At 34.9% G+C, this 72,089-nt stretch overlaps 5 protein-coding genes and 2 non-coding genes across 15 annotated transcripts; 3 read left to right on the forward strand and 4 right to left on the reverse strand.

Annotated features, from left to right (window-relative positions):
* Positions 1 to 10,977: 10,977 nt before the first annotated feature.
* On the reverse strand, positions 10,978 to 15,076 carry LOC107869831 (protein translation factor SUI1 homolog). The gene is made up of 5 exons (XM_016716252.2): positions 14,939 to 15,076; positions 13,056 to 13,143; positions 12,363 to 12,574; positions 11,450 to 11,503; positions 10,978 to 11,361 (listed from the first exon to the last, which is right to left on the reverse strand). The coding sequence occupies exons 2-5, from the start codon at positions 13,090 to 13,092 to the stop codon at positions 11,317 to 11,319; spliced, it is 348 nt and encodes a 115-aa protein (XP_016571738.1). The 5' UTR covers positions 13,093 to 13,143; positions 14,939 to 15,076; the 3' UTR covers positions 10,978 to 11,316.
* Positions 15,077 to 18,396: 3,320 nt separating this feature from the next.
* Positions 18,397 to 29,563, reverse strand: LOC107868285 (tyrosyl-DNA phosphodiesterase 1). Of its 3 annotated transcripts, none has more exons than XM_016714939.2 (16): positions 29,397 to 29,563; positions 27,661 to 27,846; positions 26,830 to 27,096; positions 26,542 to 26,706; positions 25,556 to 25,616; positions 25,116 to 25,192; positions 24,769 to 25,029; positions 23,448 to 23,537; positions 22,788 to 22,922; positions 22,490 to 22,639; positions 21,813 to 21,916; positions 20,297 to 20,350; positions 20,097 to 20,187; positions 19,448 to 19,525; positions 19,221 to 19,359; positions 18,397 to 18,640 (listed from the first exon to the last, which is right to left on the reverse strand). In XM_016714939.2, exons 1-16 carry the CDS (start codon positions 29,418 to 29,420, stop codon positions 18,543 to 18,545), a joined length of 1,980 nt encoding a protein of 659 aa, XP_016570425.1. In that variant the 5' UTR covers positions 29,421 to 29,563; the 3' UTR covers positions 18,397 to 18,542. The 3 variants fall into 3 exon arrangements, with proteins under 3 accessions (XP_016570425.1, XP_016570426.1, XP_016570427.1); XM_016714940.2 differs by lacking the exon at positions 29,397 to 29,563 and adding an exon at positions 28,285 to 28,319; XM_016714941.2 differs by lacking the exon at positions 26,542 to 26,706 and having other exon boundaries at positions 29,397 to 29,556.
* A 2,380-nt stretch (positions 29,564 to 31,943) lies between these two features.
* TRNAE-UUC lies at positions 31,944 to 32,015 on the forward strand. The gene has a single exon. It is a non-coding gene; the product is annotated as a tRNA-Glu (tRNA).
* A 4,573-nt stretch (positions 32,016 to 36,588) lies between these two features.
* LOC107869162 lies at positions 36,589 to 38,804 on the forward strand. Of its 7 annotated transcripts, none has more exons than XM_047410727.1 (4): positions 36,589 to 36,839; positions 36,935 to 37,095; positions 37,470 to 37,588; positions 37,830 to 38,804. In XM_047410727.1, exon 4 carries the CDS (start codon positions 37,872 to 37,874, stop codon positions 38,670 to 38,672), a length of 801 nt encoding a protein of 266 aa, XP_047266683.1. In that variant the 5' UTR covers positions 36,589 to 36,839; positions 36,935 to 37,095; positions 37,470 to 37,588; positions 37,830 to 37,871; the 3' UTR covers positions 38,673 to 38,804. The 7 variants fall into 7 exon arrangements, with proteins under 7 accessions (XP_047266683.1, XP_047266685.1, XP_047266686.1 ...); XM_047410729.1 differs by having other exon boundaries at positions 37,480 to 37,588; XM_047410725.1 differs by having other exon boundaries at positions 36,591 to 36,839; positions 37,845 to 38,804.
* A 2,032-nt stretch (positions 38,805 to 40,836) lies between these two features.
* Positions 40,837 to 40,918, reverse strand: TRNAS-AGA. Its single transcript has one exon. It is a non-coding gene; the product is annotated as a tRNA-Ser (tRNA).
* Positions 40,919 to 42,616: 1,698 nt separating this feature from the next.
* Positions 42,617 to 45,578, forward strand: LOC107868283 (expansin-A13). Its single transcript, XM_016714938.2, has 2 exons — positions 42,617 to 43,213; positions 45,081 to 45,578. Exons 1-2 carry the CDS (start codon positions 42,753 to 42,755, stop codon positions 45,388 to 45,390), a joined length of 771 nt encoding a protein of 256 aa, XP_016570424.1. The 5' UTR covers positions 42,617 to 42,752; the 3' UTR covers positions 45,391 to 45,578.
* A 2,311-nt stretch (positions 45,579 to 47,889) lies between these two features.
* Positions 47,890 to 50,383, reverse strand: LOC107868282 (protein ALTERED XYLOGLUCAN 9). The gene has a single exon (XM_016714937.2). The coding sequence runs from the start codon at positions 49,352 to 49,354 to the stop codon at positions 48,266 to 48,268; it is 1,089 nt and encodes a 362-aa protein (XP_016570423.1). The 5' UTR covers positions 49,355 to 50,383; the 3' UTR covers positions 47,890 to 48,265.
* Between the last annotated feature and the right edge of the window lie 21,706 nt (positions 50,384 to 72,089).

Below are 72,089 nucleotides of genomic sequence, written 5' to 3' on the forward strand. Positions count from 1 at the left end.
TCTTTCTTTCTTGACTACAAAAAAAACAACAATAATTCACACACTCGACTAGAATCCATCTTCCTGGTCCAATGATAATAAATAATCCACCAGAACATACCACAATTAGAAGACACCAAAAATACTCTCCACACACAGAAACACTAATCACACACACACTTATCATCACTCCCATAGCAACACATATATATCATACACACAAAATCTCATAGAACACATCCACCATCTGCACACAGGCACCATGGCAACACACTAAGAAAATGACATACACCCACTATCGACGCACACATACAGTGACACAAAAAAAAAGAGGAGAAATAGAAAAAACAAAAACCATCATCTTCATTTTTAAAGGATATACACACAGAAAATTAAAAAAAATATATTCTTATTTATTCAATAGATACACAGTAATGATGAGAGGGAAAGGGAGATACAAATAAAAGTGTACAAACACCTTACAAAAAAAAGGGAGGGAGCCATTGAAAAATGCACTATACACGGGAAACACGCACAAGAACGATAAAAAAAGTGATACGTGAGAGGTAGTCCAAGCTAAGAGAGTGAGAATCGAGGGAGGAAATGAGTTTTTTTAGCGTTTGGTCACTGTTCCGACGACTTCTTCACCGGAATCTCTTAGTTTTCTCTTAATTTCAGGTGAATCTCATTAGGACAACTAATCTCATTGGCGTCAATCCGAAAAATCATTTTCCTCTCTTCAAAAATACGGACCAACGACTAAAAGTATCAATTCCGGCGAGATCGCATATGGGTTTTCTTGGTTTCTCTGGTAATGCCCTGATTCTTGGTTTGTTCGTCTATGTTTTGAAATTTCATACACTGGTTTCCTTGGTTTTTTTGCGTTTTCAGTGTCTGAGTGCCACTTCTCGGGCTCAAATTCGTACGGGTCATTATTTCTCATTTTTGAGTTGGAGTGGTTCGTTATTGAAGTTTGAATCAGGTTTTCGAATGCAGTTTCATCTCCAATATATTAAAATCGACACTTAAGGTCCATTCTTCGACTCGACACTTAAGGTCCATTCTTCGACTCTCTCGCTCTTTTTGTTTTGTTTCAATTTGGTGCATTGATGTTATAATTGGGTGTTGTTGGTTGCAATTAGATGATCTTTGTTGAGGTTTGGTATCATTTATCCATGAATAATTAATCGTGGCCTGAATCTAATGTTAGCATGGTTTTAGATAATTTCTTTTGTGTAAAAATTAACGTACAAAAGGGATTCGGTAATGAATGGAATGAGAATTGAAACTTGATAAAAAGTGCCTTTTGGTTGGTTTGCTTCATGGGTTGTTGTTTAACTTGAAATGAATACCAATTGAAATTGATAGTATCATGATAGGTCGAGTGGGTAGGCAAACGTAGGTTGGGAAAGCGAAAATTAGGACTAGTGATTTTTAAATAATGAAAATGTTCGTTAAATGGGTTTTACTTATGCTTTTAGGATCAAATGTATCATTTGGTCGGGGAATGCCCCGAGATATTTGTACTTATTCGTCGGGAAATGACCCGAAGTATTTTGTATTTGGAAGGACGTTTGTGATGAAAGTTCGAGGCGACAGGTAAAGCACTAGTCTAGGATTAGTTTAGAATAGGATTTATATTTCCGCATTTTTCTATTTTCTGGACTGTATAATTGGAATGGATATTATATTTTTGAGATTTATTTTGCTTGTGTTTGTTTGTTTGATTGTGGTGTGTTTTATATGTTTTATACACTTTTAGTGTCGATCTAGCCGATATACTCTACCAAGTGACCGTGGTCGAATCGAGGGATCGAGGGGTGCCTAATACCTTCCTCTCAGTCAAACGAATTTCTTAGCTGGAGTCTCTATTCGCAAACTAGTTTTAAAGCGTCAAAGAGTTTTGAAAAGTATTCTCAAAGAGTACTTGGCACACCGAGTTTATGTCAAATGGTGACTCTAAATTTAATTGTGAAATGAATCCTTTTTTAAATAAATCTTCATTTTTGTCACTTTAATAATAAAACCATTTCAAACTTAAAATTACAATTCTTTAGGTTAAAAGAGGGTTTGATAAGTTGTGTAACCAGAATTGATCCTCCATGTATTATCAGAAACTTCAATGAAATTAGAATCATAACATACAAAGGTAAAATTACCTTTCTTTTGGAACCAATGCTTGTATTTCAGGAAATCATTCTTCTAGTGTCCCTTCTTTCTACAGAAATGACAAATGTCTTTGTCAAGACTGTCCTTCTTATTTATTGGAACACTTTTGCCCTTTATTGCATTTTTCTTATCATAAGTCACTAAATTTTCACTTTCGGGTGTCTTATGCTTTAACCTCTCCTCTTCTTGCACACACATAGTTAAGAGTTCATTGATTGACCATTTATCCTTATGTGTATTGTAAGATATCTTGAATGGACCATATTCTATAGAAAGAGAGTTGAGAATAAAATACGCAAGAAATGGTGCAGACATATCAACCTCAAAGAACTTAAGTTTAGCAACAGTATCTTCCATCTCCATAATATTCTTATTCACTTTACGACTTCTATCAAATGTCATAATTAATAGTCTCTTCATTAGGGTACTGACCAACGCCTTGTTAGAGCTTATAAATTGTTCATCAATTGTCTTCATGTAAGCTTTGAAATTTTCATTGTTAGGGATAGAACCCCTAATGATTTGACTTATATGAGCCTTTATGAAAATTAAGCTCAAGCGATTAGATCGCTCCCACCGCTCACAAAAATCCTTAGCCTCTGACGTACTTGATTCTGTGGGCTTAGATGGTTCTTCCAGACAAAGTGCCAAGTTCAGATTCAAACATCCTAAAGTGAGAAGGACTTTCTCTTTCCATTCAGTAAAATTGTCACCAAACAACATAGGAATTCAAACATTTTTATTACATAGAGCAGTAGGAAAAGCTGTGTTAATTGCAAAACAAGGATACACATACATAAGCTATGAAATACATAACCATTAAAATAAATCATGTAAAAAATAATTCTTAAGTAAATTTTAAACCTTGTTGTGGGTAGAGATTGCACCCATGCATAGAATGACTTAACTTCATTAGACTAGTAAATCGAATAAAACTAGAATATAATCTATACCTGTGGGCATAGGATAATTTTTAAACAAAAAGGTTTACTATATATTCCAATTAATCTAACAAAACAAGTTACCTCCCGGTGGGGTAAGGTTACTGTTTTGATAAGATAATAGGACTTTATTAGATTTCATTATTATATTTGAATCACTTAACTTTATGTGATTAAAGAACTTGTTTTCTTTATATCATATGCTCGGAATGTTGTGGCTAACAAAAACATATGATAAAAAGAACTCAGAATTACATCTCACAATAGTTAATTTTAATAATTAACCTAAACAAAGTATTAATTCTTAAAATTTAAAGCAGATTGAATAGGCAGAGCCTACATCAAAGCAACTTGTTGTATAAAACATATTTTATTAATCGAAGAAAAACCAAACCAAAAAATAGGTTGAGCCTACATATCCTTTGTTAAAATAGTAATTCTTTAGCCATAGTGATAATAGGTTGCATACGATAAGAGAACAGGCTGAGGCTATATATCTACCATTCATATTTCTTTGTTTATAATTATTACTATAAGAATCTCAAACGATGATAAAAATTTAAACGTGTTTCTCACCCAAGGGGACCAAGCGTGTTTTGGGCTAAAAATCAATTGGGGGCTATCAGATAGGCTGAGGAGCAGGGGAGTATTGTCCGACCAATTTTGAGGGACCGTTTGAGTGGTCAAACGAGCGAAACAACGTGAATAGACCATTTTCAGGTGAAATAAGTGTGGTAAAGCCCACGATTTTGTGGGTCCACTCAGGGAACAGGCTTTTTTGGGTCAAAAATTGACCGAGGGCTCTCAGGCAAGCTGAGGGGCGGGGGAGTGTGGGCCGATGGGATCAGCAGGGCCTTTTAGGTGTTCAAACGAGCGAAATGATGCGAATGAGCTACTTTTCGACAAAATTTTTGTGCTAAAGCGTGTTTTGGGTCAAAAATTAAATGGGGGCTCTCAGGTAAGTTGAGAAGCATGGAAATATGGGGTGGAGAGGCTGTTTGGGTGGTCAAACAGCCAAAACAACACAAACGAGCTATTTTTAGGTAAAATTAATGCGTTATAGCCTATAATTCTGTGGGAGCGACTAGGAAATGGGTATTTTTTAGGTCAAAGATCATTTGGGATCTCCCAGGCAGGCTAATGAGTGTGGGAGTGGGAGACAGCAGGGTTGTTGAGGCCATTTTGGGGATTAAACAAGGAAAACGATGTGACACAGTGCAAATGGACTATTTTTGGGCCAAATCGGTGTGTTATAACCCATAGTTCCATAGGTGCATCCAGATATCAGGTGTGTTTTAGGTTGAAAATAAATTGGGGCTCCCAGGAAAGTTGATGAGTGGAGGAGTGTGGACCAGTGGGGCCGTTTGGGTGGTTAAACGAGCAAAATGACATGAATGGGCTATTTTTGGGAGAAATTAGTGTGCTAAAACCCATGATTCCATGGGTGCACATAGGGCCGAGGTGAGTTTGGGTCCTAAAATAAATCGGGGGCTCTCAATCAACCCGAATAACAGGGGATTATGGGCCAGCAGGGTCATCGGGGCTGTTTGGGTGGTCAAAAAATAAAAATGGTGTGAATGGTCCATTTTGGGGTGAAATCAGTGTGTAATATCCTACAGTTGCGTGGGTGCGCCAGAGGCCAGAGCGTATCTTGGGTAGAAAATCGATCGGGGGTCCCAGGTAGGCTAAGGAGAGGGGGAGTGTGGACCGACGAGGTAGTTTAGTTAGTCAAAAGGATGAAACGGCGTGAATGGGCCATTTTGGGGCAAAATCAGCATGCTATAGCCCACGGTTTCATGGATGCGCCAGGTGGCCTGAGATTATTTAAGACTAAAAATTGAGTGGGAGCTCCCAGACAGGATGAAAAATAGGGGAGTGTGGGCTAGATGGGTCGTTTAAGTGGTCAAACGAGCGAAACATCACGAAGAAACCATTTTCGGGCAAAATCCGTGTGTTATAGCCTACGATTTCGTGGGTACCTAGGGCCTCGCTCGTACTTTAGGTTGAAAATCATCCGGGGGATCTCATCCAGGCTGAAGAGTAGGGGAGTATGGATCAGCGGGGTCGTTTGCATTGTCAAATGGGCAAAACAAAGCAAAAGAACCATTTTCGAGCAAAATTGGTGTGTAATAGCCCATGATTTTATGGTTGTGCTCGAGTCCCGAGTGTATTTTGGGTCAAAAATTAATTAAAGGCTCTCAGCCAGGCTGAGGAGTGGGTGAGTATGGCTCGACAGGGTCAACGGTACTGTTTGGGTGGTCTAACGGGTGAAACAATGCGAACGGGCCATTTTCGGGCAAAATCAGTGTGCTCGCCCATGGCTCCATGGATGCACCCAGGGCCCGTGTATATTTTGGATCAAAAGATAATCAGGGGCTCCTAAGCCGTCTGAAGAGAATAGGAATACGGGCGCGTGGGGTCGGTAGGGCTATTTGGGTGGTCCAACGGGCGAAACGGCACCAACAAACCATTTTTGAGAGTAATCAGTACTCTATAGCCCACAGTTATGTAGGTGCTCATGTGTTCGGGCGTCTTTTCGGTCGAAAATCAATTGGGTTATAAAGAGAAGGTTGAAGAGTGGTTGGGTGAGGATAGGGGCTATTTAGGTGGTCAAATAAGCGAACTAGCATGAACGGGCCATTTTCGGGCAAATTCGACGTCCACGATTTTATGGGTGCGCCAAAGGCCCAGGCGTTTTTAGGGTCGAAAATTGACCAAGCCTTCCAGTAAGGGTAAGAAGTAGGGGAGTGTGAGTCGAAGGGGTCGGCGAGATAGTTTGGGTGGTCAAATGGACAAAATGATGCAAACGGGCCATTTTCGGGCAAAATTAGTGTGTTATAGTCAACAATTTCATGGGTGCGCTAGGGATACGAACGTATTTTGGGTAAAAAATTAATTGGGGCTCCCAAACAAGCTGAGCAATGGGAAATAATGTGAATGGGCCATTATCAAGCTAAATTGGTGTGTTATAGCCCATGGTTCCATGGGTGCGCCGGGGCCCGGGCGTTTTTGCTGTTAAAAACCAGTTGAAGGCACCAAGCTGGCTGAGGAGCAAGAAAGTGTGAACTAGCGGGGTCAGTGGGGCCATTTGGGAGTTCAAATGGGTGAAACTGCACGAACGGGCTATTTTTCGAGCGAAATTGGTATGCTATAGCCCACAGTTCTGTTAGTGCACCTAGGGCTCTAGTGTGTTTTGGGGCCTCCCAAAAGGCTGAGAAGTTGGGGAGTGTGAGGTGTCGGGGCCGTTTGGGTGGTCGAACGAGCTATTTTTGATCAAAATCGATGTGTTGTTGCCCACAGTTCTTTGAATGTACCTTGGGCCCGAGCATTTTTTGGGCCAAAAATTAACTGGGGCTCTTTGTTAGGCTGAGGAGAGTAGAGTGTAGGCTGACGAGGTCATTTGAGTAGTCAAACAGGAGAAACGATGCAAAAGGGCCATTTTTCAGGCAAAATAGGTGTGTTATAGCCCACGGTTCTATGGGTGAGCATATAGTTTGGGCTTATTTTGGGTTGAAAATTGACTGGTGGCTCTTAGATAGGTTGAGAAAGAGGGTAATATGCACTGGTGAGGTCGGCAGGGCCGTTTGGGTGGTCAAACTAGTGAAACGGTGTGAATGATCCATTTAAGGGAAAAATCAGTGTGTTATAGCCCCACGGTTCCATAGCGCGCCAGGAATCGAGCGTGTTTTAGGTCAAAAATCAATCACGAACGGGCCACTTTTCGAGCAAAATCGGTGTGCTATAGCCGACAGTTCCATGGGTTCAATGAGGTCAAGGCGTGTTTTGGGCAGAAAATTGATTGGGGGCTCCCAGGTAGAATGAAGAGCGAGGGAATGGGAGATTGGTAGGGCTGTTTGGTTGTTCAAATGGGGCCAAACAACACGAACGAGCCATTTTTAGGTATAATCGGTGTGATAGAGCCCACTATTCTGAGGTTGAAAATCAATCACAGGACCCCAAATAGGCTGAGGAGTGGGGGGTGTGGACCGGTGGGGTTGACTGAGCTAGTTGGGTAGTCAAACGGGCAAAATGTCGCAAACGGACCATTTTGGGCCAAAATCAATGTGCTAATTACCCATGGTTCCCTAGGTCCACCCGGAGCCCTAGCGTGTTTTGGACCGAAAATTGACCAGGGGCTCCATGGCAGGTTGAGGAGAAGAGAAGTACGGGTCGACAAGGCTGGTGGGACCGTTTAGATGGTTAAACGGGCGAGATGGCACGAATAGGCCATTTTCATGGGAAATATGTGTGCTATAGCCCACGATTTTGTTGGTGCGTCTCAGATCCGGGCATGGTTTGGGCTAAAAATTGATCAGGGGATTTCAGGCAGGCTAAGAAGCGAGAAAGTGTAGGCCGACGGGGTTGGCAGGGCCGTTTGGGTTCTTAAACAGCGTGAACATATTATTTTCGGACAAAATCGGTATGTTATAACCATGATTCTGAGGGTGCACCCAGGGCCCGAGCATTTTTTGGGTCAAAAATTGATCGGCAGATCCAAGGCAGGCTGAGCAGGAAAGTATTGGTTGGAGGGGTCGACGGAGACGTTTGGGTAGTTAAAACAGGCGAAATAGTGCAAACTGACCGTTTTTACCTTTTTGGACGAAATCGGTATGCTAATAGCCCATGGTCCTATGGGTGCGCCCGAAGCCCGAGCATTTTTTAGGACGAAAATCAATTGGGGGCTCCTAGGCAGGCTGAGGATCGGGGGAGTAAGGGCCAACGGGGCTATTTGGGTGGTCAAACTGGCGAAACAACACGGATGGAACATTTTCGGGCAAAATTAGTATGCTATAGACCACGATTTTGTAGGTATGCCCAGGGCTAGGGCGTGTTTTAGGCCAAAAATTGATCGAGGGTTCCTAGGAAGGCTAAGGAGTGGGAGAGTGTGGGCTAATGGGTAGGCGAGGCCGTTTGGTTGGTTAAACAGGAAAAACAGCGTGAACGGGTCATTTTCAAGAAAAAATGGTATTCTTTAGCCCACGATTTTGTGGGTGCACCAGAGGCCCAAGCGTATTTTTAATCAAAAATCATTGAGGGGGCCCAGGCAAGCTGAGGAGCGGGGGAGGGCAGATCGGCAGGGTTGGTGGGGCTGTTTGGGTGGTTAAACGAGCGAAACGGTGCGAACGGGCCTTTGTCAGGTAAAATCGATGTGCTATATAGCCTACAATTTCGTGGGAGCGCCTGGGGCCCGGGCATGTTTTAGGCAGAAAATCGATCGGGAACTCCCAGGTAAATTGAAGAGTAAAAGTTTGGGTCAGCAGATTCAGAGGGGCCGTTTGGGTAATAAAATGAGTGAGACAGTGCAAACGGACCGTATTCGAGCAAAATTGATGTGCAATAGCCCACGGTTCCGTGGGTGCACCTAGGGACTGGGCATGTTTTGGGTCAAAAATTAATCGAGTGCTAATAGGAAGGTTGAGGAGTGGAAGAGTGTGGGCTGGCGGTGTCGGCAAGGCAGTTTGGGTGGACAAACGGGCGATACGACATAAACGAGCCATTTTGGGGAGAAATTGACGTGCTATAGCCTATGGTTTTGTGGTGTGCCTGGGACCTAGGTGTGATTTGGGCTAAAAATTGACTGGGAGCTCCCAAGCAGGCTGAGGAGTAAAGAAGTGTTGGCCGTCGAGGTCGATGGTGTCGTTTGGGTGGTCAAATGGGAGAAACGATATAAATGGTCCATTTTCAGGCAAAATTGGTGTTTTATGGCCTACAGTTCCATGGGTTGGCCCACGGTCCTACAGAATTTTGGGCCAAAAATTAACCTGCGGAACCCCAGCTGCTAAGGAGCGGGTGAGTGTAGGATGGCAAGGCTATTTTGGTGGTCAAACGAGCGAATTGACGCGAAGGGGGTGTTTTCAGACCAAATCGGTATGCTATAACCCACATTTTCGGGGGTAAGACGGGGGTAAAGAGGGGGGAAAGGGTCTAGGGCTCGGCGGAAGGGGGTCACGGGCTTGGGCGGAGCCTGGGACATGGGCGTGAAGGGGGCGGAGGGGGGGGAGGGGGAAGGGGGTCACTGGCTCAGAGGGAGGAGGTCTGGGGCTCGGGTGGAACCTGGAACGGGGAGGGGGTCCCGCGCTCGGGCGGAGCCTGGGACGGGGGTGTAGGGGAGGGAGGGCAGGGGTCCCATGCTCCATCTCAGGCGAAGCCTGGAATAGGGGTGAAGGAGGGGAGGGGGTCCCGGGCTCCGGCTCGGGACCCCAAGGGGTAGAGCCTGGGACCCAAGGAGTTGGAGCCTGAGACTCGGGGAGGTCTGTGGTCCCGTGCTCGGGCGGAGCTTGGGACCTGAGGGCTCGACCTTTGGGGTGGCCGGAGCGTGGTCTCGAACCTGGGTGGTGTCAGCTCTATTGCTTGTCTCGACTTGGCTTTACACATTAAATTTTTATTACTACTTTTGAAGAAGCTTTGTTTAAACAATTTTTTCCCTTTCCCGCAACTTTTCCTGTCGTAATAGAAGAGTCTTACTATTGATGTAATCACACTGCTAACTATAGAATGGACCTGCTAAGTTTCGCTCTTTTCTGTGGTGGTGGTGGATAAGTTTCGCTCGGGAAAGTGCAATGACCAAATTGTTCATTTCTAAACAATAAATTTGCAGGATGAAAACAAGTTTATACTACTGTTGCTTCACATCAACATGGCCCAGTAAGTACACGTTCATTAAAGACCCTCTCTATTTTAATTGATCGCAGGAAGAACATGTGCCTATGTTTGGTGATAACTAGGGGTGACCGTTCGGTATTCGGTTCGATATTTTCAAATTTTGGATTCGGTAGTCGGTATTTAAAAATAGATACCACATATCATACTTATAAACATCGGTTCGATAATTCGGCAATTGATAAATTAAACTTCGATTCGATACGATTTTTGGTAATTTCATATTAAAGTTGGAAATGTCCAAATGTACGTTTAAACTTCAAAGAGTCTATTTAATAGAAACTCTATTTAGTAACTCTTTTGTTGCTTATATATATATAATTCGATATTTGGTAAATACCGAATACCAAACAGTATAAATACTTTTTTCCCAAACCCAATCTCGAATACCGAAATATTAAAATTTTACTCCCAAATACCATACCAAATACCGAATTACTGAATATCAATTATCAAATCTTTTTATTCGATTTGGTAATTCAATTTTCGATATTTTATGCCCTGCCCTAGTGATAACTGTGGCAGATGCCTTAAACTGTCGGCTTCTAAGCGTACACTTGAATAAATGGCTTTCAACGTAATGTTGTTCTTTTAGTGGGTGTTAGCCCATGGTTTTGGGGTTGGCCCAGGCAGAAAGATTGCTGCTATAGCAGATCCCCACTGCCTCGGGTCCCAAAATGACTCTGAACTCTTTCAAATATTCTTCAACTTACTCCGTCGGCGTACCACACCACCTAACGCCGCACAAGAGTAACAGAAAAGTCCTCCGAACCTACATCATGAAATGATGCAGTGTCCAGAAACGGTATGTCTTCATAAAAAAAATGTTAAATTCAAATCTTGAAAATTGAAGAATTTGATCTACTCCTTTACTAAACCTATCGGGCGCTATAGTTAAACTACTGAATTTCGCAAACCAAATGTCTCCAACTTAAGTAAATAAATCGAGGCACTTAACAAAGTATAGACTTCTAGAAGACATTCTATTTTTTCATAGAAATATATTCATTCAAGAAGGGTCCGATGTTAAAATAGTCAAGTTTAATTGAATTGGCGAAATGACTCACGGAAGAAATTAAACATCTGAACATTTCATAAGGTTTAAGTTCAAACCTCGAGATGTCAAAATGTTCAATACTTTCTTAAACTTCGTAGCAAGTCAAAACCAAACAAACAAATTGAAACAGATACAAAGGGAGTACCACATTAAGCACCAACAAAAAGCTCATGAAATAAGCAAATAAATATTGATGATAGCAGTAAACTATATACAAAATGACATATATAATAATGTTCATCCAAAATAGAATATAATCTGGTAAACTTTGGAAAAATTCTCCACCTCCATAGGGGATTCAGAAAAATCAACATACCATACAACCACCAGATTATAAACTTATGATATATGTTGATCAATATGCACATCAACAAGCTACTAATGTATTAAAGGTTCTGTATATGGGAAAAAATGTGTGTCACAGAAGGTGTTAAAACTCAGAAACTGTCGTCGCTCGTAGCGCTTTGAAGTTGCAATGTGCATCATCAATCCCCCTTGCTTTGGTTGTGTTTAGAAACCATGTATCTTGATGTTTTCTTTCTTCACAATGCCAGCCTAAAAATGAACAAAAAGTTCGTTGAGTCGTGTTTGGTAAAACCATTGTTAGATTATGTAGTATTGGATGTTGAGGAGCGCGTTAAACCTGTACGAGAAAGGTTGACACGTTCTTCCTCTGATCGCCTTGAAGTTGGATAACCTGTGTGAATGAAAGTATTAGTAGAGGACAAACAAAGATGGATTCATACAAAGGCGCTCGTAGAGTGTAAGTGGTTGGCTCGGATGAATCCAGTAGCTATGATTCGAACTCTTTATATCAAATAAGTCGTGGTTGAATCCCAAAACTCGTACTCATAAAGTTCAAATCCTAAATCTGCCTTGGATTTTATCATCGCCTCCTTGTCTTGGAGACTGTCTGGCAGGGGAGAGGACGAGAGGCTTACTATTGTAACCTTTTCTCCTCCCGGTGTATGTGAAAAAGAGTGAAGAACTCGTTTCTATTTGGTCATAGGTTGGTCCAAAGAACGAGAGTCGCCTTCTTTAAGTCCGTTGTTCCTCGGTAACTCAGAGAGAGACTAGAAAGAATACGACAACAACAACATACCTAGTATCATCCCACAAAGTGAGGTCTGGGGAGGGTAGAGTGTACGCAGACCTTACATCTACGTACGAGGTAGAGAGGTTGCTTCTCATAGACCCCTCAGCTCGTTGGAAAAAGACTAGAACGAATAGGATCGATTTTTCACCTGGCTGAGTCATACCTAGTATCATCCCACAAAGTAAGGTCTGGAAAGGGCAGCGTGTACGTAGACATTACATCTACCTCAAAAGTAGAGAGGTTGCTTCCAATAGACCTTCAGCTCGTTGGAAAAGGACTAGAAAGAATAGGATCGATTATTCACCTGGCCGAGTCATACCTAGTAACATCCCACGAAGTGAAGTCTAGGGAGGGTAGAGCGTACACAGAACCTACATCTACCTCAGACGTAAAGAAGTTGTTTCCGATAGACCCTCACCTTGTTCCAAAAAGACCAGAAAGAATAGGATCTATTATTCACCTGGCCGAGTTCTGGGTCTTGAACAACAGTACCATTGCAGCAAAACTCCTTCTTGAGGTCTTTCAGAATCTTGTTGTAGCTGAATTCTTTCTTCAGTCCTTGAACGGTAGTCAGACTTTTCCTTCCATTTCGCTGCTGAACACGGATGTGCACATACTCTTTCGCGCCTGCGCCTGCACCTGAGTTCTGAGCATTTGCATCAGCGAACGCATCTGTCCACGCGATACAAGCCACAAAACAATGATACTCCAATCAGTAATTTGTCATCAAGAATATTAGTCGAAAAGATAGAAATAAACCGCTTTCAATGGCTGCATTGAAATTCAAAGTAACTCCTAAGATGGAACTAAATTGCATCAGTAACATATTACTCCCTCAATTTCAATCTGTTTGTCTAAACTTTCCTTTTTAGTCCGTCTGAAAAAGAATGTCCCTTCTCGATTTCAACCTTCCACATGACATGTTTAAGACCACGAGATTAAAAAACATTTCGGTATGTTCTGCATATCTTTAGTTTAAGACCACAAGACCCAAACCAGACAAACAAATTGAAAAGGAGGAAGTACAACATTGCTGCAGGAGCAATGAACAACAACTTTTCTCTAGAAAACGAAAAAAGAAATCGCTAGCAAAAAGTAAAAGGATATGGAACTAACGGAAAGCCACAGATAACGAAGAACAGATACGACGTACCAAAAGTGGTAGGGATTTGGATATCGAGATCAGACATGAACCTAGCTTTTCAGAAGTACGACGAACAACCTTGAATGCAAAATTCCAGCTGAAATGAAAAACAAAACAATGTAATGCATATACTAACAAACTAATAGTAGCGCGAAAAAATGACAGAAAAGGTTTAGTTATTTGATGAAATAGATGATTGCACGTTTGGTTCGTCATTTATTGATAGATTTCACTTGTCATCGGAGTTCTGATTAAGCACATTCAACCTCAAGATAAATACATTCACACGCTTTTGCTCCTTCATCGACAAATTTATACTAATCAAATGAAGCTTTTAACTTAAGATAAAGAACATATGCAGAGGATCAAATGTAAAGGACAACAAGAGGTGATTTCCAAGTCTTCATGAGGATTCGCTCTTGCTAACACAACACAGTCCTTTCTGGGAAAACTATATGTCTACCGCGAAAACAGGACTAAAGGAAATTGACTTTTATGTTGAAGTATTTTCCGTTGCAAGAGTGTGTTTGCCTTCATGGAGAAAACCTCTTTTCGGATACTATCCAACCTACGGCCAGCTATGATATACTCAATTTCTCTAGAATTGAAGGGGAGCCTTGGAGTAACTGGTAAAGTTGCTGTCATGTGACCAGGAGGTCACTGGTTCAAGCCTTGGAAACAGCCTCTGACAGAAATGCAAGGTAAGGCTGCGTACAATACACCCTTTTGGTGGGGCCTTCCTCGGACACCACACATAGAGGTAGCTTTAGTGCACCAGGCTGCTCTCTAGAATTGAGAAAACATCCATTTTTGTAACCTAAATGCTATAACACCAACCACACCAATGTATTTTCCAAGCAAGAACTCGAGGGAGAGACACCGCGACCTATTTGCCAACATGTTGCTCACCATCATCGCGACCAAAACAATTTGTTCTTACATTATAAGAAGACCATCAACTCCCGGTTCCCGAGATACCACATCAACCCCATCACCACTAATCCTAGGTCATCAGGGGATGCTAGACATCAGTATTCATTCTTTTCTGTTGTAAGCACATTTTTCTCATCAACTTCTTATTTGATCTGTTGCTACTAAAAAGGGCAAAGGGCAGCCCGATGCACTAAAACTTCCGCTATGTGCAGGGTCCAGGAAGGGAAGACTCCACCACAAGGGTGTATTGTAGGCAACCTTACCTTGCTTTTCTACGAGAGGCAGTTTCCAAAGCTTGAACTCGTAACCTCCTGGTGCTATTGCTATTAGAAAACTACAATGTCTATCTTTCTTGGGTTATTGATGCATATTTTGATTGCTTATCCCTCTTAATGGCTATAAAATATAGTCCCTTAGTTTCATCATTTCTTCAATATCAATTTCAAGAACAAAATTAGAGATCAAAATCCACTAAAACTTAACATATTAATATTAACAAGCCTAAATATAATATTTTTATTATTCTTTATGAAACAAAAAATAGCCGATAGATATATAATATATGTGTTATGATCGTCCATAACGAATAGAAAAAAGTAAGCAGTAAATCTACTCGGCTATTTGTGCGAAGATCCCAAAGAAATATATCCAATACAATAAATGCAATTCAAGATATCAAACAAAAGGTGCATTTTGATATTATATCAAACTCTAAATTACAACATTGATTGAAAAAAACTTTAATTTATTATTGTTGTTTTATATTAACATTGACGTAGTGGTATGTGCATGGCGCATGCAATGCATGAATATGGATTAATCCAGACTACAATATGAGTATCTGACAACAAATAATAAGATAACTTTTCTCAATACAAGATTCGCGCTGCATAGTACCATAACATTACAAAAACATAATCTTAATGAAAAAAAAAAGTTGGAAATGGAGAAAAATTTACCTGACAAAAATAAGAAATAAATATAGGTGTAGGTGGTAGAGAAATGAAACTAGAAATTTTTGAGATTTTTTTTTTCTATTTTGGTATAATATATTGAATGAAAATTGTTTTAAAAAAAATGAAATGATTGCATATTAAAAGAGAAGGGTTATATAGAGACAGTTATAAAAATAACTAACAATTTTCAACATTTTTATTGATCCACACATTTAAACTATTGTTGGAATTTCATGTGCCAAAATTATCTATCAGTTATTATTAGTGGATATTTGACGTTTATTATTATTAAGGATCCGAGCATGGTGGCCAACCTCAATGCTTCAGAACCGATTAATTTAGATTCACGCCGCGTAAGAATCGCTTCGAGAAAAATTTGTATAAATATGATTATTTTTTAAGGGTGGTTAAAGTTTGTCCAAAAGTGTCAAAATTAAGGTTTGATATGTTATGTTAGACGAGTTATAATTTTGGAAATAATATACACTCTGCTCAGGACAGATAAAAGTATAACAAACAAAAAACATAAAAGCACACAACAAAAATGGGATAACACACCGCTAGATAATAAAGAAAACAAGACATCCACAAGCTAATACCATAAACTATCTATTCGAAATCAAAGACATCACCGAAACACCGCGAACAAGCAACTACAGGCGTAGATACAAACAAAAGCACTCTTACTTACTATTACGGATGAACTCTTATCCACTAATCATCTACCCTAATCCACATCCTCCATACCTTTCTATCAAGGATATGTCCTCCGTAAGCTTTAACTGCTCCATATCATGCCTAATCCCTTCCTCCAATATTTCTTCGACCTACCTCTATCCCGTCTAAAATCATCCATAGCCAACCTCTCACAGCTACGAACTGAAGCATCCGTGCCCCTCCTCATCACATGCCCGAACCATCGCATCCTCACTTCCCGCATCTTATCCTCCACCGAAGCCACTCTCACCTTCTCCCGAATAATCTCATTTCTAACGCGATCTCTCCCGGTAAGTCCACACATTCGTCGCAACATCCTCATCTCCGTCACCTTCAACTTTTGAATGTGGAAGTTCTTAACTGACCAATACTCCGCTCCATACAACATAGCCGGTAGGACTGTCACTCTGTAGAACGTACCTTTAAGCTTAGGAGACACCTTTTTATCACACAAGACCCCAAAGTGAGCCTCCATTTCAACCTCTTGAGTTATAATTTTGGCACTAATGTTAAATTGTTTGCAAGTCTTGTTAATTGAAAAACCTTGTTTTGTGACGATTTATATTGGATGGAATGTAATTTTGGTCTAAATTGTACATAAATTCTATCTGAGGTAAAAACTTGGTCACAAGAAATGGATTCTAAGCATGGTTAGAGAGGAAGATCATGTTTTACAATATTTATTATTTATCACTACTATCAAAATGTGATTATGTTGTATATATATATGCTTTATCCTTAGTTTGTATGCTCAAAGCAATTTGAATCTCTAAGTGAAAATGAGTATGAACTACATAATATTAACATATTTAGGGTCACTTTCCTAGTAAAATACCAAATCAGATGAAAGGAAGAAAAGGGAGGATCTAGAAGTCTGATTATGATTTCACGTGAACTCGATAGCTTTATTGTCCTACTAATGTTGATTTAGCCCAAACTTAATTCTATTTCAAGCGAAAATTTATTGTGTATTTCCTCGTAAAGTATATGATGCAACCTTATCTCTATCCAAAAAGTGTGGCGGATAGATTATTTCCGATAAGCTACTAAAGAAGCATCGAATTAAAAATAACTTTATCGCTATTCCATGTATGGAGTTTGCTCAAATAGTAGCTACTAGTTATCATTTTTATCAGTAGCAAAAGCCAGTCCCAAAGATGATGGAATTGAATTCAGTAACTCTTGCTCAAATAATATACGTGCATAAAGAAATTCATTAAATATGTACCTAATAAATTTAGAACCCCACTATAAGCATTATTTCTATTTTGTTGTTTATTTTTAGGGAAAAGGCATCGTTTTCATCCTAAACTATACCCGAAAAGTCGAAGACATACCTAAACTATACTAGTGACCTTTTATACACCTAAACTATAAAAAAGTGATATTTTTTATCCTCTAGATCTGACGTGGACAAAACATAATTAATTAAATAAAAAATGACGCGTCTACATAAAAAAAAAAATAACGAAAAAAATAATAAAAAATCAAAAACCTCCCCCCCCCCCCCCCAAACTCTCTCCCCCTCCCTCCCCCCCCCCACCCCCCCCCCCCAAACGTCATCTTCTTCATCACCCCCACCCCAAAAATCAAACTCCACCCCAACCAACGAATCTTCTTCATCACCCCCAACCCCAAATAAGCAATTTCTTCACACCCCATCCTCCACCTTCATCGAATCAATATCAATTTCATCATGAACAAAATCAAATTGAATTTTCTATCTAAACGAGAAAATTTCAAAAAAATTTATCACACTTCATCAAACACTTGACGAAAATGCCATCTTAATCCCACTGAATTTTGTACAATTGATTTCTAAAATTATCTATTGAATAATAAATTATGCCATTGGGAGAATTTTGATTTTCAATGTCTTCTTAATCCTACTGGTTGCATTTTGATTTTCAACTTTTTGCTTCTCTCTTTGAATTTCACCTTCCAATTCATTCATCTTCCAATTCAAATATGACAACAACAATAAGACTTTGATGTTTGCTAAAGAGAACAAAAATATAAAAAAAAAATTGTAGGTGATGAAGAACATTGTTAAAAGTTGCGCTTGAAGTTCCTTGGTTTGGAAGAATTTCTAGATGATAGCCACTTCACCAATTTGGAATCTGCTTTGGTTGCAGAGAATATCTTGTACCAACAGAAACTGGCATTGAAGAATTTGGACATTGAAGAAAAAAAAAATGACCTCATGAAGGATTTGGACAGTGAAAAAGAATAAGAAAATTAAATTTAAAAGAAAAAAGAAAAATTTATGAAAATAATAAATTTATTATTTTTTCGGATGATGCTGACGTGGTGCTGGTGTGGCGGCGCGTGTAAAACACCACATCACATGCAAGTGGTGTAATATCTGATAGGGTGTAAAAAGTATCACTTTTTTATAGTTAAGGTGTGTAATAGGTCACTAGTATAGTTTAGGTGTGGCTTACACTTTTCGGATATAATTTGAGGTAGAAACGATGCCTTTTCCCTTTATTTTTATGTTATTTGGTTTGTTATACTGTTATTTGTCCTGAGCCTGGTGTTTATCGAAAAGCAGTCTCTCTACTTCATCTGAGGTAGTGGTATGAACTACGTACACTTTACCCTCCCCAGACCCCACTTTGTGGGAATACACTGAGTATGTTATTATCGTCATTGTATTATTAGCATCATTCTAAAATTCAGAATTCATAAAGTTAAAATCCTGCCTCCGCCGCTATTCCTAGAAGTACAAGTACAAAGCAAGGTGGGAAAAACTCATCAACTTTGATAAATGGTATCAACATTCCAAATCTTCATGCCTAAGAATATATACAGAATCAAGGACTATAATCTGAGTGAGAATCGTTCATTAGTCGTTTCGCCTAGCACATCGATCCCATCTTCGAGAATATCAGGAGCCCTGGTTGGTGTATAGGTTTACTTGTCTCGGCCAGACTTGACCGTAAACATCTTTCTTGGTATATCGACGATCCCATGACCAAGGAATATCTGCGAAAAATGCAGTGAGATTGATGTTATTCAAGAGCTGTAAACAGTCAAACTTCTCTATTAACATCTATAACAACATCATCTGTCTGAATATCTTATAATTGCTATAGCGAAATGATGTTATATGTTAGTATAACATGTAATATAATATACAAACACACACTCAAACTTGGCCTCTGCTGGCAAGTAAGCACTCCAACTTTGAAGAGCGCACATCTAGACACCTCAACTTGGTCTCAATTGGTAACTAAACACTCCAAGACGTCCTCACTGTGACTCGTAGACACCTGACTTGACGCTGACGTTACACATAAACTTTGAAGGTGTCTAGACGATCAGTTTGTAAGTTGGAGTATTCAACTGACACAGTGGAGACGAGTTGAAGTGCCTAGATGTGCAAACTCAAAGTTGAAATGCTTACTTGTCCGCTGAGGCCAAGTTCGAGTGTACGTTTATATATTATGCCTATAATATAATATAACATAAGAAATTGAATCCAAAGAAAACATGACTGTTATAGTAAATGGTTTATTATGAGGTCCGGCTGTAATAGAAATATATACGAAAATAGAGCTAATACCTTCCGGTGAATATGGTTTTGGAGGTAGCTCATAAGGCACCGGCAACTTGATTACTTCAGAAGAATCATCGTTTCCCTTTCCTTGCCAAGCTAGAGTTACCAGCTTTATTTTTTTCCCTTCGTGCGCCCGAGTTTTGTCCTGTAAATCCGAAGAATTTAAAACTTGACGATACATGTGAAGTTAATAAAGGTTAAAGTTAACACGAAAATGTAGATGATGGTTATACCTCTGATGGATAACTATGATCTGTACAAGAAAATCCACAGCCATGTTTAACAACAGATGGCAAAAACAGCACCCCTAGCTGCCAAGGACAGAAATAAGCTACAATCAGAGTGTCATTTTGGAAGCTCGAGTCGAGATGAAACCTTAAGGATAAGCAAGTTAAGATATCAATGTTAAAAGGGCAGCCCAGTGCAAAGCTCCAACTATGCGGAGAGTCCAGGAAAGGGGTAGACCACAAGGGTCTATTGTACACAGCCTTGCCCTGCATTTCTACAGGAAGTTGTTTCCACAGCTTTGAACCCGTGACCTCCTGGTCACATGGCAGCAACTTCACTAGTTACTCCGAGGCTTTCCTACTTAAGATGTCAATGTTAATCTAGGAAAACTAATACCGGTAAAGATTGATTCAGCTTTTGCAAAATGGGTAAAGGGGGTTTATTCCACGTGGCAATTGTCTATAGCGGGAGTGTTTAAAATGGACATGCAGAGGGCTGTTGCCTGTTAGTAAGAAAGGGGCACGACTGGTTTAAATCATAATGGCTAGTGCAATTTTTGTTGGCGAAGTGTAAGGAAAGGCAAAAGTAAGCAATAGTTGATAGTTCAGTTCGTTTCCTGGATGCTTTTAGTCTCCAGCGAGGAACAAAAATTACCTCGTAGGAACGAATCATCAACTGAGAATTATTTTTCTGAAGAGTCCCCCACGCAGCTTTGCTGAGGTTTGATGAAGTAAGCAATAACCACCTGTGTTACCAGAGGAAGAAAACAAATATTAAAAAAAGCAATCATCGAACACTAGTAGGAAATCAAATCTTAAGAAAAAGAAAAAGAGCATAGTTTTAGTAAGTCTTACCCTAACGATTGACCATTGTAACGTAGAAACGTCTTAATATGAGGCATTGCACGGCTGAAGATTTGAAGAACAAAAGGTAAGTGTCCTTTCTCAAGAAAATCAATGAAAACAGGAGCTCATGCAATATTCAGATGGAAATTTCTGTCATCAAGTCAAATACGAAAAGCACAGAAAAACACTGACGTACATGGGGCTTTAAGCGTTAGTGCAAATACACCATGGACTTCAATGAAGAAAGGCACAAATGGGGAGAAAAATACAAATATGTGCATAGTTCAAGACTAATAATTACAAGCATGAATCACACAAAAAAGGACAGAGAAACTGGAAAAAAAAATTACGATAAAGTGAAATATCAATTGTTCAGTGTCATGTGTCTTCAGGATTACGCTCTTTGGCAAGGAAAGGTATGTCTTACAGCATTGATGACAACATTAAAGCACCCACTAAGCGGTGCGAAGAACTCAACATGTTCTGCGTGTCGCTTCAGGACTTGATCACGTCTTTGACAACATTGTTTGTTCCAATTGGTCAGAATTGAAACAAATTTTATGCAGCCTTAGAAATACATATTGGATATAATTCTTTTAATGTACTCGGTACTGTCAGTACATCTGCATTTTAACAGTCCCCTAGCAATTTATTCAGCAAAGCATACTACAGCTGAACTATGATAAAAGTAGCAACTGTATGCATAAACGGTTTTGATCGGACAACAGCATGCATAAACTTTGACTCTTACCACTATAAACCCTACCAGAAAGAAATTTAGAAAAGGTTTACGCTGTCGCACAAACTTCCATTGCCACTAGAGACAAGTTTATGAAAGGTTACCGCTAGTGCGACTGCCTTCATTGCCACCACAAGAGAACAACCACAACTATAAGCACTGGTTTCACCAATGTGCTCCCTATTTTATCTCCTTGTACGGTTTTGGCCAATGCTCAGTTGCTCATGTCATGAGCTAGCTTCTGGGGTTGAGTTAGGCCCCATATCCATTTCTTCACTTAGAACCATGGATTTGAGTCCCTACTCTTAAAAAATTCACTTGTCCTGTTATTGTACGTCCCCATCTTGCACCCCCATGTTACATCGTCCACGTTCCAGTTGGCAGGCCTGAGGGAAGTGGGGTAAGTGTAGCACATTGCCACAATGGTGGAGGGATGGGTTGTTTGATCCTTATATGGTCTTGGCAAATCAATTTCTTCACATTTGGCGAGCCCGAAAACCGTAGGCCAGGTCATTAAAAAGAAAAAAGAAGAGAAATCATGTGATAATTCAGGTATGCAACTACTTAACATGACTATCGCTACTATTCTATGATTGTGACACATAAGTGATTACTTCAGTAATAGTCCACAGTGCTCCTCTTGCAAAACACTAGAGTAAAAGCTCTAATTGATGAATCGATAAGTTTAGGAATTTAAGAGAGAAATGCACAAGGTTTCAAAGGATTCCAGAATATTGTATTGAAACTAATATTTTGGAAATTCAAAACTTTATAAGGATATTGTACCAACGACCGGTGTGGCTAGCTTTCCATCTAGCCCAACACTTCTTCAGAAACTCTTTCTCTACGTTCTTTAATGGACTGGGAACGGCATTTCCAGCTGCATATCCCTAGAAGATGAAGCAAGATGCACTAAAATTCATGATCAGTAAATCAAAGGAGTCGTCAGATTATGAAGATCAGCAAGCATCTAAAATAGCAAGTGAACGATAGCACACACTGTTTGTCAGGTATTTCAATCATATCTATTGTAAATTTCAACTGAACAAAAGAGATACATAAAGTATTGTCTTGAAACAATGCCTGCCTCGTAAAAAATTTCAACAGGTGAATCTTCGTAACACGGTTAAAAAAAGGGCAGCCCGGCGCACTAAAGCTCCCGCTATAAGCAGGGTCCGGGGAAGGGCCCGAACACAAGGGTCTATTGTACTCAGTTGGTTGACTACCTGAATTTTCACCTTGTTTGTGAGAGTTAGATTCCCCGCCTTGTAATCCCCTTTCCCATTTCCCCTTACTGGAATGCCAAAAAAACAAAAGTATAGTCTAAAGTCAATGCCACTAATAGGCTGCGGAATATCCTTTATATAGCAGAGAAGAGGATTCCCGAGGTATCAAGAAACCAAAAGGATTAAAGGGGGTTAGTGATGTCACTAAAACTCTAATAGGACTTTGTCCAAAATTACCTCCAAAGAACATCTAACATCTTCTACATTTGGCCATACTATCATTGGCTCCCCAGTGCCAAGAGGTCTTTTATCGTCTGTAACTCCAGCCGACATTGAAGAGGCAAACTCCGTCATCCATTTCTCATCCAAAGAGCCTAGGGAGGAGAACTGCAGGAGGCAATTGATGTATCACATAACCGTGTGTGAGTGTAGACTGAAGGCACAGATGTTAATGATATTTGATAGCGCAGGGGCAAAATAGAAATTTCTGGTACAAGACTCCTTGGAACTCAAAATGATAAGGAATTAAGGATACCTGGTAAATAAGAGGAGACTTCTGAAATTCTTCACTAAAAGTACATTCCTGAAGGACAGTACGTAACTTCATGTGTCCCCACTTCCTCAAACTAACACCTGAATGATATCCAGGCACCGATGCAATAAGCCTGACCTGGAATTGAAGAAATGACTACTCTAAGGTCATGTTATTACATTGCAACGATTTACGATTTACACTTCTTGTCATCTCCCCTTCCCACTCCCCTCCGCCGATATGCATACAAGAACCTTAACCGCAGAATCAGCCACCATGATAAATAGTGAAAGAGGGGATGGTACCCAGTTATACAGGACTTCCTTTCCTATTCTCACACATGTGAGAGCAAACATTTTCACCGAACAAAGACACACTGGTTTCAAAATGTGACGTTGAAATGTCATGTTTGTCAGCTCTATTTTGCTTTCTATTTCATCTTTTCTTTTTCTACATTTAGTGATGAGGGCTGCCTATGAGCTGTAACTGAGAAGTGAGCGGACAGTAAAGAAATGAATATTATGTCCTGGGGCTGAGAGTCGGTAAAACCTCAGAGATTACACTGTCAGAATACTGAATTATCACATGAATGTGAGCACAAAGGAAACAGAGTTTCAGCTAGAGAGACAAAAGATTATTATAGTAAAAGAAATGAGAAAATACCGATGCGCTACTGTAATCAAATCTCTTGAAGAACAAGGAATTGATCTTGCAGCTTCCAAGGGCTGGTATATTAGCAGTAAATTCCGGCCACTGCAAAAAACAACAACATAATCAAACAAGTTCAAGGAAAACAGAAATACTCCGGCAGTACAGGGTGAATTCAAAAGAAGGGAAAAAGCTAAATGCTGTCAGAATGCAGACACCAAGAACGCATGAAGCTCCTTGGTCATAACAAAGGCAGCATTTTCCTCTAAAATAGCATGTCATGCAGCACGTACAGATATATATAGTCATAGCTCACCACATAGAATGAAACAATTGACAATCTCTATATTGCGAATAGATAGATGCACTTTTCAGCGTCGTCATTTGAAGGTACTTTCCCTGGTCTATGTTACTATTGTCTCTCTACCTATGGCTTAGCTCCAGTATGACAAAACTTGTGGTCTGGGCATTAAAAATCTAATAGCATAGAGGCTGTACACAGTTCTATTTAATTTCTTTGCCCGTTAACTAAAATCTGACAGTGACACTTCAAGATCCAGGTCCCAGGATAAGCTTATTCACACTTCACTCTATATGGTTTCTTGGAGCAAGCTTCACGAAAGGATGCAATTCTCAAGGTCAGAAATAATGGTAGTAAAATGGTGACTCAGTAGTGCAAAAATCGTATAAAAGATTAAGACAATATTGAACAGAGAGTTAATTCTCAGACATTCCTCTTCGTAAGCCTATAGTTTTAGTGAGCATGAAGATATCCGAACAAATGAAAAGTCAATGATACGTCTTCAGTGTTAGTTTTCTGCTCAAAGATGCTTTATATAAACAGGTCCACAACAGTAAAAGTACGGCTGTTTAGTTCTCATACCTTCCTCTTTTCTATGTCTCCATTTTCGAGAGTATAAGATGGTAACAAATGAAAAGCCAATAATGTTTCCTCAATGTTAGTATGTCAACAAAAAAAGAAGCATACAAATCAAAATGATGGTGACATTTCCAAACTACTGTATCAAGGTGCGGTTCATCAAGGGTTTTGCCACTATTGCACCGTCAGTGACTAGATTGACCCGGAAGGAGGTTCCTTTTCAGTTGGGTCCGAGAAGTGTGAGTCAAGCTTTTGGAAGCAGGGATAAGGTATTCATACATCATACCTTCACCACACTTCACTTCTGGGACTACTGGCATGTTATTGTTGTTATATGAAGGGAGGAAAATAGCTATTATTTGAGATGCACCCACATTTAATAAATATTTAAAACATCAAAAGTTGTTTGATGCAATGGAAAGCTATTCTTGGCTTTCGGTTTGAATTCATCTGTACCTTTAACGCACTTAGATAATTGACCAAATCATTTTCAAATCCACCATCCTTGCCCAAATTGTTGTTTTGATCCTTCCAAGGGAAATCTTGCATCCACAATCCCTGGCTTTTGTTATTCCAATCAACATATATCAAGTTTGCAGTATGTACAATAACTCTAACTCCCGTTGGATAGACAAGAAGCATCGCTTTTGAATGGTGTGTTCCATATGCAATTGGTAAAGAGGGTTTGTGCAGAATCCAATTCGCAGGCTTGCTTCTCTGTAAAGGAAGAAGAAAATGACGTAGAAATTTAAGCTAGAGAAGCTCCAACAACATCAGATTCTCATAGCTTAAAAATATTTAACCTTCATGCTCTCCACGGCACCATCACCTTCTCCATGAATGACAAGAACATTAGGAATCCGTTTAAGAGTTGGACATGCTGCATAAGAAAGAACCAGGAAACCAGTCGTCAGACAGAAAAGAGATTAACTTAGTTCATAAAAGCAAATGGACTTGTACAGAGTATCCAACAAACAATCGCAACCGCAAATAAGTATATGAGATAGCATGCAGGTGTACTTTGAGATAACAAGTGAAAATTACAACCAGAAAAGTCTGAAAGGAAAAAAAGACTGGATTGTTGCTTCAACAATAGCACAATAAACTTGGAGGCAATTGGTAAGTTAGGAAACCACTTTGTTGGAAAATCCAAGACGTCGAAGCGCATAATAATAGGAGAAATAGACAATGTTAAGAAAATTTAAAAAAAAAAAAAACGACAAGGAAAAATGACAGAACTCACCAGAAAGTAGCCAATCCATATCCACCATGTAATTTGAGAGGATAGCTACAAGCACATTCCCCTATGATAAAGTAGGATCCAGTGTCAATCCACCAACACAAATGTATACATTATCCGAAAATTACAAGTACATGTATAGAAGGGTTTATCAATCATCATATGGAAAATGGACTTTGGGTTAACTCAACTCCCAAAGATATGTGAGGTGAAAATTGCTCAAAAGACAAAACCGTATAAAGAGACATCAGCACATAGCCCCAACAAATGTGAAACATTCTAAAATCTTGTCCGCCCAAGGCTAGACATTTGGAGCGTGGAATATATAAATGAGGCTCAACATTGGGTGAACCAACAATAGGGATGGTCTGACTCCTAACCATGTAAGAAAATGGACCTTGGGCCTAACTCAACCCCGAAAGTTAGCTCATCTGATGAGGATTTCCTAATACCTATGTTGCTCGGACTCTTCAGAAATATCACCAGGTTCCTTTCGGATTCTCCCAAAGTGGTGTACTTTTGAAGAAGGTATGGAATCATTTTTTAATAGTCCAAGAAACATAGCCTAATACCACATAAGGAGTCAATCACCTATTTCCTTAAACATTGTGGAATATTTTACCAGGTAATAGAATCTGTAGGATGCATTGATACATAGTGAACCCTGGAAACCCGTTCAACAGCATAGTTCTAATGTCTTTGCTGCCATATAGCTCCTATAAACTTTATATTGTAGAAGAGTATTGGATGAATATATACAAGAGTTGTTAATCAAAAATAAATATATGAAAGAGTCTATAGCTTAGAAAAGAAGGGAGCTAGGATTACGAGTTCACTAGGGAAGCAACGGATGAGGGAATTCAGAGGCAAACCTGATGTCACGACTTCTTTTGCCCCTTTACTAATTTGTGAATGGTAATGCACCTAGGAGGACCAACATCTCATCCAAACAGAACCTATCCCAAAATAACCATAATGCGTAACTCTACCTGAATAACATCACTAATAGAAACAGCTTCTGAATTTGCCCATCCTGGCAGCTCGCGCACTCTCATCAATCTGAACGTGAGGGGCAACTTGTGCTTGGGAACCCTAAACTGACGTATGGCCTCTGCAGAACTATTTGTTTCTTGGCGATTATTGTGCAACATAATCTGTACGCCAAAGATTTAAACTAGTAATGAAAATTGAAACTTTTTCGGTACATATTTTTCCAACAACGTGCTAAAAAACTCTATCTATTCAAAGCCAAAATGAGGAAACAAGGAAATTCATACCATTTCTGAAGCTTCCTCTTGATACACTTCTCGAGCTTTCTTCTTACCGTGCATCTGGCCTTTGTCTGTAATGTTTTCTTCATTGAAAGGCCTTTTTTGTTTGTTGCCTGGTGAATTCTCATCCTTAGAAGCTGTGCTAACATACTTAAAAAGGTAATGCCCAGGTATCAACTCTATGATATCACCACTTCCGAGTTTCCACCTCTCTCTAGACAAAAGCTTCTTTCTCTCGCCCTTTGATCTTATAACCACTGGATTTGTTCCTTCCTGCAATCCAGTCCCCATGTTTATTCCAGCGAAAAGAACCAGGAAACTACGAAGTAAATACACTTTCAAGCTATGTTGCTCGGACACTTCAAAAATCCTGACAGGAACGTGTCAGATCCTCCAAAAGTAGTGCATTTTTGGAGGATCTAACACAAGTGCGGCAGCATTTTTCGAGAGTCCGGGCACCATAGCTTTCAAGAATCGCCACCAATCCATCCAATCACTCGGTATACAAGCCTAGGAAACTTAGCAGAAAATTCAACATGAAAACTGTAGAGACTCAAACAAGCATATTGTCAAGAATCCTAGTATCCACAAGTTACAAAAGGATAGTTTACTTAAACACAAAACACGGGTGTTTTTGTCTATATGTATGCAGGTATGAATGATTTTAACTATGATGAATCATCCAAATAACGAATTCGACCAAAACAGAGTTCATAGACAGAAGCTAACCCAACTAATTTGAGATTGAACCATCGTTGAATGGTTGGTTGATATCTATAAATAATCAATAATATATGACTATGACCTTGAAGAAAGGAATAAGGTGAGAAAAAGTACCACGACAACATCAGCAAAGCCGGTGCAGGTAGCTTTTATAGTAAGATGCTTGCGGCTGAGCCGCTTATCAGTAACTGGAATGCAATCGCGACCAACACAATTAGGCCCTTCTGAAAGTGGTATCTTGGGTATGGAACTTTTCTCATCCTCTTCCAAATTATCACTTAGAGGCACCAAAAATCCAACCTTTTAGAATCAAACAAAAATTAAAATCGGCGTGAGAACTAGAACAAACACAAAAAACTAAAATACAACAAAGTCATGCTACTGATGTATGATACCAATTTAGAGAATCTCTAGTTTTACGCAACTTCATATTCGTTTCTTAGAGACACCAAATTCACATGATACACCCAACCTTTCACCAACAACAGATATCAAGTAACTCTATCCACCGAGTCCAGGACAAATGGGAAGAATAACCTAGTTTTTCTACTCACCTAGTGATTACTCCATCCAAATTATTACTTAGAGACACCAAAAAATCCAACCTTTTTGAATCAAACAAAAATTAAACCAGTACAACAACTAGAAAAAACACACAAAATATGAAACTAAAATACCAATAAGTCATGCTATTGATTAATTGATTGAAAATGATACTAACATAGAAAGTAGCTAAACCTGAGAAGAGGTGGACATTGAATTGTATGGTGTTAAAGAACTATCAAGAAGCTTATTTGGGGTTATTGGAAATGCAATAAATTAATTGAAAATGATTCTCACTGAACCTTAGTGGCATCAAAATCTAACCTTTTTTAATCAAACACAGAATAAACCAATAAAAGAAGTAGAAAAGAACACAATTTGATAAAATAAAAAACTAAAAAAAGGGCAGCCCGGTGTACTAAACCTCCCCCTATGCATGGATCCCGAGAAAGAGCTGGACTACAAAGGTCTATTGTATGCAGTCTTACCTTACAAATTAGTCATGCTATTGATAAAGAACTATCAAGAAACTTATTTGGGGTTTTTGGAAATGCAACAAATCGATTAAAAATGATACTAATTGAACCATAGAGGCGTCAAAAATCCAACCTTTTTTAATCAAACACAGAATAAACCAATACTAGAAATAGAAAAGAACACAAATTGATAAAAATCAAAACTAAAAAAGAACAGTCTAATACACTAAAACTCCTGCTATGCAGGGGTCCCAAGAAAGGTCACCACAAAGGTCAATTGTACGCAGTATTACCTTACAAATTAGTCATGCTATTGACAAAGAACTATCAAGAAAGTTATTTGGGGTTTTTGGAAATGCAATAAATCAATTGAAAATGATACTAATTGAATCTTAGAGGCAACAAAAAATACAAACTTTATTAATCAAACACAAACTAAAATCAAAACAAGAACTGGAAAAAAAAAGTGTGATGCACTAAAGTTGCCATTATGCACGAATCCCAAAAAAGTACTAGACTACAAAAGTATATCGTACACAGTCTTAACTTACAAATAAGTCATGCTATTGATAAATTAATTGAAAATGAAACTAATTGAACCTTAGAGACACCAAAAAATCCTATCTTTATTGATCAAACACAAACCAAAATAAATACAAGAAAAAAAAAATACAAAAATAAGTCCCACCTACTAAAACTCACTATACACGAATCCCGAGAAAGTACCAGACTACAAAATTCTATTGTACGAAGCCTTACGTTACAAATAATTCATGCTATTGATAAATAGATTGAAAATGATACTAGTAATTAGTAAAAAAGAAAAAGCACCTGAGCCTTAGAAGAAGTGGACATTGAATTGTATGTTGTTAAAGAATGGCAAACATCCACTGCTTTTTTATTTTATATTTCTATTTTATTTGTTCAGCACTTCTTAGTTTTTTTACGTTACTTTTGTAATTACTAGATTTCCATGAGGGGTTTCTGTTTTTATTTTTTGGTCAGGACTTACATGTCTGTTAAGTGGGTCGGGTTAGGTCGAGTCTGAATTGGCTTGACTAAGAATTGAGACCGAATTGGTCTTGAACCGCGGTGCGGTTTTAGGGAGAAAAGGGAGGTAGAATTGAACGAAAATACACTATTTTGATGATATTATTTAATGATAACAATATATTCAATGTAATTTAATAAATGAAATTTAACGTGTGGCAGTATATACACAGCTTATTCTTACTTTATGAAGGTAAAAATGTTAATTTGAATAGGCCCTCGACAACGCAGCCTCATTAGTGAAATAACATTGAAAATGTTTATTGTTAATATATCGCTAAATTCAGGGGCGGATGCACATGGTCTTCATCGGGTGCTTGAGTATCCATTGACCCCAATAAAAAAAAATTATTTTATATAGAAAATACAGTAAAATTGATTATGATGTGTTGTTAAGCACCCATAGACAAAAGTGGTGGTTTGGTGCTTTAACTTTGATATGAAACTTAAGCACCGTAAGCATCCATAACCTTCAAATTCTGAATCCGCCCCTGGCTAAATTACTTGTAACTAACAAAAATTTAAATATAATTTAATCGACTTTTTCTCTATTTAGCAACATAATTTGTTTGTCGCTAATTGTTGATTTTGTCTTGTTTTACTTTTTCATGTAACTAAAGAGGAATTCAATATTTGGTACCCATTATGACAACTACGATTTGTTTGAAATTGAGTCATACTTATAATTGTGGCATTTGATACATAATGTGGGAGAAACACAAATTTGAATTTGTGACAAGAAGTCCAGTATTATAGATAAGTATTTCTTTCTATTATTAGAATTCAAACTCAAAATCTCTAATTAAAAAGAAATAAATTCTTAGGGGTCGTTTGGTTGGGAATGTAGTTATGCTGGGATTAGTTATATTGGGATAAGTTATGATGAGATAAGTTATACTGAGATTAGTTATGCTGGAATTATTTTTTATTGAGTGTTTAGTTTGTTATTTTCAGAGTAATATGCATGATATAATTTTTAAGAATAAATTAATTGATTACCAAAATACCCTCCATCTTATTTAACTTCTTTTTTATCTATATATATATTTCTTTTCAAGCTTTAAATATTTACTCTTAAAAATAAAACTTTCATCTTATTTAGCTTAATTTTTGTGTGTGTCTTCCCATGATTATTCCGTGTGTTTAACAAAAAAATGTTACTACTTCTTATTTAGTTTGAAATAAAAACTTCCAACTTAAGTTTGTTAAAGTAAAAAAAAATTGGTGTTTATGTCACTTCATTTAAACACATATTGCTCATATTATATGGAATATTAAAATTCATTTTAATTGATATACACAATATCAATTTTCAAGTGATTAAAAAACTATTTAATTTAAAATATGTAATTGAACAATAAAGTCGATTGTGAAACTATAATGTGTATTAAGTTAGGCAAGACCTTTGTAGTTGCTAAAATATTTTACAGATTACCGTGAGTGATAATTATTATTATAAAATCTACTTACTTTAATTAATCTTTTCATTGTAAGAACTTTTTGTGTTGCAATTCACAAAAATAATACTTGAAAGGAAACAGTAAATGTTGAATTCCCTTTTTTTTATGCTTAAAAAAATATACTAGTACTTATATTGTTGGATATATAAAAAATTATAGTACCTAGTTTTGATCCTTATTATGTATGAATCTAACATATTTTAATTTTTTATTTGTTAATTTTGCATTTTGATCCTTTATATAAGAAAATAGTATATAAGTTGGTAAAATTCACGAGCAATGGGATGAAAAAAAATACAAAGTTCAATTAATAAGAGGTTAATTTTTCTTAGTCATATATTTTTATAGTTCCAAAATAAGATACTTTGGTCTTTTTAATTTGTCATAAATAATGCGTTTTATTTAGATAATCAAGTAGATATCAATAATTTTTTTTCAATTTCAAAAGCAATAATTAGAGATCGAAGAAATAAAAGGAGATGAAAAAGATTGGAGCAATGTGTTTGTAATGGATTTGGGGGTATTTTTGTCATTTTATAATGTTATCCAAGGATAAATTAAGGTTGGATAACTTATACCACCAAATATATGGTATAACTTATCCCGGGATTATTATTAGTCCTGGGATAAATTATCCCGAGTATTGTCAAACCAAACGATGTATTAAAAAGTTTATCCCAAAATTATTATTTTATTCCGAGATAATTTGTCTTAATATCTCACGCCAAACGACCCCTTTGTATTCGTAACAAACCTTTGTTGGTAATTTGTAAACATAAGTTTTAAAATGTTTTTTATCTCCTATGCCAAACACACTGTATTATTTATTTTATATTAAATATATTTTAAACTAACATCTATCCAACCATCCGTTATCGTCCAGCGGTTAGGATATCTGGCTTTCACCCAGGAGACCCGGGTTCGATTCCCGGTAACGGAATCTTTTTTTACTTTGGGTCACGGCCACATGTGAACTTGTGTTTTTTAATTATACTTCTATATTGATAATATTTATTTGTATCAAATATTTTTATTTCAAATTATGTAAATTTACTATAGTTTAATAATTTAATGAGATAAAAATGCATATAAATTAACTAAAATTAAATATGAAAGATTTATGCACAATCATCACAAACCACGTAAACATAATTTGTCCCCTTATTTAAGGGTCGATGGAGATTTACCTACACTTATGTTTTGATAATATTTATTATTGGAATGTAAGTTCACGATTTGACGCATGGGATGATATGGTAGTGGAGTTGTTTTTTTTGGAATTATTTGAAGAGGAATAGTTTTAAGTATCTTGAGTCTAAGTTTCAGAGAAATGAAGATATTGATGAGGATGTCACGCACCGGATTGGTGCGGGGTGGTTGAAGTAGAGGTTCGCTTCTGGAATCTTGTGTGATAAGAAGGTGTCTCCTAAGCTTAAAGGTGCGTTCTACAGAGTGACAATTCTGTCGGCTATGTTGTATGAGCCGAGTGTTAACCATTTAAGAACTTCCACATCCAAAAGTTGAAGGTGACGGAGATGAGGATGTTGAGATGCATGTGTGAACTTACTAGGAGAGATAGGGTTAGAAATGAAGTTATTCGAGAGAAGGTGGGAGTGGCTTCGGTGGAAGATAAGATTCGAGAAGTGAGACTTCGATGGTTCAGACTGATGAGCAATGACGAACCCAACTTTTTTAGGATGTGGGTGTTTTAAAAAAATAATTTATTAGACAATATGGCTACAGAGATTCGATCCCAAGATGTGAGACATGGAAGTTATGCCTAAAGCTAGAGCACCCAACCATTCTCTGGGTGCTTTTTTATATATTTTACCATTTTTCACTGTTTCTTATATAATTATACCTCTTCTACGTCGAGTTTAGTGAGTGCTCGAGCACCCTAAAAATGCACGTGGGTCTGCCCCTGGTGATGAGGAGGTGCACGAATGCTCCAGTACGGAGGAGTAAGAGACTAGCAATGGATGATTTTAGGTGGAGTAGAGGTAGGAGAAAGAAATATTGGAGGCAGGTGATTAGGCATGACATTAAGCAGTTATAGCTTATAAAGGACATGACCCTTGATAGAAAGATGTGGAGGACGCGAATTAGGGTAGAGGGTTAGTGGGTAAAAGCGCGTCCGTAATAGTAGAAGCAGGGGCAGACCTACATTATTTTTTTGGGTGCTCCGGCACTTAGTAAACTCGACACGAAATAGGTATAATTAAATATAAAATATACAAAAATAGGTATAAAAGATATAAAAGCACTCACTAAAACAAAAAGTTGACTGGGTGCACTAGCATTAAGATTGATCTTAAGGTTTTTAACTAAAAGGGAGATCTCGAGTTCAAACCTCGTTGAGACAATTTTTTACTTTTTTTCAGTTTTTTAATTTTTTAATCACCCACAATCCTTAAATTCTGGGTCCGTCACTGAGTAGAAGGGAATGTTTTATTTGTATCTATGCTTGTAGTTTCTTGTAATTACTTGTTTGTAGTGTTCCGATAATGTTGGTCATCTCGAATAGATAGTTTATAGTATTACTCTGTCGGTGTCTTATTTCTTTTATTATACAGTAGTGTGTTATCTCATTTTATTGTTTATTTTTATGTTTTTTTATTTGTTATACTATTATCTATCGTGAGCCGAGTTCTATTAGAAATAGACTCTCTACTTCATCTAAGATAATAGTATAAACTGCGTACGTTTTATTCTTCTCATATCCCACTCTGTGGTAATGCACTGATGTGTTGTTGTTGTTGAGTGTATCTAGTTCGATTCCTCTTTTTTCCCTTTTTATTTTACTCTCAACATTAATTATTATCACCAAATTATTTCTCAAGATCTAAGACTATAATATCAATTTGAATATTATAGTAAAATACTCATATTAATTATTTTTCGTAACGACATAGATAGTTCAAAGCGAACAAACAACAACAATAATTTGTACTATATAATTAGCTTATGTGTCAAAATTAAGTTTTTAAAATTTTCTTAAACTCAAAATTCAGTTAAACACCTTTGTATAAAATAAAATAAGATATCAAAATGGATAAGAGTATCCATAATCGAATTTTGTACAATAAAACCTCAACTTAAATTATAATATTTTCCTAATATACTCTAGCTTATCTGGTTTAACCACTCAAACTACAAATTGAATCATTAAACTTAAATAAATAAAGGGATAATATATTAATGCATCACCAAATTTTCTGGTGAAATGAATAGAAAATTTCTAATAGTTTAATTAGAGGCCTTGACTTTAAATTTTAAAAATTAAATTTCTTTGTTAAAAAAACACTATGTTTAATAAATCTTACGTATCAACAACGATAATATACCCAACGTATTTCCATAAAATGAGGTTTAATTAGAGAGGATAAAGTGTGCGCAAATCATATCATTACCTCCGATGAAGTAGAAAGATTGTTTTCAATAGACCCCCGACCCAAAACAGATAACAGTATAATCACCAAAAACATAAAAATAAATAAAATGAAATAGCACATCGCTAGTTAATTAAAAAAATAAAACACCAATAGATGACAGTATAATACTATAAGTTATGTTACATATCACGAATTTGAATTAACCGAACATAATATGTATATAAAACAGTAAGCTAGAAAAGAAAAAAATAAAGAAAAATATATATCGAATATTTATCTTGAAATAAAGGAAAAGTTCGAGCTTCTGAAAATGAAAAAAAAAAAAGTTGGAAGGCGAAAACGCTACTTTAGAAATGAATCTCATAATATACCAATATAAACTTAATTTAACATCAATACAATATCGAATATTCAACTTTAAAAAAAAAACAAAAAGAGTAAAATAACCTAAAGCCAAAGGCAAATGCCACATGGAAAAATCTAGATATTTGAGCCTGCTTCGATGGCTTTTGACTTTATTACCTAAAATCTTATACAAACACACAACTTTTTGAAATATTTAATTCAATAAATAAATAATTAAAAAAAAGGAATTCTTGTCAAAAACTCAAACTTTAATCAGAAAATAACTGTTGGACATATAAAACAAATTTCAACAATTTAAAGCTTAATTATAGAAAGTTTAAACTTTTTATATAATTACTTAAAATTTGAATCTATTGATATATATAATTAGTTTCTGATATATTCAATAAAGATATAGTTTTTTTGTAAAGATACCTAATTATCTCCTAATATATTTTTTAAATTTTAGATTTATCGAAATACATAATACATTCAACGAAGATATATTTTTTTTCTTTGTGAAGATGCATAATTAATTCCTTATATATTTTTATAATTTTTGATAAAAATACATAATTAGTTAGAATTTTTGTAATTATTATTTTTAAGAATGACGATTTGTGTAAGCTGTTTACGTTATTTTTCCAATAAAATAATTATTAATCTTTTTTCCTTTAGTTATAAGTTCAAGCCAAATAAAGTAATGTTAGAAATTAGGTTGCTTTTGGAAAGAGAATTTTTCTATTTTTTTCAAAATAGATCCATTTTTTGATTAGTTTTTGAAAATGAATATTATCTTTTTTTCAAAAATAATATTAACTTTCAAATATCATTTTTTAACTTTAAAAAACTCTTTTTCCAAATACCTATAAATAATAATTAATATAGTCTAGTGATTAATGAAGTTAGTGAGAACAATGAGATCTCAAATTTAAATTTCAGTGAAGATGATTGATAAATTTACTCGACACCTGTTGATGGTGAAAAGTAACATATATCTTATAAAATTAATTGAGGTATGTGCAAGTTGGTCCGGACATATAGTTTTAGCTCAAACGATATATTTTTACATTTTTATTAATAATATACATAATTTATTCAAAAATTAATAAACATCATAAACTTAATATTTTAGCTCCGCCTCTACGCGTATACAAATTTATTCCTTTAATTTTTCAAACCAAATATAAAGTAATTTAAACCACAAAGAAAAGACCACACCAATTATTCTCTTTTTGTTGCTCTTTTCTTCCTTCCATTTTGTCTTTTTCTTTGTTTTCAAATCATATTCAAAGCTAGCTTCAATTTATATAAGTAAAGCAACCAACATGTGCCGTAGCGGTGGACTACTCCATCCTTAACCAGATGTTTTAAATTCGAGTCTTGATATGAAAAAAATTTTGTTGGGAGCATTATTCTCATAATAGACCCTGCAATGCATGATTCGGATTAATCAAAACTCTAATATGAACATTAAAAATCGATTGGAAAATAAAAAATATAACAAAAGTAAAATAAAATAGGTGTCATTTATACCTACAAGTAAAATAACCAACATGAGTTGGTATTGTAGTGTTGGACTATTTCACTCTTAATCAGAGATTTTGAGTTTGAGCTCTAGGTACAGAAAAAATTCTATTGAGAGCATCACCCCCAAAATAAACCTTGCAGTATGCGATTCGAATTAATCGGGGCTCCTACCAAAATGGTATGAACACCCCCCCAAAGAACTAAAATAAAAATAGGTGTCATCATTTATACCTACTAGTCCCCCCTCCCCCCCCCTCCTCTTATCTTTCTTCTGCAAAGACACCACATTTCATTGACTTCCTATCATACTCTTACCAAAAAAATAGCTCTATTTTCTTCCTTCATCTAATTTTTTTTTCTTCAAATTGTTGATAATTAAATTGAATTAGAAGAAGAGAAGGTGGTAGTGGGCTAGTAGTCATGGAGGATTGATTACTCATTCTTGATGTAATTTCAATGACTTTTTAACCTACCATTAATTTCATTTTTGATTCTTGGTAAGTATATATCCTCTTCTCCATACCTATTGTATTTTTCCTTCTCCATCCATCATCTCGAGGTTTATCGAAAATAATCTTTTTATTTTTATAAGGTAAGGATAAAGTTGCGTACACGCCACCTTCCTTAAATTCCACATGTGAAATTACAATATGTTGAAGATGGTCGTGGGCTAGTAGTCATGGAGGATTACTCATTCTTGATGTAATTTTAATGACATTTTAACCTACCATTAATTTCAACTTTTGGTTGTTGGTAAGTATATATAATTCTCTTTTCTATACATATTGTATTTTTCTTGTTCATCCATTATCTTAAGATTGAGCTTGGTCCTATCGAAAATAACTTCTCTCATAGGTAAGGCTGCATGCACACCACCAGCCTGAAATTATGTTGTATATATTATTATATGTTGTTTTTATTATACCTTGTTATTGTAAGGTAGGGATAAGATGCGTACGTACAGAACACCTTCTTTAAATTTCACTTGTGAAATTGCACTAAGTATGTTACTATTGTTGTTATACTTCTTTACCCTTTATATAGATATGTTTATATATAGATTCAAAATTCAAACATGATGAGTTATTGAAGTATTTTGTTTTGACTAAATAGTCTAATTTTCCTAGTTCGTATCAGTTCTGAATTGGCCGTTCTAACTTCTGGAGAAGACTTCTAAAGGAATCGTTCTCAGTCTGTCCCTAGTTGCCACTCGATAACCCGTTCTCATTACAGTTCAATCTTTAAGGTAAAATTTATTATACTTTTAAAATTATGATCATTACTATGTATATTAGGTGTTAGAAAATATTGAATTCAATTGAACCATCAAATATGCCACGTATATATATATACTTGTTCAAAATGTTCATTAAAGTTAATTTTTCATATTGAGTGCTAAAAATTTATATAGATACACATGTTTATTGTATAATAATATGTTGATTATTTCATCTACAAATTAAATGGCTGAAATAAATGAAATTTAGGTATTAAATTTGCAGGAAAAATCAAAGGAAAGGTTAGAGAAAATGGACGGTCGTGATCGAGTTATAAGGCGAAGAAAGAGTTTGATTGAACGGCTAGGATTAAAAGGTATAGGATGTTGTGGGTCCACTTGGGGTATCATGTCATCAACAACATTTAATGTCGTCAATGACGAAAACAATGATGTGGATGTGATGAGTCATCACATCCACACACCGTCAGAAACACCTACGGCGTGTTTGGCGGTGGGAGGAGGAAGTTCTGGGATGAACTTGGCGGCTGCATTGGCCGCCGAACGCCACTTCAGAGACAGCAATGAAGTCGACAACATTTTAGGCTTGAGGCCCAACTCAGACTCAGGTTCGGGCCCATTGAGGCCCCATGAAGGCCACTTCAGAGACACTGAAGTGGACAATATTTCAAGCTTGAGACCTAGCCCAGACTCAAGTTCAGGCCCATTGAGGCTTGATGAAGGCCACTTTAGAGACAATGAAGTGGACAACATTTCGAGCTTGAGACCAGTATTAGACTCAGGTTCGGGCCTATTAAGGCCCGATGAAGGTGTCCCGAGGACACCAAGGAGAATGTCATTGATGAGGTTGTTAGAGGAGACAGAAGTTTATGAAGGAGAATTATTGAAGGAGGAGGAGGGGGGTGGGGTGGGGGTGGGGGTGGGGGTGGGTAGTGATAGTGTGTGTTGTGTGTGCATGGTAAGGAGAAAAGGAGCAGCATTTATACCATGTGGTCACACATTTTGCAGGGTGTGTTCAAGAGAACTTTGGGTAAATCGAGGTTGTTGTCCACTTTGTAATAGATCCATTCTTGAAATTCTAGACATTTACTAAGTAAAAAGAGAAAAAAGAATCCAATGCTTTAGTCACTAGAGATTTGTGAAATCCAAGTGAACTATGTTAAAAGTCTGATTGTTTTGTGTAGTGTGACTGTAGTATTATATTATTATCTGTTGTTACTATCTATGATCTCTTGTATTTATATTGCGTCTTTTTCTATCTGTTTTTGTCTTGAATCGGGAGTTTTTCGGAAACAGGTTATCACTTATCTACCTCACACTGGGGTAGGGGAAAGTTCTGTATACATTCTATCCTTTCAGATCCCACTTTGTGGGAACTACTCTAGGTACAGAGGCGGAGCCACCTTATGATTAGGGGGTTCACCCGAATCTCATTCGGCGAAAAATTAAACTATAATTATTTTTTATTTATATATAATTGATTTGAACTCCCTTTGCTAGTTCATGTATCTACTTTTTTCGATTTTGAATTCGTCAATTTCTGAATATGTTGTTGTTGTACACTTGCTAGTGAGACTTGATGTAAGCTATAAAGTTTATAACTTTGGAAAAAAGGATTTTGGAATTATGTAGCTAAACAAATATACTTGAATAATGTTAAGCTTGTTCTAACCATATACCCCAATTCAATATCAACAATAATATGGAACAAGAAATTTATTTAGCTTTTGAACTAATTAAGACATATTTCATGTCTAGTAATTGTGTAACATTATTATTCTTTGTATGTTTTTATTTACAAAGAATTTACTTATTTTCTTTGCACATTTCTTTTCACTTTTAATGGTCATCACCAACCATCTCACCATCCCTCGATTAATTCTATGTTAAATTTATATTGCATTTGATCGACGGTATAAATATATCCACTATTAACAGAACACAGAATTTTATTTCACGTAGCAAATTTATTCCATAACGGAGATGAGACAGAATATCTCAAGTTGGATATCCCTTGATTAATCCTACCATAAATTTACACTGCATTTGGTTGACGGTATAAACATATTCATCGTCCATAAAATACAGAATTTTATTTCACGTGCCAAATTTATTCCATCACGGAGATGAGATACAATATCTCAAGTTGGATATCCCTTGATTAATCCTATGATAAATTTATACTGCATTGGGTTGACGGTATAAACATATCCATCATCAACAAAATACAGAATTTTATTTCACGTGCCAGATTTATTCCATCACGGAGATAAGATAGAATATCTCAAGTTGGATATCCCTTGATTAATCCTATGATAAATTTATACTGCATTTGGATTTGGTTGACGGTATCAATACATTCACCGTTAACACAACACAAAATTTTATTTCACATACTAAATTTATTCCATCACGAAGATGGGATTGAATATCCCTTGATTAATCCTATGATAAATTTATACTTCATTTGGTTGAAAGTATAAATAATAGTTAAATAACATAAATTTAAACAGTTTGAAGTTTATTAAAGAAAATTATGACATTCTGTATAATTGCTGAGATTTTTCGATTTTGAATTTGTCGAGATACATAATCAGCTCTTGATACATCCAATGAAGATACATTTTTTTCCTTTGTAAAGATAGGTAATTAGTTCCTGCTACATTCTTTTTGATTTTGTGTCTGTCGAAATACATAATACATCCAACGATGATACAATTTTTCCTTTGTAAAGATACATAATTAGCTCCATGATACATCCAACAAAGATACATAATTAATTAAAATTTTTGTAATTACTTTGTAAGGGTGAAAATTTGTGTAAATATGGTAAATTAAGGGTGTATGTTTATCCAAATAGTTTGGAGCTTAATTATAGAAAATTTAGACATTTTGCATAATTACTAAAAATCTAAATTTTGAATTTATCAAGATACATAATTAGCTTCTGATACATCCAACGAAGATACATTTTTTTCGTTTGAAAATATATATAATTAGCTCCCGGTATGTTTTTTTTTTTTTATTTTGAGTCTTTCCAGATACATAATTAGTTTCCCGATACATCCAACGAAGATACATACTTAGTCGAAATTTTTATAATTACTTTGTAAGGGTGAGGATTTGTATAAATATGGTAAGTTAAGGTCTATGTTTACGTTATATTTCCATAAACACGGTCATCGGGATGCAGAATTTAATCGCACATACCAAACGACCCCTTAATGCCGAGCAAAAAGATAAAAACCGACAAGTAACGTGGACGGCAGGATTCGAACCTGCGCGGGCAAAGCCCACATGATTTCTAGTCATGCCCGATAACCACTCCGGCACGTCCACTTCTTTGTTTAGAAACTTTTAATTCTTTTTAGATATTTGAAAAAACGTTAAGAATCAAAGTTCTATTTTGTTACAATATCAATCTCATAATTTCTTTTTTACAAGCAGAAGAAAAAAGTACACGAGTGAAACGAAGTGGAGCAAGGGAAAGGGAGGATATACTTGGAATTGGCCAAAGCCATTGTCCAACCAAGGATCGTGGTGGAATAAATAAAATTTCGTCACTCTTAATTAGATGCTTCAAGTCTGAATTTAGCGCATGAAAACATCTATTAGGAAGTTTTAACCTAGGGTTGGACATAAAATACCGAAAATTGAATTATCGAACCAAATTGAAAAATTTGATAATTGATATTCGATAATTTTGTATGGTATTTTGGAGTAAAATTTCAACATTTCGGTATTCAGGATTGGGTTTGGTACAAGATATTAATATCATTTAGTATTCGGTATTTACTGAATATCGAATTATATATATATAACCAATCCAATAGACAATAGTATTAGTCATCCCTACAATCTCTTGGACCTTGGTAATATATTGTAAAAAGCAACAAAAAAAATACTAAATAGGGTTTCTATTAAATATACTCTTTGAAGTGTAAACGTATATTTGTTCATCTCCAACTTTAATATGGTATTACCAAATACCGTGCCGAACCAAAATTTAATTTACCGATTATCAAATTACGGAACCAATATTTATAAGTATGGTATGTGGTATCTACATTCAAATACCGATTACCGAACTGTCGAACCCAAATTTTGAAAATATCAAACCGAATACTAAATGTCCACCCCTACTTTTATCTTTTTAAACTGATCTTAAGGATTATGATGTGATAAATAAGATTCTTTCAATCTTAATTAAATGCTTCATGTTCGAACTTTGCATATGAAAAATCCTAATAAGGAACATTTTTCTTTTCTGTGGATCTTACGAAGCGCAACTTCAGATATTAGTATTGATATCGAACATTGGGAAAAAAAAAAACCAAAAAAATACTGTAGTAGCTTAGCAATTTCCATCGAAAATCAATGGAGAAGTTTAAATATTTTGAATATCTTATTAGTTTAGTAATTGATTTAACATATTTAAAAAATCGTCAATTGATAAATCAAATTGATAATACATAAAACAGAACCGAACCGAATAATGCACATCCCTAATTTGAGCAGCGGCCAGAAGGCGCCACCTATTATGCTCCCGCATATTCACGTGACGTAGTAGGTGGCGCGTGGGGTACGTGACTCAGTAGATGTGATAAATTCATATATAAACAAGAAGATATTAATAATATTTTTAAAAATTTTATTCTTCTTTTTAATAAAGAACCGTTTACGTAATGGGTAAGCTAACCTTTTAACTTGACATCAGCTAACATCCATATACCCACTGACGTTGGGATGTATAAACAGACACATAAACTATAATTGGTCGCCGACCGCGGCCGCCACTCAGAAATCTGAGTGGCGGTCAACACATGCCACCTACTACGCTCCTGTTGATCCACGTGATGTATTAGGTGGCGCATTTGGATACGGTAACCAATCGAGCTAGATTCTCTTGTATCTGATCATCTACTTCCTCGGTCCTAAAATAGTTGTCATATTTTACTTTTGGAGAGTCAAATGACAAATTTGATTTACTCACTCGATTTTAAAATGGTTGTAATATTTTACTTATCGAGAGTCAAATGAACTAATAGCATGAAATGCATGCGTCCTAAGTGGCAAATCGAAAACCCATAAAATTCCCCACTTCCCAATACTAAAAGAATCTTCAATAATAACCAAAAGAAACCCAATTTTTCTTTTTTAACACTCTCACACAATGTTACTACAGTTACTACTAACAGTACTCCCACTAGTTCACTCTCACTACAACTGGTCACCGACCGCGGCCGCCACTCAAAAATTTGAGTGGCGGCCAGCACGTGCCACCTACTACGCCCCTGTCGATCCACGAGACGCAGTAGGTGGCGCGTGCGGATACGGTGACCTGGAAAGAAGTGGATATGGTAAATCCACAGCTGGTTTAAGTACAGTACTATTTGAAAAGGGACAAATTTGTGGTGCTTGTTTTGAAGTACGATGTGTTGAGGAACTTAAATGGTGTATACCTGGTACTTCAATTATTGTTACTGCAACAAACTTTTGTGCACCAAATTATGGATTAGAAAGTGATGGAGGTGGACATTGTAATGTACCAAATGCACATTTTGTTTTGCCTATTGAAGCTTTTGAGAAAATTGCTATTTGGAAAGCTTCTAATATGCCTGTTCAATATCGCAGGTTAGTCAAAATCACTTTACTATGTTTTCAATTTTTTCGTTTTTTTACCGACAAGGTGAAAGTTGAGGTAGTTAACCAATTGAGCTAGATTCTCGTGCGTCTGAGGATCATCTGCTTCCTCGGTTCTAAAATAGTTGCCATGTTTTGCTTTTCGAGAGTCAAATGATAAATCTGATCTACGCACAATAGTTGTCATGTTTTACTTTTCGAGAGTCAAATGTCAAATCTGATCTACTCACTTGGTCCCAAAATAGTTGTTGTGTGTCACTTTTCGAGAGTCAAATTGGAAGATATGTTATGTTTCACTTTTCGAAAGTCAAATAGACTGAAGTTGTCGTGTTTCACTTGTTGGGAGTCAAATTGGAATAGTTGTCATGTATCACTTTTCGAAAGTCAAATAGACTAATCATTCACTTGATCCCAAATAGCTGTCATATTTCACTTTTCAATAGTCAAATTGACAAAGTTGTAGTGTTTCACTTCTTGGGAGTCAAATTGTAATAGTTGTCAATTGTCATGTATCACTTTTCGAAAGTCAAATCAACTAATGTTTGGAGCTCCCTGATCTAACCATTTGGGTTTCAAAATAGTTGTCATGTGTTATTTTAAATTCAATAGTTGTTACGTTTCACTTCTCCAGAGTCAATTTTGACTAATCTTTGGAGCTATCCAATCGGTCCGAAAATAGTTGTTGTATTTCACTTTTTGAAAGTCTAAACAGAACAGTTGTCCCGTTTCACTTTTCAAGAGTTGAATTGGAATAGTTGCCATATTTCACTTTTGGAGAGCCAAATTAGAATAGTTGTCACGTTATATTTTTCAAGAGTCAAACTGACTAATTTTTTAAGCTTTCTGATTTACTCACTTGGTCGCAAAATAGTTGTCATGTTTCACTTCTCGAAAGATAGATCGACTAATATTTGGAGCTTTATCTTGATCGACTCCTTTGATCTCCAAAATACTTGTTATGTTTCACTTCTCGAGAGTCAATTGACTAATCTTTGGAGCTAAATTGAATTAGATTCATTCAATATTTTAAAAATATAATTTTGATATTCAAAAGTTGTACGAGAAGTACTATAAGTTGTGATTCTTTCTCTTATCAATATGGTAAGAAAATGTATCTTACTAACACTGAATCTAGCAGTTATTCTTTCTCTTATCAATATGGTAAGAAAATGTATCTTACTAACACTGAATCTAGCAGTTCTTTGATTGTTGTATTTTGTTCGTTCGATTGGTATGCTCCCTCCCGGGTACCTGTAATTGTGATCCGTTTACCAGAACCAAGAGGTCTTCCGATAGAAACCTCCATGAACAATCGTCATTTTCATTTTATGGTTTTTCCGCTTCTCACAGCTGGTGTCACTTTGTTGCACTTGAACATTCACCAAGTACACTATGGTTCGATCTGAACTCCAGATTAACTAAGGATGTTCTACAATATACCTTTTCGTTTTTGTAATCGCGGTGTCCGGGCCTGCTTGCGCATACCTCGACTAATTCTACGGGATACCTGCCACCTCCCACCAACAACATGTACCAAGGTAGCTCTGTCCACCAAGGTTAGAACAGATAGGAAGAACCACCTAGCGTTTTGTCTCTACTGGAAATTGAACATGAGACCTCATGATGTTCTTCAACCCACGTCTATGTTGCTTGGACTCTTCAAAAATGTGTGCGGATGTGTGTCGGATCCTTCAAAATAGTGTATTCTTGAAGAATCCGACACGGGTGCGGCGACATTTATGGAGAGTCCGGAAAACTTAGACCCACGTCATTGACCAATAAGCCTCACCCTGAGTTCTGTTACACTTCCTCCATTGCCAACAAAAACATGTACATTACCATATGCTTTTTCCAACAGAATTAAGTGCAGAAAGGAAGGAGGAGTTCGATTCACGATCAATGGTGCTGGGATATTTTTGTCCGTGTTAATCAGCAACGTTGCAGGCGCAGGCGATATAGTCGCAGCAAAAGTGAAGGGTTCGAGAACAGGATGGCTTCCTATGGGTAGGATCTGGGGCCAAAACTGGCATATAAGCGCCGACTTGAAGAATCAACCTATCTCTTTCGAGATAACCAGCAGTGCTGGAGTCACCTTGACATCTTACAATGTTGCTCCGAAGAACTGGAATTTCGGACAGACTTATCAAGGAAAGCAGTTCGACTCATAGGATTCTGCCGGAAAGCAGTTTGAGGGATTCATCGCGATCGAGTAGTGGAACTTGAAGCTGTAAAATCATCACTATTGTATGCTATTCCTGTATTATAAACCACTAGTAAACTTGAATGTAAGTAGAGAAAGAGAACTGCCACTTTAAGGTAATAGTAAGTTAGCTATATGAAAAATAATTGTTGCACATAGACCAGTGTTGCTGACTATGTTACTCGGACTCTTCAAAAATGTCAATGGGTGCGTATCGGATTCGCCAAAACTAGTGTATTTTTGAAGAATCCGACACGGGTGCGGCATCGAAAGCGAAGAGTCCGTGCAACTTGGGTTGCTGAGGATAATTTTCAGTGCTTCCAACATCAGATTTTCTTCAATCATGTATAGCATGTGTTCTGTAATACAGATATCCGAAATGAAACTGCTTGGCTCCGAGCTGGTGCAGTTCTGGGAGACACTGCAAAATTTGTGACGAAGGGAAATTCATGCCAGAGGCGAATCCAGGATATAGAACCGGTGGGTTCAGATCGATTGTGACCTTATTATACTTATGTATAAAGTTCAAGCCAAACGTAATTGAACATGCAAACTTGCGCTAGATTCCACCGCTACCTTGCAATTTGTTGAGATGGACTATCGGTAAACATATGATTTACGCAGCTAAGGCCGATGGATGTGTTATCAGCCAATGCATCTTCTTGTTACCTCAATACTGATGTCGATAATTTGACCTTGGGCGTAGACAACTATCAGTCATTTGGTCATAAAGGTATAACAGATACAAAAAATTGATGAGTACTTGCTACCTTCCACCAGGAGTAACTGGTAAAGTTGTTGTCATGTGACCGGTTCAAGCCTGGGAAACAGCCTCTGGCAGAAATGCAAGGTAAGACTGCGTACAATACACCCTTGTGGTGGGGCACTTCCCCGAACCCTGCACATAGCGGGAGCTTTAGTGCACCAGGCTGCTGTTGACTTGCTACCTTCCACCAGCTTATCGGATAACCATTATCCCGGCTGTCTTGCACACACCCCAACTAAATTGACTGGTACTTGCTATCTCCCACCAGTACCGGTACCGGATAATTTTCCACCAAGGCTTAAATAGATAGAAAAATCACCTTAACGTTTATACTAGTGATGATTCTCTAACGAAAAGATTGACAACACCTACTAATGGATGCAACTAAGAGAATTACACAAATATTCGAAGCATTTTTCCCAGGAGATTTCATCTTTACTGGATAAAAGATTCTGAGTTAGCACCTCTTATTGTGCCCAGTGCTAATGTATATGGCCTGTTTTTTTTTTTTTGATAACCGTGGTGTCTGGGCCAGCTTCACCTCGACTAAATCCACGGGAGTATTTGGCCCGTTTTATGTTGTTGAAAGATTAGTTAGCAACTTTCCTTTGTTGCTGGAAGTTCCATAGTTCAAGGGACTAAACTATGACTGCACAACATTCTCAACACAACATAATAAGTAAAAGTTGTGATCTCCAATAATGTTTTCTCTTGTTGTGTCCTCAATTCAAAAGCTAACAAACTAAAGAAAATGTGTATATATTCAAGATAACCACCTCCACTCCTCGGGAAGTTGACAAATGACCTATGTTGCTCAGACTTTTCAAAAATATCGATGGATACATGTCGGATCTTCCATAACTAGTGCGTTTTGGATCCAGGTGCGGCAACATTTTTGGAGAGTACAAGCAACATAGCAAATCACTATATCTAAATAAGATCAAAATGCAATCAAAGACAAAGCTACATTTACAGTCATCGCGAACAAGGTTGGAGGTTTACAACCAGACACATCAACTGCTCATATGTGTATTCCGGTTAAAGGTGGATAAAATGAAGAAAGAGATAATGAGTTTTATCGGTATCAAGTGGAGAAAGTTTTGGCAGATTGATCGGTTTCTGGAAGCTGAAAGTAAAGCACGAGAATTCCAGTGGTTGGAGAAGGAAGACGAGCCAAATTTCCTCACCCTGCATCTTTGCAACACAATCAGAAAATCGTCTTTTCTTGCCCCTCATCTTGCAACCAAGTATTAATTTTGCAACTTATCGGTCTAATAATCGCAAGGAATGCTATGTGAGGAACCCAGGAATATGATCCTGGACTTCTTGACAACAAAATCAACAATTAATTTGGACTGAAACAGGCGTTTGGGTTATTTAATCCATTAACTTATTTAAATTAACTGGAGAGGTAGCAAGAACATAGGGTCTATTGTCGTATCACACTTAACTAGCTTCAAGGTTAACTTGATGCAAAAGCAAGTAAAAGACCATACACAAACAACAACAATATGCCCAGTGTAATCCCACAAGTGGGGTCTGGGGAGGGTTACGATGTACGCTGCCCTTACCCCTACCTTTGTGGGGTAGAGAGGTTGTTCCGATATATCCTCGGTTCAAAAAGAATGTTATCGAAGCAGAATTGCAAGAAAAACTATAACAACCAAATACCAAGATACAAAGCAAATGAAGCAACATACGGATCATATAAAGGTGCAATCATTTAATTGGAAATTCAAAATATTGTACATATTTCAGAAACATTGATTGTTCTACATATGTCCACATGATCACATCAAAATCGGATATGAGATATGCGGAGTTTCTCCTACTCTAGAATACAAATCGTGTAATTATCAGTAATCATACAATTGAACAAGGGAAAAAGAATATAAACTACCAACAAAGAATTCTTTCTATTGAAATATCAGTTGCCAAAGAAAGACCTGGAAAAAAGTATTCACCGACGTTATTGAAGTATGAGCTCTAGCAACTACTCATGTAACTCTATTGTCCTTTCCCATTGCGGAAGGGTGTCGTAGCGTTACTCAGTTGACAGAAAACCATAATTTCTCCGTCATAGCTTCTGGTTAGATTCTATCAGCAACCCATTTAACATGATATGTACAGCAGCTTCATAGACAGCCCCATGATAATGCATTCCATCGTCCGTGCAATGAGCTCCGCAGTTGTTACTCAACGAGTGGATATCCAGCAAAAACAATGGCCCACCAGATTGCTGAAGCAGCTTACTTCTATAAAGCTCATCGTTATAAGCTTCACACATTACATCACTCATCTTCTCCTTCTTCTCATCCGTATTCAACATTGAGCTTATCAACTTAGGCATCCCTAACCAAAACAGGTTAGGCGACCGAATAGGAACCACATTTGTCTCAGAACGATCTTCATTACCAAACGTTGATGAAACCGGTAACAATGACACTACTGAATCCTTCAAAGACTTTAACGAAACACCATAATCCGACGCGTTATTTACGTGTAACATATCCCATAATCCTGCCCCCATCACAAATACATCAGGATAACTCTTTTTTTCTTTAAACCCCATCATCAAATCAGTCAAATTACTCACATAAGGTGCCCATATAAAATCCAACTTCATCCCAATCTCATCGACAAACATGTTATAATCACTATGCCTTTTAAAAAGATCACCCTTTACCACTTCCATCTCATTTTTCGCCAATAACAACTCCAAAAGAGACACCACCATTAATCTTGCTTGTGAATCCCCAGCCACAACAACCCATGATCCATTTAACAAATCCGAAGTATCGGTCTTTGTCAACTTCTGGAAATCACAATCCACAACATTTTCAAACTCAATCCATTTCCAAGAACCCCTTTCACTGTTATTACCCAATTCTTGAAAATCAAATGCTACTTGATGAAGTAAAGGAAAGCAGGAATTACGATTTACGACAAGCGATGAGGATGATGAACTTGATGATGAGGAGGAAAGGAAAGAAGTAACAGAAGGGAAATATGGAATAAGATGAACACCAACAGCAAGAGTAATGAAAAGTGCACAGCTGAAAAAAAGCATTTTGTTACGACTCAAATGCCAACCTGCCATACCCATTGGGACAAAAAGTACAACACCTGCTGCAAATAGTCCAAATTGTACAGCACCCAACATCATAAGAATCTTGATTTTCTTGAAAACTTAAATCACATCCATCAAGATTTCAAGAAATGATGCACAGTTAACTAAAGTATCCTGTAGAATTAGTCGAGGTGTGCAAAAGCTGATCAGGACACCACGATTATCAAAATAATACTAACAATCAAGAAATGATAATAATCTTGATTTTCTTGAATCTTAAATCACACCCATTTAAGCAAAAGTTGCAAACTTTAACTAGAGATTGACTTCAAGAATATGATTGGCAAAGTTAACTGATATCTGTTGCTGGTGAGAGATGCAGGAATTAGTCCACGTGGGCAAAAGCTGGTTTGAACAGCACGATTATCGAAATAATAATAACAATCAAGAAATGATAAGAATCTTGATTTTCTTGAATCCTAAATCACACTCACTAAGCAAAAGTTGCAAGCTTTAACTAGAGATTGATTTCAAGAAATGATTGACAAAATTAACTGATATCTGTTGCTGGTGGTAATTGGTCGAGCTGCACAAAAGCTGGTCTGAACACTACAGTTATCAAAATAAAATAATCAAGAAATGACAGGAAAGTAGAATTAGTTGAGGTGCGTGAAAGCTGATCCAGACAGTACAGTTATCAAAATAATAATAATAATGGTACTAATCAAGAAATGATTTTTTTGGATCTTTTTCTTGAACAGGGGACAAAGAGTACAACACCTGATGCAAATGGTACAAATTGGACAGCACCAATATATATGATAAGAATCTTGATTTTTCGTGAATCTTGATCTTGAAAAAATTAAAAAATTTTATTAGAGATTTCAAGGAATTATGGGTACTTTTTGGATTTCAAGATTGATTTAAAAAAAATAAAAATTTTGGGGGGGATTTACAAGATTCAATTTTTTTGTTCAAGTAAAGGGGTTGTTGAGATGGTGAAGAATAAGATTATCAATGAAGCAAAAGTGATGGGTATGGAACAACAGTATGAGAAAAAGAGAAATGGAGAACAATGTTGAAAATTTGGATTCTGGTGATGATTCGGGTACCTCGAAATTTGGGCCAAAATGGGGGCTCTAGGAATGTGAAGGTTTTGGCTGTTTGGGCCCAAACACAAGCACGAGTGTCCAACAAAAATTCGTTCTGTATCGGAGAGCTAATTATATATTTTGACAGATCGAAAATCAAAAAAAATATATTAAAAATTAATTATGTATTTTTACAAAAAAAAATATAACTTCGCTAGATGTATTATGTATCTTGATAGATCCAAAATTGAAAAAAGGTATGAAAAGTTAATTATGTATCTTTACAAAGGAGAAATGTATCTTCTTTAGATTTAGGGGTGGACATGGTATGATATATAACGAATGACATATCGAACCGAAATTTTTGATACCATGATTTTGGTATTATGGTATTTGGTATGGTATAGGGTATATATTTTAAAGTTTTTTGGTATATTGTATGGTATTCGGTATTTACAAATGACACACCGAAATACCGAATACCATACCGAAGTATATATAGTTACGTAAGTAACCTTTATATATACACACACACATATATATATATACATATATATATATATATATACACACACACACAAATATAATACTTAGTATTAGTATAAAAATGTTTAGACATTAAAACTTTCGCTACTCTATCTTGATTAAAATGTCTTTTTTGTGTAATTAACTAACAATAATAATTATTTGTACTTGTTTTTCAATATTTCTACATATGTAATGTGTATTTATGATACAATTAAGACGTGCTTTTGAAAAGTCGAAGTAATAATACTCTAGTATGCGAGTATATATTGTCAAAGTTGTACAAACTATGGTTGCCGATTACCATACTACAAAATACCGAAACCAAACGTCAAAATATCGAACCATACCGAATTAATATGGTATGGTAATGGTATAATATTTTTAAAAATCGAATACCGAAATTAACGTACCGAAGTTTTAAATATCGTACCATACCATACCATGCCCACCCCTAGTTGGATGTATTATGTATCTGAACAGACTCAAAATTGATAAAATGTATCGGGAGCTAATTATGTATCTCTACAAAGAAAGAAATGTATTTTCGTTGGATGTATCGGGAGCTAATTATGTATCTCGACAAAATCAAAAGTGAGAGTTTCAATAATCATGCAAAATGTCGAATTGTTTATAAGTAAACGCGAAACTATCGGGATTTATGTTGTTTTTTCATATTTTATTAGGTGAAATGTTGGTCAGTAGTGGACTCTTACGTTAAAAGATGAAGATTGTGAAAATGAGGATTATTGTGATGGATTTCTTGATATACTATGATAGACCAGATTAGAAATGAAGATATCGAGGCGAAGGTTGAAGTGGTTTCGATTGGTGGAGGACAAGGTGCAAGAAACAAGACTGAGATGGTTCGAACATATGAAAAGAAGATGCATGAATATCTTAATACGGAGGTGCGAGAGGTTGACTATAGACGATTTCAGGATAGGTAAAGGTAGATCGTGACGTAGTTTCAGCTAATTGAGGACATGACTTTACAGAGAGACGCGGAGAACACGAAATAGGATATAAGTTAGTAGGTAGCAGTATGTTGTCTTGTTGTCCGTGTATATAGTAATCGTAGCATTTTTCTTGTATAGTTTCTTATCATTTGATTTTTATTACTATATGTTATTTCTTGTATCTTGATTATCGTATTACTATATGGAGATTAGCAAATGAAATTTTTTAGATCAAACGGTAATTATAATTTGTGTTCCATCAATAAATTACAAATTTAAGTCATGAAATCAGTAACTAATACTTGCACCAAGATAGAATACGTATATTACATATTATTGAAGTACGACTCTTTCTCAGACTCTATATAAACACAAATTTATTTATGCATCAAACAACCCTTTTTTAATCGACCTTCCCCTAACCTTGTGTGAAAGCAAAATATTTCGATAGTAAATTACCTACTAAACAAGCAGACTCACACGTCATAGTTGAGGATTACTAAGGCGGGTTGTGAACTCTTTCATTACGTGCATGATTTAATTCAATCCTTACAAGTCTATTAAGTTTGTTAATCATCAAAATATTATAAAATCAATAAATTACACTCATTCCGTAGGAATAAAGAACACAAGATTTTTACGTTGAGTAGACATACAAAGAAGGATAAAAGGCTTGTCGTGCGTTTGAGAACTTGAGCTCAAAAACTTTATTTAACTAAAAGCGAAGAAATCTCAGTCATCCCTGCACTTTTGTCTCGTGTGAAATGAATACTATACGACATAATACACAGGGGCGGACCTATAGCCAACCAATCTTTTGGTGCTCCAACACTGGTTAAATTCGATGCAGATTAGGTATAATTATATAAAAGACGGTATAAAATTTATTATAAGGTTTAGAAAAGCACCCGGTGAACTAAGTAGATAGCTGAGTGTTTTAGTTTGCAGACGGAACCTTAAAGCCTTGGACGTCAATATATATTTTTGAACCTTTCAAACACTCACGATCCCTAAATTCTGGATCCGTCACTGATAATTCATGTTGTAATGTCACAACATGATATGTGTGGTAGTGTCACTATTCTTTGTTTGAGAGGCATATTGACAAAAAAAAAGTTGTTTTGTACACAACTTAGCACCTTAGATTCCTAGTGTTGACAACTACCTTTTTTTTTTGTATGGATCTTGTGTTGTTGGTTCATTTGTTATCACATAATTCACATGTGTTAAAATTATGTACATCTGGTGTATATATCAAGTTAATATATGCATATTATATATTTGAATTTAGAATTCATTTTGCTTAATTATGATTAATTAACATGTAATTTATTTATTTAATTTAATTACTTAACCACGATAAAGAATATTAATTTAACGTATACACCAATTGTGCGCAAGTTTTTGTCATTCAAATGTGTATGGGCACCAAAAATTTTAGAAAGCTCTGAAAAAATATTTACTTTTTGTTTAATTCAATCAATGACTTTATTTGGGGCTGAATAAATTCGAATTTGTGTACTACATTTTTCATTTCTTTGGACAATGTTCTAACAACATAGTTTTTCATTCTCAAAGTTTCGAATTTGAGACTTTTGTTAAGAGCGTAGGAATTTCAATCATTTCATCACAATCTAAGTCGATTTATTAGACCGCATGCATAAATACCTCATATTATTCTTATAAGAGAAAAGACGTAAAGATACCATAGAAGTTGTTCCGAATTTTTAAAAAGACACCTAAAATTTGCGGAAATCCTATTATTTCCTAAACAATTTAAAATGATATTAATACATCTTTTTGAAATCAATCCCAATTTCTAAAAAATAGGTGCTAAACACACACCAATCACTCGTTGACACGTGTTAATTTATTTATAAATATATTTTTTTTATTTTTCTCTTTTTGTTTTTTCTCTCACTTACTCTTTTGACTTTCTTTTCTCTCTTTTACCCAATCCCCTCCCTCCACGCCAACCAATACCCCCATCCTTCTTTTTTTATTTTCTTTCACTAATTTCCTTCTCCTTCGTTCCTCTCTTCCACTGTCCAAGTGTTCGTAATTGTAGTGGATTTAGCAAATTAAAATTGAACATAATTTTTGAATTTATTTGGTTAGTTGTTTTTTATCCTCTAATTTTATATGAAAATCACTAATTTTTATAATTATTTATGATTTGTTTTACTAAAATTTCGTTAAAATTTTGGCTCACTTTAACATTGATTACTTCCACCCTTATAATCAGCAATTCGATGAAATTCTATCACTTTTTTGGGCGTCGAAAAATACCTTTTCTTCGGGAAAAATGACGGCTAACATATCATCTCCTTTTTACCGGCCTTATTTTAATATTTTTATCAAAAATAAATACCGATCTCAATAAAATACATCATCATCTCACTAATCGAGAAGAAGAGGAAGGAGAAAATAAGACACCATTAATGGAGTAGAAGAAAGAAACAAAAGGAAAAAAAAATGAAAAGGAAGAAAAAAATAGTAAAATACGAAAAGAAAAAAGTGAAAGTTTTTTATTATACGTGGTCATTTTTAATTTGCAGATTTAATAATTTTTTCCTCCTCACACGCGTCTTTTACGTAATAAAATATATGAGCTGAAAATTCAGTCAAAATGGTTCATTTATAATGACTTTTATAACTTTTGTGAGATAATAAATCTCTTGTAAAATTAAAATATTTTTTTAAAATTTTTGAATAAATCCAATAGCGATTTTATGTCTTTTCTCTTCTTATAGAGTGTCACAATGAATAATATGAGAATATTAGGATCAATACTACTTTCTAATTATTTCTAATATTAAAATGTGACAGTCATAAACTTTTTTTTGAAAAGGAAATAAAGGCCATATTGATGGCAAAAGGGACAAGCAATTTTCCCCACATAAGTCCAATAATGGCTGAAATCCAAGCCATCAGATGGGGACTAAGATTAGCCAAGGAGCATCATATTTATAGCTTTGATATTGAATTAGACTCAATGATAGCCCTTGATATGCTGCATAATGGTCATCCTTTGTATCATAACATTTTAATGAAGTGCAGGATATTGCTGAACGAGCTGGGAGCAACACCTCCAACTCAAATATTTAAGGAACAAAATGCAGTGACGGATCGACTGGCAAAGAAAGGATCTTCCATACAGTTCACTGAAAAGCCGATCACTTCTTCTACGCCACCTTCTTTTGTTTTAAGTTATGTTCTAGATGATAGCTCAGGCAAAACTTTTAGACGTACGATCAAACAATTTGTTTTGGGTCTACTTACGACCAATGCAAACTCTGATGCAAACCCACAGGGTCGGGATGTGGCCCTGACTAACTTTATTTTGGCTACGTCCTTCCCCCAATCCCCATTAATATGAAATGACAAACTTGTGTTTGACTAAAAAAAAATACAGCACAATACCTGGATCCCCTATGGTATGCTGGTAATTTTTTTTATTTTTCGCTTGTTGTATGATATTCATATTTAGATAATAAATTTTTTAGATTCGCACAAGAAAGTTCACATTAAGGAAAGCATAAATAAGTACTGCTAAAAATATAATTAAATAAAGGAAAAAGGTTTGAAATATACTTAAATTTTGACGAAATTTATCGTAACATGTTTCAATTTTATGGGGGGGCCTATGACTCCCCTCGACTATTTATTATCGTATTCCTGTGGCATATATTTCCCTAACTGGACCACTACCTGAATACACGTACATTGAACGCGTAAGAGTTTGAAGTGGTCCTGCAGGACAAATATATGCCACAAAAATACGATAATAAATAATCGAGGGGGTCATAGGACCCCTGCAAAGTTGATGCGTGTTATAACAATTTTTTCTTACTCTTTTCCCATTAGATAATAGAAATGTCTTTTCTCTAAAAACTTAAACTTTTAGATAAAATGATTATACCTTTCAACGTGATTTTAGAGCAGATATAAAAAGAATTAGATTTTTACAAAAGAGACGTATTGAAAATACAATTTAAATATGAAATGAGTTGTTAAATGCGAATATACCAAGCTAGCTAATAAATTGACAAATTAAATAACATCAAGAGACGTATTGAAAATACAATTTAAATATGAAATGAGTTGTTAAATGCGAATATACCAAGCTAGCTAATAAATTGACAAATTAAATAACATCAAAAGATTTTTGAAAATAACTTCACATTCCTTTATTGTCTTTTATTTTTGTACTTTGTCTCATATGAAATTGATGACAAAATGTATAGTACTTCATCACCTCTATAGCTAGCTGGCTACTTTGTATAACGATGAGAAACACGTATAAATTTATTATTATCCCATTAAAGCATAAATTTATGTATAAAAGTTTATTAAATCTTTTAATATTTCTTTTATTTTTACTTGTCATAATTTAACTTGTCATATTTATTAAAAAAAATAATTAATAATATGATTATTTTATCATAATACTCCTATTAATTAAATGATATTTATATTGTGTCTTAAAATTAATTTGGATAAAAAATAGTTAATGCAGAGGGTAAAATAGAAAAAAAAAAGTTATCTTGTCTTGATATGTTAAAAGTGAGAGTTAAAATAGAAATTTAATTAGAAAATTAGTGATAAATAAAAACGAACGGAGGGAGAACTACATATTAGATATGGATTTGTAACTCGAAAATCTTAAATATTGAACTCATAAAAATTAAATTTAAAATTAACTTTTGCGTCCAAATTTCAATTTTTATCATACGATCAATTGTGATATAGACTAAGACATCATAATCAGGGGCGAAGCGAGTCCTTTAACTCCCTTTTGATAGATTTTCTTTAAATATTAAATCTTTTTAATTGAAATTTTGACTCCGCCTTTAATTATAACATGCAATATAAATCATCAAAAGGAACACATAACTTTATGGAATATGGTAAGCTTTGAATCGTAAAAGGGATTATTCCTTTTTTTTTTTTTTGGGCCAAATAAACTGAGATGAATGACTATTTAAGTTAATTATCTTCAAAAGTTTATGATCTTAATTAAATATCAATGCCATATTATTCATGAAAAAAATCTCTCACTATAAAAAAATGAGAATATTAGGAAATTATAGGTCTGCTAGTAATCGTTGTTATGAAGAATTGATACGTGTTTGAACCATAGAAGCAATCATCTTTTTTGGGGACATAATTGATACGTGTTTGAACCATAGAAGCAATCATCTTTTTTTGGGGACATAAGTAGTAATATGCATACAAGTTGATCACGTTACAGGTCTAAATACATTGGCCATAACATGCAATGCAATATAAAATGTCCAAGAAAATAACTAACCTTTTGAACCATAAAAAATATCATGTATACATCCTTTTGATATTTTCTATTTTGGTCCAAATACATAGATATGTCAAAATACACTACTAAAAAATGACAAATTTTAACTGATTTTTGGACCAATCAAAAAATTGATTGATCCATTGATTTGATTCCATTTTTAATTATGAAACATACAAAGCTAGGTCGGTTAGTTTCTGCTTCAAAAAAAAATAAAAAATTAAAAAAAATCGAGCTCAATTAGTTCTTTATTACTTTCTTTCTTTCAATTTGTTCGTCCAGTTTTGACTTAACATAAAACTTAGGAATATAAAAAGAGTAAATACATAATTACCACTCTGATGTTGGCCGAGATTTTCAAAAAGACACCTAAACTTTAACATCGACCTATTACCCCACGATTCTTCTTTATTTCGTTGCAAACGCATCATTTTTCGTTGAATCTCAATCACAACAAAGTGAATGAAGACACGCATCAATCAGGTGCTGCCACGTGTCAACTACGTTTAATTTCATATAATTTTTTAATGAAATTTTCCTTTTTATTTAATTTAACACCCCACCCCACCCTTTCTTTCCCCCACCCCATCCAGCACCTCTCCCCCCACGTCAGCAGCTCCCCTCAACCCCCACGCCCATTCAGCACCCCCACCCCGGTCCAACACCCCCACCCCATCAACATCTCCCCCTAATCCCCCAAACCCTCCCCACTTCATCAATATCTCTTCCCGTCCAGTTTTTTTTTTTTTGTTCAAATCAATTCAAAAAATAGTTTTATGATTGAATTGAGTTTCAAGGACAGTTAAATGATTGAATTGAGTTTTATAGATAGTTAAATGAGCTTTAATGGAGTTTTAATGAAGTTTTAAAGATATTTTTTTTGAAAAAAAAAATAGCTTCAATGGAGCTTTAATGGAGGAACTTTAATGGAGTTGAAGAAGACATTCTGCTGAGGTTTAACGGAGTTTTAATGATATTTAAAAAAAAAAAAATAAGCTTCACTGAAGCTTTAATGGTGTTGAAGGTGTTGAAGAAGAAATGGTGGGTGGATGGGGTGGGGGAGAGGAGAGAGGGGGTATGAAATAATTTTAAAAAGAAAATAAATATTAATTTTATTTTTTTTAAAAAATATAAATTATAAATCAATTATTTTGCATGTGGCAACTTATAATTGGTCAAAAAAATCAAATTTCAGCCCTTTCACGCGTGTGTAGCACGTGTATACACGCAGAGGGTTAAAATGATGTGTTTACAACGAAATAAAGAAGAATCGTGGAGTAATAGGTCGAAGTTAAAGTTTAGGTGTCTTTTTGCAAATCTCGAACAAGATCAGAGGTGTAATTATGTATTTACTCATATAAAAATAATGTTTGCATTTTATTCTTTAATCTTATGGTCTTAAACATGTCATGTATAACGTATAAAAGAGAGAGTTTTTTAAAAATGAACTTAAAAAAAGTATAACAAATAAATTAGAAAAAATAACATAAATATACACCTTAATTTATCATATTTACACAAATTTTCAACCTTACAAAGTAATTACAAAAATCTCAATTAATTATGTATTTTCATTGAATATATCGGGAGTTAATTATGTATCTCAACAGATTCAAATCGAAAAAAATATATCGGAAGCTAATTATGTATTATCACAGGCTAATTATGTATCTTTATAATGAAAAAAATTTATCTTCATTGAATGAATCAGGAGCTAATTATGTATCTTGACAGATCCAAAAATGAAATTCAATAATTATATAAAATATCGAGATTTTTTATAATTAACTTTCAAACTATCAAAATTTATTTTGTTTGTCCATAAATTAAAACTAAGGGAGTATTCATGTTGGGCAAACCATCTTGATATTATTGCTATTTCAACCGTTGAATAATGAATGGTGTAACTGCAATTACCATTTTTGTCTGTCAACCAAAAGCACAAAATTACAAGTATCCAATATTTGGTACCCCCCCCCCCCCCCCAAAAAAAAAAAGAAATAGAAAACAAATTACTAGTATAATTTATATTAAATTGAAATTCACTCTTGCTTTTTGGACCATTTAGGAAACCCCACAAGAAGAGAAAAGGAAAAAAAAAAATACAAAGAGAAAAGTACACAAAAAGTGCAAAGGGCTACGTGTCATAATTGCGGACCTATTATCATGTACTCGAAAATTTGGTCTTATTGCTAATTGGAATTTTTTCTAAATATATGATCGAATTATTAAAAATAACTCAAATATGCTAGTATTAAATTATTGAGTTAATAATAAAAATGATCCTAAACTTGACACCAAATTATAATTTTGACCGTAAATTTTGATAGTGCACAAATAGTACCTTTAACTATTTAAAACCTAAACAAATATGACCTCCGATTTTGCAACCCCATGCGTGAGTCTCACTCGCGTCTACGTGGAAAGGTAATTCAATCACACGGTGTCACGTCGTTAAAAGGGCTGACCTGGAGAGAGGTCATATTTGTGCAATTTTGAATAGTTAAAAGTCATATTTGTGCACTATCAAAGTTTTGTTTTTTGTGTTAAAACGTCGTTTTTATTATTATTATTATTATTATTATTATTATTATTGTTGTTGTTGTTGTTGTTATTATTATTATTATAATAATAATAATAATAATTTTTTTATTTATTTCTATAGTAGCAGCACCTAACTTTTTTTAATTTAAAAAATTATTATTATTATTATTATTATTTTATTTATTTCTATAGCAGCAACACCTAGTTTTTTTTTAATTAAAAAAAAACAGTCACTAGCAGGGATCGAACCCGCACAGTAGGCTGAAGGAAGAGCCTAAGAAGAGCAAATAACATCACTAGGCTATCAAAGTGTCTTGTTTCATGTGGTTCAACATTAATATAGGTACATAAATATACATTTTCTATCTTATATATATACAAAGTAATTTTTTTACCGGGGGAGTTCGGGTGAATCCCATGGCAACCACGTAGGTTAGTCCCTCGTTCATTTAATAACGTTAATTTTATAACATCGTTTAATTATGTTAATTTGATAACTTTAATTTAATATACTACTACTACTATCCTTGATAACATTAATTTAATTACGTTTTATTAAAACTATAATTTTTTTTATTATTAGTATAGTTTCATCTTTCATTTAATATTTAAATTAATAATATTTAGATATATTATATAACTTAAATTCGTCCTCTGCTTATAATATATATACATACCCGTTCGATTTTTTCGTATGAGGCTAACCCGCCTAACTAATAAATCTTCAATCTTGCTCCTTTTCCACAATGACAAAAGAAATTAGATGTCATTTTCATCTTTGAGCCGAAAATAACGAAAAAGTAATAGTGAAGAGTCATTTAAAGGTCATATTTGTGCAGTTTTGAATAGCTAAAAGTCATATTTGTGCACTATCAAAGTTTAAGGTCATATTTATGTATTATGCCCTTAGATTTTAAGCTGGAAACGCCCAGTTTTGCGTGTTGAACACGCGTTTTGCCACGTAGGATTGGAGGTCATATTTGTGCAGTTTTGAATAGTTAAAGATCATATTTGTACACTGTCAAAGTTTAAGGTCAAAGTTATAATTTAGTGTTAAGTTTAGAATCATTTTTATGTATTAACTTTAAATTATTAAAATGACTCATTTATATTATTCATTAAAAATTTAACTCGTTTATGTCACTATCATTACAAAACAACCTCATTTATGTCATTATATATTAACAGTAATTTCTCATAAATAATTTTGCTATATGACATCTAATAAGAGGTCATGCATGTATATTAAGCGTGATTTTTCAAAAACAACTTTGCTATATGACCTTTAGTTAGAGTTTCACGTTAGTGTTTCACGTTATCAAACTGAACCCATTAGAAAAACCACCCACACGCTACCCATTTTTGTAACTCGACTCACATCCTAACCCAAAAAATAATAGCATGAATGAGCTTGTTTTATATCGATACTGACATAAACAAATCAAGTTTTTAACGGATGATATAAATAAGCCAATTTTACTAATTCAATGACGTAAAAGCTTTTTTTTATTAGGGGCTATGTGCTTTTTCTGTGATGTTGAACAACCGTCATTTTATAATAAGCTAGTAGCTTTTAGACTCGGATAAAAGTTAGTACTCTCTTCATTTATTTTTACTTATTCATTATACTAAATACATGTTCAATAAAACCTGTTCAGTTTTAAAAATTAACCAATGATATGACATTTTGGATCCATTTAAGCAATTCTCAGGATCGCAACTTACCAACTAACTTTTGATATTAGCGTAAGCCATAAAAATCTATTTTCTTGCAACTTCAATTATCATTTATTTATTTTTTTTTGGGGGGGGGGGGGGGGGGGGGGGGGGGAATTGTGAAATTTATCAAATACTTGTTACTTTCTTGTAACATCTCAACTTAGAATAAGGAGTCCCACATCGACGAAATGGTTGAAATTTATCAAATATTTGTTACTTTTTTTTGTAACACCCCAAACTTAAAATAAAGAGTCCACATTAGCAAAACACATGAAAAATGTTGGGTACATAAGTAAGAAAACCTTACTTTCTAGTAATGTGTTTTAAAATCGTGCAGGTCAGACTCGGAGCGGACAATATCACTAGTGGGCTGAGCTATTGCAAATGGTATCACAACCACTTCTGTGTCAGCTTTGTCGATGTGGACCAGATTTCAAACTGAGTTTAGGCAAATCTAGGGGCAAATCATATTATCCGCTTTGAGCCTGGACTGCATGACTCTAAAACGCGTGACTACGAATCTCTCCTGTGTTTTGTCAATGTGACCCCTTATCCTAAGTTGGAGTGTGACATTCGTAGTTCCTACTAACACAAGTTGTAACATGCCATTTTGCCTTAACAAAGCTTGTTTAAGGGCTTATTTATTGCACTTAATGGAGGTCTGAATCTGAATGGTTCAGACTTCAGACCATTAAGTGCATTTATTTTCTATTAAGATTTTAGCTCTTAATAGGTCTGAATAGGTCTTAATAATTCAGATCTAGAATCAAGTTTTAATAAGTCTGAAGAGGTATTCTGATGTTGGATAATATTTACCGCCACTTTATTCATAATCATTAGTCACCACCTCTGTCACCGCTGTCATTGTCAACCACCACCCACTACCTTCACCATCACAACCACCATCTACAACAAATATCGCTATCAACCACTATTGTTAACCGCTACTACACCTACTACCTCTATTACTCTAATTATATTTAACGTCACCATCACCGTCACCACCACCACCATCATCAACCACTATCGGATAATCCCTACTATCGATCAACTCATCCATCACAACTAAAACTACCACTAATACATCACAACCTCCACATTTTCTTCGGCGGCCACCATCATTGTCACTAGTAACATCACCTGTACCATCACTTCAATCACTATCATTGCTATAATTTATCTCTACTAACAATCATCTCCAACATCACAACTAACAATATCTCCAACTAGCACCAACACATCTTCAACCATCATTGATTCATTTTTCAACCATCACAATCAATACCCTCGACTACTAACATCAAGCGATGTCACTTCACAACCACCACCACCACTATCAACCTTCACCATCATTACAGTCACTACAATACCAACCATTACAACTATCACCACTAACACTACTAATCACTAACATCAATCATTGTCAGCACAACCATCATTATAAACCATCTCCACTATCACTAACAAACATAAATATTTTTTTTCAATCAAATAATAATTTTGTTGTATTAAATTACATACATTTCTAATATATAATTAGTTTTTTATTTAAATTATATTTTTTATTTTATTATATATACAAATAAAATTTTTTTGTACATCGTACATTCAGATGTTGAAAAACAAACAGTCTTAATTATTCAGTTTTCAAATCTAGAGACAACATTTTAATCATTCAGACGTATATTCAAATTCAGATGTCTGAATCTTAAAACAAATAAATGCAGTAGAAGAGGAAAAACTTAAAAGTTCTTCAAATTTTGGACCACAATAGGCCTTGTTTTACAATAATACTATTGGTGTATAGACAATTGGTTGGGTTTTGTTGTGACTAGTAACCAATTTTATAAAAAATATATTAGAATCTTGCATACCCAATCAAGCGATTACACGTGTACACTCAACCAATGATGATAACATTACCTTCCCAATATTAGTAGTTAGGTACTAATTAATTATCCAAAAGGGCGGAATTTTAATTTATAGGTTCATATACTACTACTTTTAGGGATGACAATGGTGTGGTGCGGTGCAGATGTGGTGTGGGTTTTTACTAAACCCTCAAGTTTTAAAATCACACTGTACCGCACCGCATGACATTTAAACCCGCATAAACTCGTCTCATATTCATACCCGTGGATAACCGTACTGCCCCATATTTTTATTTTTTTATTTTTTTTTTTGAAAAATTTGTAACTCTATTGAAAATTATAATATTTTCAAATCTACAACTAGAATATAATAACTAATTTCTATTATATCACTTTTCACTAAAAAATTGTCAAAAAGTATAACGTGTACAAATAATGATCAAATATCATATTTTTATTCAAACGAATAGTGATGTTAAAAAGGCTACTATAAAATTATTTATTTGTAGTGTTATGCATGTAGTTTTAAGTATCATAAAATTTAAGTAAAGAACACATATAATTTTAGGTATATTCACGAGAACAATATTCATTTTTAGCTTTTTTGTTATTTTAAACACATATACCCGCAACCCGCACCGCACCATTTTAAAAAAAAATTACTTTAACCCGCACCACATAACTTAAAATCCACATCACACCACATAGCTTAAAACCCACATCGCACCGCACCCGCACCGCCCCATTGCCATTCCTAACTACTTTACAATCTTAGTGATTTTCTTATATATAAATTTACGTTTCATATTGGATTCAAATAAACCAACAACTCAAAATTGCATTTGGATATGGACTCGACTATTTAGATTCACACTTTAGGGCTAATATAAAGGTAAAACGACATCTAAAATGATATTATGTAATTTCAGCTTATTGTAGACGTGACTATAGTCTATAGATATGAACTTATGCACAAGACATGAATTAGGGGAGAAGATTATTAAATAGTTAAATATTGTTTCGCGTATCGTTTCATATGAGTAATCGTAGTATTACTCATGTAGTTTCTTGTTCTTCTATTTCTATTACTACACCATTTATTATAATTTTTCGTACTCGATCTATTATTGTATTATTTTTGTTGTTGTTACTTTTCCATCTTTAGAATATTTTGTCATGCTTTCTTTATTAGTAATTTGCCACGAATTCTTTACATTAACTTCTTTTTTTGATCTACTTTGAATTGTTTTGCCTTGGGCCGAGCTAGCGTCTATCAAGAATAACCTCTCTACCTTCCAAAATAGGGGTAAGATCTACATACACGCTGACTCATTTACGTGAAATAAGTTGGCCAGTCGTGAACAAAATAGCCTGTAACAAGTGCGGGTGCAAGGGTGCAAGGAGTCCAAACCTTTTTGTCGAAAAAATATATTGTATATATAAGGTTAAAACTATTTTTTACGTATATATATATATATATATATATGTATAGTAAATGTTGACCCCTTTGACTGTGTTTTCCCGTTAAGTTTTTTTTTTTTTAGTAGTGATCGGGGAAATTCGGGATCCTTATGTTTGAGATAGATTCAAAATAGTCCTCCAAATCTACTTTTTTGAGCAGTTATGGTCCTTTGAAGTTTAATACTTTTTGTTTTGTTTGTAAATATTTAAGAAATTCTATCCATTGTCAGTTGTAGAGTTCGATGTAGATTTTTGAGTTGCTAACTTTTGCTATTTTTCAAAAAAGTTATTTTTGGTGTCTAGTGACGGAAAGTGTTGATGTAACTGGTAAAGTTATTGTCATGTCATTAGGAGGTCATGAATTCAAATCGTGAAAATATTTTACAGAAATACAACGTAAGACACAATAAATTCTTGTGGTTAAATCCTTTCCGAATCCCATACATAACGGAAACTTCAGTTCATTGGACTGAACTTTTATTTTTTGCATCTAGTGTAGTTTTCTAGGATTTGATGAGACTGTCAATTTTCCTAATTAAAACTTTTTTCACATTTTTCGTCAAATTTAATAGATAAAATTTGTTAAAATATTTGACGGAAATAAAAAATTTAATAGTCATGGTTGAATAACATTGAATTATTACTACGTTTGATAATTAGCTAATCTATTAATATAATCGATAATTAGAGTTCAAAAAAACGTAATCAACATAAATCCCGACAATTTGTAGCTTAATTAATTTTCTTTTGATACTTTACATAGTTATTAAAAATCTCAATTTTAGGTTTGTCAAGATACATTATTCGTTTCCGATACATCCAATGAAGATACAGATTTTTTCCTTTGTAAAGATACATAATTAACTCTCGATATTTTTTTTTGGATCTGTCGAGATACATAATACATCCGATGAAGATACATTTTTTTCTTTGTAAAGAGTACATAATTAGCTCTCGATACATTTTTTTCTTTGTAAAGAGTACATAATTAGATCTCGATACATTTTTTTTGATTTTGGATCTGTCAAGATACATAATTAGCTCTCGATACATCCACCGAAGATACATAATTAGTTGAAAATTTCATAATTACTTTGTAATGATAGAGATTCATGAAAATATGATAAGTTAAGGTTGTGTGTTTTTGTTATTTTTCTTTAAAATTACTGTTAATTCTAAATTTTTATGAAAATAGTAGATGTTATGATTCGGACAGAAGAAACAAACTACAAGTAAAAGAAAATAAGAACAACACACAGATTTACGTGAAAATTTTTGCGAAAAAATCACGGGCAGAGGCAGAAGAGGTTTCACTAAGATGGAGAGAGAGTATAATGTGGAGAAGGCTGAATTTCCTGAATAATGAAATAACCCACTAAATCACACTTATATAGTGCGTGCATACAAATAGGTCCTAGGCCCAAAAATATAAAGGTCATTAAAAATCACAAACTTGAATCGCACCGTAAAACTTTCAGAGTCAGACCAATAAAATTCGGGTAATACGTAGATGTTTGGATTGACTAAAAGTGGTCTTGGATTGACTAAAATGGTTTTTTTTCTCTCATAAAAAAGAAATTAAAAGCTATGGTTATGTGTATTTAATTATTTGGTTTCCCACAAGTTTGCACATTCACAATTTGATCTTCTAGAGTGAAATTTTTAGTATAACAAAGTTTGAATTTGTATATAACTATATTCTAGAATTTTCATTTAAGAGTTCAAAAAATAAATAATGTAATGTCTAGAATTTAAATTTGGAATCTCAAGATAAATTTTGAATCTTCTAAACGATTGACTAGACCTTTTTTCTTGTGTGTAAGAAATTCAAAATCTATATACATAAAAAAATAAATTACGTTATTTGTATGTTATAATTTATTGTGGAAAGGGTTTGGGTGAACACCCTTCGACCTTTAGATCAGCCCCTACATATTGTACGCACTATATATGGGGCTTGGCTGTTTGGGCGTTGATTGCATGCAGGCGTTGAGGTGGAGTCGGGTAGGAGCGAAGGAGTTTGATGAAAAATTATATTCTATATTCAAGGTTAATTTTTTTTTTTTTTTACGTAAATACAATAGATATTGAATAAATTCTTTAATTTTTTGATCGTCGTGGACGAAAAATGATATAAATCCTATTGAGAGAGAAGAGTCATAAGCATCGCTTCTCGATCCAATCCATTTTCCTTGACCTCCGCAAAGCACTCTTTATACAAAAGAAACCTCCCGCCATATAGAAGAGATAGAAAGTCTGGGTCCCCTCGATCCCCCTCCCCCTCCCCATAGGTCAAGCTTCTCTTTCCGTCCTCTCACTTTGTTCAAGCTGAATTACATCCTCCCTTTCACCTGAACTGGTAGAGAGAGACGAACCCACACCAAATTTTTCGAATCAAAAGCCCCAACTAATTAAACTCCCTTAGCTAAAATCCAAGCTTCGTCATAATTGACATTGCTTTAATTTGTCCCTGACACTAGGCGCTAGGAGGCTTGTCAGGATATTATGGAGTCAGTGGTAGAGCCTGAATTTCACTAAAAGAATTCAAAATCGAAAGAAACAAACAAACAAATTAGCTGAAAGGATTCAACATCTACTCGATATACATAAAAAAAAATAATCACATATAAATAGTATAATTTTTCAGAACCCCTGACAATGAGTTGGATCCGTTGACGTTATACACGTATATATGGTCATATATTTGTTCTAATTTAATTTGGTAAATGATTGAAATATTGCAACAATTTTTCTCCCATCTTGGAAAACCTTTTGTGATGCATTAGATAAAATATTTTTTCAACGTGTTTTACGTTCCTTGAACATACTTTTTTTTTCTCAATATGAAAGAAAAACCACTAATAAAAAAGAAAATAAAAGGAAAGAAATACTATTTTAAAAAGAATAATGAAAGAAAGTCTTTTGGGCTTTCTAATTGTTCAAAAAAGGAAAAAAAAAAAAGAGAAATAGGAAAATTTACCCGTCATTTGCACTTTTGTTTCTATTTTGTGTTGATCTTAAATTTATGTCCCTAATCATAATAAATAATTAGTTTTGCGGAAAATAATTTTAATATTTTTTTTATCATAATAATTTATAAAATTTACCAGTCATTTGCACTTTTGTCCCTATTTATTGTTAAGTCTTAAATTTATGTACCTGATCATAATAAATAATTAGTTTTGCAGGGAATAAATTTATATTTTTATATCATAATATTTTATAAATTATGTCCAAAACTTAGTTTACTTTCTAAAGAACTTCTGTCTCACTAAACATAAAGTTGATTATTCTTGGTTCGTCATTCAAATTTGTTTTTGTTTGAGTCTTGTGATAAGATAATTATTGAGTTGTAGCTATTCGATTAGGGGAATATTTTTTTAGTGTGATCAATATTTAGTGGATAATTTAGTAAAAACAGGAAAGGGTCAAAAATAATCCTAAACTATTTGAAATAAATTAAAAATACCTTTCATTTATTTTTCGGCTCAAAAATACCTTTTTGTTTGTTTTTTGGCTCAAAAATATCCTCTATTAATTTTTTGACTCAAAAATACCCTTCTCTCTAACAGAATGACACCAAACAGGCCACGTGAATTAAAAAAGTCACTTAATCATCTACGTCAATATACACATATGAAAAATCACTCCATTTAATCTAACCATCAACCCATTTTTTTTTTTTAATTTAAAAGACCCAACCTCACTCATATATTTGGGGCCAAACCCATCGGTGGCCCCTTAAACTTGGCACCAACTTTCAGTTAGGCACCTCAAGTGAACGTTGTTCACTTTTGACACCTCAAGTAACCATAAACTGTGTCGCTTTGATACCTTTTGCCGATTCAGCAAAGAAAGTGTATCACACTCGCTTTTGGGCACGTGGCAGCGCCATTTTAGCCCATTTTTCATTTAATTTAATCACCTTCTTCCCTATTTTTTCATCCTACATCTTCCAACCTCCATTAATGGAGTATCCTACATCTTTCAACTTCCATTAATTTTCTTTTGTCGATTAATTTTCTAATTGAACACATGCCTCTTCTCCTTCATATTTTTTAATCATATATCTGAAATTCGAGAAGTTATTAATGCGGATTGAAAATATGGAGGTTAAGCTTGAAGATCTAGTCTGAAAATCTCTTGTTTATTAAATTCTTGGTTGAATTTAGAGAATAATTAGATTATCTGTTTTATTTTAAGTTCCCAAACGTCAATGTAGCTGTATATGAGTTCTTTAGGAAAAAAAAAAAAACAGGATTTTTTTACCCTCAACCAAAAGAATTAGTTTAAGAGAATAACCAGATTCGGTAAATGGTAATCAATAAATCTCGCTTGGTTCAATCAAACATGTTATGTTGGAAGTGTGTTGGCGCCTTTTTTCGTTAAATTAAAACATGTTCCTTTTTGTTGTAATCTTGGTGAGAATTTTTCTTGTGATGCTTACAATTCTGATTCAATGATTGTTGATTCTTATGATTAATGCAATTGTGATACCTTCCTCAGTGTATTTCTGAAAATTGTTTTACCTTTATGTGTTTAATGCACGGAAGTGCTTTTGAACGACTGTGTTCTTTCCATTTTCCATGAAGAGGTTGCAACCTCCATTGATCGAGAGCTTGAAGAATGGTTGGGTGAGTAAGATGACGTTTTGTAATTATTTGGTCAAAAGCCACGTGTCATTAATTCATTGGACACCTTATAATGTATTTTATTTTTTTTTAAAATTATGGATGCCTATAATGACGTGATAATTTAAATGAGATGGCACAAATTAATTGGCCATTTAATCCATGCTGGATGCGCGTGTAATTCACGCACCAGAGTTGGTGTCAAAAGGTGCCAAAGTGACACAGTTTATGACTACTTGAGGTGCCAAAAATGAATGACATTCACTTGAGGTGCCTAAGTGAAAGATCATGTCAAGTTTAGGGGGTCACCGATGGATTTGACCTATATTTGGTCCAAGAGGAAAAAGATTGAAGAATTTGATTGGTTATTTTAATGTGATGGGTTCAAATATTTCAGATTGATCAAGGCAAAAGATAAGGAAACAATTAAATCCTTAAATTGTTGATCCGAAAGAATCGGATTTTAATCAGGTCGATCCTAAACAATTGGATCCTCAAATAGTTGATTCGATTTTCAGGAGCTCAGATTGCTATTGGATATCCTATCTGAATTTGTCTAATGAGGAACTTGAATGTAGTGATAGCAATGGTAATTCAGAGACGAAATTAAAATTTGAAGAGTGAAATTTTAATAGCAATGTAGGACAACACAAGTTGATGAGGTCAAGAATTGCTCGAGCGACTCTCGTAACTTTGAAAATGTAAAATAATAAAATATAAGGCGGTGAAAGGGACGATATGAGAAAAAAATTTGAAGAATTGGATTTTGCCTCTTGATTCGGATTTTTTGAATATGGATCGGATTGAATTTTTAAATAGAACAAAATGGGTTGATTGTTATGTGAATTAAATGGAGTGATTTTTCACATGTATGCTGACGTGGACTGATTGACTTTTTTTTATCTACATGGTGTGTTTGGTGGCATTTCGTTAGAGAGAAGGGTATTTTTGAGCCAAAAAATTAATGGAGAGGTATTTTTGAGTCAAAAAATTAACGGAAGGGTATTTTTGAGCAAAAAAAAAAAACAAATAGAAGGATTTTTGTTGAGCCAAAAAACAAACGAAAGATATTTTTGATCCATTTCAAATAATTCAAGGGTATTTTTTATCCTTTTTCATAGTAAAAATTATTCGTGCTTTATAATATAATATGATAAATAGGTATAAATGTGTTTTATTCTAAGAAAAAAAGTTAAATTTATCATTTTTTACTTTGAAAAATTGGCTAAATATATCTTTCGTCATACTTTGGGGTCAAATTTATCCTCGATGTCATACGTTGGGTCAATTTTACCCTCGTTGTTAAGTAACTTTTCACATGTATCCTTCCTTTAATAGAAAAAAAAATCAACGTTAAATGTCTCATTTTTTAAAATAAAACAGACTCTAATCTAACCATAAAAAAGTCACAAATAACTATACCTCCCTTAGTTCTGTTAGTAAGCCATTGAATATTCATTAATGTGTAGTTCATGAAAAATGAATTTGCATCAGTACAAACACAAACAAATGTACGCTTCCCTCGATCAGTTCATCGATCCACATCAGTGTAGAACTCATGATAAATGTGACTTGACGGTCAAATACAACAGATTAGACCCACTGAATATTTCTCTAGATAATGAGTTAGGAGGTCGCCCTATGTTATCAATCGTGACATCTCTTTATTTTTATATTCTTATGTATTTATATATAATTTGAATCTACATAAATTTTTCATCTTGTCATTTTCTAAGAAAACTTATTGACTGATTCTAGAATCTAGTGTATATAAAATATATCAAATTCTGAAATTTAAACATAACTGAACAACAACAGAGTTTGTAATAGATATTTTCTCTAGTTCTATGCATTTGCATTATCTCATTCTATTTTATCCTTAATGTCATACTTTAAAATCATACTCACTTAATTGTTGAGAAACTTTTCACATATAATTTTTTTTTTTTTTTAAAATTACCAAATTTAGCCTAATTCTGTAATTTATGTAAATCTATCGGATATTCTACCTCATAGGTATGTGTATATATAATTCATTATTCCTTTAATTAGTTATGAAATAGACAAATAGCAAAAGGACACAAGTAAAGTAGGATAGTGACATTTCTGTTTTTTTTTTCCCTTCACTGTAATACATAAATTGTAGAGTTTTTTTTGCAATATGGAGGAGAAAATTCCGGGAAAAATATTTTTGTATTGTTATTTTTTATGAAAAAAAAAGAAGGAATATTTATGTTATTTTATTAATTTTTATTTAGTACGTGGAGATTGTATTTGCATATGGACTCGACTATTCAGATTCACGTTTTAGGATAAATTTTAAGGTAAAACAATACCTGACGTCACATTATGTAAGTTCAGTTTATTGCAGACATGACTATAGATATCACTTATGCACAAGACATAAATTAAGATAGAAAATTATTAGGTAGTTAAAGAGTTAAATATTGTCTCGCTTATCTTTTAATAATAGCAATCGTAGTATTCCTCATCTAGTTTCTTGTTCTTCTATTTCTATTGTACTCCATTATTGTATTGTTTTTGTTGTCGTTACTTTTCATTTTTAGAATGTTTTGTCATGCTTTCTTTATTAGTAATTTGTCGTAACTTCTTTACTTGTTTTTTAGATCTAATTTGAATTATTTTGCCTTGAACCGAGCTAAGTTCTGATCTATTAGAAACAACTTCTCTATCTCCCAAAATAGGTTGGGGTAAG

Source organism: Capsicum annuum, chromosome 4, assembly GCF_002878395.1.
Source record: "Capsicum annuum cultivar UCD-10X-F1 chromosome 4, UCD10Xv1.1, whole genome shotgun sequence".
NCBI classification, from domain to species: Eukaryota; Viridiplantae; Streptophyta; class Magnoliopsida; order Solanales; family Solanaceae; genus Capsicum; species Capsicum annuum.

What these genes read in the sequence shown, in the direction of transcription:
- LOC107868282 (XM_016714937.2), bottom strand. Translation starts at nt 49,354, where the DNA reads ATGATGTTGGGTGCTGTACAATTTGGACTATTTGCAGCAGGTGTTGTA.
- LOC107868283 (XM_016714938.2), top strand. Translation starts at nt 42,753, where the DNA reads ATGTTACTACAGTTACTACTAACAGTACTCCCACTAGTTCACTCTCAC. An exon ending in ATGCCTGTTCAATATCGCAG is followed by an intron (nt 43,214 to 45,080) that starts GTTAGTCAAAAT and finishes TTTTTCCAACAG; the next exon opens with AATTAAGTGCAGAAAGGAAG.
- LOC107869831 (XM_016716252.2), bottom strand. Translation starts at nt 13,092, where the DNA reads ATGTCTGATCTCGATATCCAAATCCCTACCACTTTTG. An exon ending in AAGACCCAGAACTCGGCCAG is followed by an intron (nt 11,504 to 12,362) that starts GTGAATAATAGA and finishes TCATTCACACAG; the next exon opens with GTTATCCAACTTCAAGGCGA. An exon ending in TGTCAACCTTTCTCGTACAG is followed by an intron (nt 11,362 to 11,449) that starts GTTTAACGCGCT and finishes GTTCATTTTTAG; the next exon opens with GCTGGCATTGTGAAGAAAGA.
- LOC107868285 (XM_016714939.2), bottom strand. Translation starts at nt 29,420, where the DNA reads ATGTCCACTTCTTCTAAGGCTCAG. An exon ending in CTATTAGTGATGTTATTCAG is followed by an intron (nt 25,617 to 26,541) that starts GTAGAGTTACGC and finishes ACTTTATCATAG; the next exon opens with GGGAATGTGCTTGTAGCTAT. An exon ending in TTGATTACAGTAGCGCATCG is followed by an intron (nt 22,923 to 23,447) that starts GTATTTTCTCAT and finishes CTTCAATTCCAG; the next exon opens with GTCAGGCTTATTGCATCGGT.
- LOC107869162 (XM_047410727.1), top strand. Translation starts at nt 37,872, where the DNA reads ATGGACGGTCGTGATCGAGTTATAAGGCGAAGAAAGAGTTTGATTGAA.